The 72089-nt window shown below is 36.8% G+C and overlaps 3 non-coding genes across 3 annotated transcripts; all 3 read right to left on the bottom strand.

The window, feature by feature from the left end:
* Positions 1–25664: 25664 nt before the first annotated feature.
* Positions 25665–25769, bottom strand: LOC133769221 (U6 spliceosomal RNA). Its single transcript, XR_009867123.1, has one exon. It is a non-coding gene; the product is annotated as a U6 spliceosomal RNA (small nuclear RNA).
* A 9849-nt stretch (positions 25770–35618) lies between these two features.
* On the bottom strand, positions 35619–35725 carry LOC133769320 (U6 spliceosomal RNA). Its single transcript, XR_009867189.1, has one exon. It is a non-coding gene; the product is annotated as a U6 spliceosomal RNA (small nuclear RNA).
* Positions 35726–39500: 3775 nt separating this feature from the next.
* Positions 39501–39617, bottom strand: LOC133769319 (U5 spliceosomal RNA). Its single transcript, XR_009867188.1, has one exon. It is a non-coding gene; the product is annotated as a U5 spliceosomal RNA (small nuclear RNA).
* Between the last annotated feature and the right edge of the window lie 32472 nt (positions 39618–72089).

Raw genomic sequence — 72089 nt, 5'->3', positions numbered from 1 at the left:
GCTGCTCTCCCAGGTGCATTAGCACAGAGCTGGGTCAGCAGCAGAGTAGATGGGATTCTAACTAATCCTCCTGTATGGATGCGGGCACCACAAGCAGTGGCTTAACATGCTTTGCAACAGTACCAGTCCCCGAACTTGGGTTATTTTGTTTTGTTTTTGTTTAAGTTATGAGGATTCATTCATAACTTACCTTTTTTTCCCCCGAGAATATTTTATCACCCTTATCTTCTCAAAGCACTAAGGTTCAGTTTCCCTGGGGACATATCCATGGATTTTCCAGGACCTTTCCCGGTGGTAGGAAAGCACTTAGTCACTAGCCTTAGAAACTTCCAATTTGCTAGTTATGGATAGGAAAGTCTCATAACTGTGGAGATGCTTTTGAACCTAATGGCAGATTTCATGTATACACAAACCTTGTTCTAAAATTTATAGCTGCATAATATTTTTACCAATAAGATGATTACAGTTTTATTCCTATATTGCATTTGTTTCAAAGCTGGCCATCTGGGATCCACCTTGTGCCTAGAAATTACCTCCATTTACTCATTTCTAAACTAAGATACATTTGTAAAAACTTTTGCTTGGGGAACCTGAGTCTCTAAAATGTGATCTTGTTTTAAATGCTGTTATTAAGATGCAATTATTCTTGTCTAAAATGGGTTATATTAACTAAATATGTGAACTTTTGTTCTATATATTACATTTAGAATGAAATAAAAGCCCTCTTATAAAGCTAAGCCCCTTTCTATTTTTAACTCAAAATGAATTATTTTCTTTGCATTTTGACATGCTTTTGTTATATAAATTGATGGACTGTAATGACTATCATTTCCATTTGTATCTTGGAGAATTGTATAATTTAAAATATTTTCTCAAGTTAGGCACACATTTTTCAAGTTCATTCTAACTAAAGTTTGTTCTTTTATTTCACATTTTCTTTCTTATTCTCATTGTGCACATCAGAGAATAAAGCAGAAAAAGTGTCATACATATGAAACCAATACCACAATAATACCATCAAAGGACAGAAGCAAAGGAGATACACTCTGTTTGATGTTGCCTGTCAAAAATATATTTGGGGGTCAGGTGTTTGGCATGGCATTTAGGAAGCCACGTGGGATATCCATATTCTATATTAGACTACTAAGGCATGAGTCCTGGCTTAGATCTGGATTCTAGATTCCTGTTAATATGCACTCTTGGAGACATCTGAGCATGGCTCAAGTTGTTGGGTCTCTACCACCCACATGAGAGACCTGGGTGTAACCCCTGGCTCCTAGCTTGAACGTACAGCCATTTGGAGAGTGAACCAATGGATGGAAGACATCTCTCAGGCCTGGCACTGGAGTGTGGCGGGTAAAGCCACTACCTGCAGTGCCAGCATCCCATATGGGCGCCGGTTCGAGTTCTGGCTGCTCCACTTCCAACCCAGCTCTCTACTAAGGCCTGAGAAAGCAGTAGAAGAAGACCTAAGTCCTTGGGCCCCTGCATCCATGTGGGAGACCTGGAAGAAGCTCCTGGCTCCTGGCTTCAGATTGGAGCAGCTCCAGCCATTGCAGCCACTTGGGGAGTGAATCAGCAGATGGGAGACCTCTCTCTCTCCCTCTGCCTTTCCTTCTCTCTCTGTGTAACTCTGACTTTCAAATAAAATAAATAAATGCATCTTTTAAAAAATCTTGATATTTCCAAAAAAAAAGACATCTCTCTCTGTAACTCTTTCAAGTAAATAAATAAATCTTTTAAAAAAAAAGAAACAATACAGTTTTTTGAAGTACCTTCAGAAATATTTTCTGAATTTTCAGCAATTTATTTTATTGCTTAATTTCAATTTTAATAAAAAATTTGCAGGCACGACATGGTTCTATTATTAAGACAAACTCCATAAATTTTCAAATATCAAAATAAATTTGTTATAAAAGAGACTCATACATATTTTATTACAGCTTAAAGATATTTAAGATAAAATTAAATAGTAAAGAAAGGAGTAAACTGCACAAATACACTTTTGGAATCAATTGCAAACATGTATTATCAGAAAATATCACTTATGTTTCATTATATAAATGCAGCCTATGAGTTTAAAAAAGTGTCTTTAAAGGCACCTATCAAACAAAATTCTAAAAAGAAGAAAAATATAAAGTATGCAATTAAACAGCATTCCTCAGGGAGCAATTGAGGAGAAAACCAAAAGACTCTAACTCCATTTCGTGAATGAGAAATGTTACATCGACATCCTAAAACTACAGTATAGAGTAAAACACTATACTCTCTTGGTTGAATTTACAAGTGGTCATTTTGGTAAGAGCATAGTTAGAAGTCTATTTGACCTCCCTGGGAAGTACCTTATTCATCACTGGATGAACATGCTTGATACAGAGTCAAGGCATTATTTAAATCCTAACAAGTAGACAAAAGACACAAAATAAAAATGATTCTTTCCAAAGAGAGAAAAATAATATAATTTTGGGACAAACTATTAATTTATGAAGGCATCCATCAAAATTATAGAGTACATTTTTATGGAATCTTTTCTGTGAAAAAATAGTCTTTGAAGAAAATACACACATACATATACACACACAGAGTAATTTCTGCCTTGAGTGAAATTACAATCAAGCTCCATAATAATTCAGAATGTTTCTACAAACAAAAGGGAAAGATTCACCTATCAAATGGCTATTTTATGGAAGACTGTCCTATTCAAATTTAGAATTACTGAAGATTTACAATAAAGGGCAATAAAGAGCTTGCCAAAGGAAAAAGTTACAGCTATAATATAAAAATATAATTCTGCATATATTCAAATGAAAAATAGTATTTCTCCTTTCTTTAAATTTATCTTCAAGGGTTAATTTTTTACATAGCTTCATCAAGGTGGAGAATAGGACACCAGTTTCATGTTTTTTCTTACACCAGTCTACTGTCACCACATCTAATTTTCTTTTTTATGCCTCCATTGCATTTGACATCTTTTTGGAATCTGAGATTCCTGCTATTCCAACTGCAACTTACAACTGAGGAAAAATTGCAATAAACTTTCCTGAATCGAAAGGTGGCCCTTCTACCATTCATATCATTTATAAAATTTTCACTTTTGTTAATTTGCTTTCTTTGCTCCCAAAATTCTATATCTCTCTTTGTGTGTATGTATTTGTCTGTGTATGTGTGTTTGTGTACTGTCAATGTCTGGAAAAATAATTATGCATTGAAAAACAATGTACAGAGTTAAGAATTCTAATGAAATTGTTCTCGGTCTCTCTCTCTGTGTATGTGCACTCATATTTATGAGGGTGCTTCAAAAAGTTCATATTGTTACAAGATCAAACTCCATTTCCTGGTAATATCCAAATTTCTATTGGTTGTATTGAAAGTATCCTAGGAAGCTCCTTTTGTCAGATCCATTTTATCTAACATGTTGGGGGTTTATGTTGGAAGCAAAAGGAGAGACAAGATAGGGGAACTCTTCCTCCTAAGAGCTCTGCTGGAATGCTCTCAGTTCCACCTTAGTGTGCTTTTTTAATGACAACGATTACATCAGCCATTTGTACAGCACATATGTGTGCTCTAACATTACTTGATAATCTTCAGAACTTGATTGTCAAGCCATTGATGGGGCACCTTGTGACTTGGTTTGCTGGATAAGCAAGCCTGGGGAAGTATCTGCATGTCCTCATGGGAGGCAACCTGCCTGTGAAAACTCAATGCTCTTCCTGATGATAGTTCACTTATGATCTCTAATCAGTTCCTTATCTCTAATCAGCTCCTGTGGCCACACCCATGGCCAGGAGGAGGGTGTCCTCAACTGAAATGCTTTGACTGGAGCTGTTCCCATATTCTGCAGCCTCTTTCTGTGTTCAGGAGAAATATATTTTCAACTGAGAATGCTTTGGCAGAAACTTTGTTCCATATACTAATATATTATTGCTAGGGATTAGATGCCTTAATCACAGCCCACTGAGCATAATATCCAGATATTTTCATCTTGAGGGAGTGGCAGATGATAGAAGGACCATTTGGAATCCATTGGCTGGAAGGCATATTCTCCAGGCTAATTCAAGTCCTGGCTTTTCATTGTTTGGTGATTTAAATTTCAATCCAGGTATTCTGATATCAGAAACCCACTGTTTTAGTCTCCAAAAGTAGAAATCAAATGCTTCCCAATGGAGAGGGAAATTTTTAATTTTTATTATTTAAGGAATTTACTGATAATTAGATTCTCAGGGTCATAGCAAATGCATAATAATTACTATAACACAATTCTCATCAATTCTCATGGTAATGTGCTGTTAATACAAAGAGGACAGATTCAGTGGAGTTCATAGATAAAATTCTAAGAATGTAATGATACTTCCTGTTCTCTCCTTTTTCTCTCTTTCTCTCTTCCTTCCTTCCTACTCTTTTTTCTCTTTTCTTTTCTATTCTTTTCTTTCTCTTTCTTAACTTTTTAGATAACAAACTTTTAATTTGCATTATAGTCAAAGCCTTAATGCTTCACTAAAAAAAGAGCTCAACAAATAAAAAAATATTCAACAGGAATATAGGCAAGAGCTATAAATAATAATTAAAATGTAATTTTACTCATATTTTAATTGTAGAACTATATTAGGTTTCATTAACAGAAATAATAAACATACAACATATATCACAGGATATATGTTATACAGGAAACCTTCATTTATGCACAGAGCAAGTACTTTCAGATGACATTACCATGTATAAATGTTAGGTAGGAAATCAGAAATGAGCTTATGTGTGTGTGACAAAGGCCTAAAGAGTTGACACCTAGGTCCAGCAGCCACATCTCAAAATCATCCCGATAATCTTCCAGGTGCAGCCCAGTATCTGCACTTCAAACACCCTGCCCCTTCTTCCCAATAACCATCCTTTCCCTAAGGCATGCCAGCCAGGCTTCCCCCTGTCTGATAACTTCAGGGGGGAAACTCAGAAAGGAATTTTTCGTACTTATATCCAAAAAGTCCTTTGTCCCAGGAGGAGAAGAGGAGGGAAGGCAAGATCCTTCCCCTTAAAAACCCCGGCCTCAACCAGACTGCAAGCTCAGCTCTCTGCTTCCCTGCTGAGCCACCCACCTGGCCTGGCCAGGTGTATTCTCCCCCCTCAACCATGTAACCTCGCTCTGCCCCAGTCTGAGTGACTGGGCACTCTCTCAGGTTCTGTCTGGAGAGGTTCCCATCCGTTCTTATGGATGTCCCTACCTTAGTAAACCTTGCTCTCTGTCTCATGCCTGAATTCTTTCTTGCACGAAGACAAAACCCTTGCTTCTCCAGTAACATAAACATTTTGTGTGAAAAAATTAAATCAATTATAAAAAGATTTGCATATGTTTGATAGAAGCATATTTCTACCATCATATTAAGAGTACAAACTTAAGGCTGGTGCCGTGGCTCAATAGGCTAATCCTCCTAGTCCCGGTCGGGGCGCCAGGCGCTAGTCCCGGTTGCTCCTCTTCCAGTCCAGCTCTCTGCTGTGGCCCGGGAAGGCAGTGGAGGATGGCCCAGGTCCTTGGGCCCTGCACCCGCATGGGAGACCAGGAAGAAGCACCTGGCTCCTGGCTTTGGATCAGCGCAGCACGCCGGTCATAGCGGCCATTAGGGGAGTAAACCAACGGAAAGAACACCTTTCTCTCTGTCTCTCTCTCTCACTGTCTATAACCCTCTCTCTGTCTCTTGTCTCTCACTGTCTAATAACAACAAAAAAAGAGTACAAACTTAAGTTATGAGTTGGGAAATTTTCTGTATTACTTTGACAAAAGATAAATAATAAATCATTCCATTAAATTTTCTGTCTGCTTCAGTGCTCTAGATAATTTTCAAAATAGATACATTTATATAACTTTATACTTATTAACTTATTTGCAGATTCCTTGTTGGGAGCCCTATTGTCATGCAGTTCGACAGTATCAAGTGCGACATACGACTTGTCAGTCATGGGGAGGAAAGGAACACACGGACACAAGACTGCCTTTCCAATGAAAGATTTTTATTGCTCACACAAACAGGGGACACACAGGGATTTATCACACTACTCATCTGTTTAATTATTGGTGTCAATATACTTATCAATATCAATATGCTTATCAAACTTTACCATTTAACACACTTATCAATGAACTTAACACAACTACTTAACATGACTTAACTACTTAACTTAGTTACATAACATAACTTCTTAGCTTAACTACTTAGCTTAACATAACTACTTATCTCCACAGCAATCTATATTATTATACCACAGATCACAATGAACAGTATTAAGGTAATTTTGAATACTACTCTCTCTCACCTTCCCTACTCCTTCCTCTCTTCTTTGTCCTTTAATTTTTATAATGACATGCTTTCAGCTATTTTATAATAACAAACTTAATCTTCCACTATATAAAGAATTCAACAAGTAGTAAGTAGAAAATACACGGTTCCTTGAGAATATAGACAAGGGCTATAAAAAATAACCAAACTTCGAAGCAACAATTTCACTCATATACATTGCTTTTTTTGTACTCTGTATATTAGTTACCACAAATTAGGGAAAACATGTGATACTTGTCTTTTGGGGAGAAGCTTATACTGATAAGCATAATGGTCTTCAATTGCATCCATTTTGTTGAGAAAGACAGGATTTCATTGTTTTTTTTTTTATGGCTGAGTATAATTCCATCATTTATACATATATACCACAATTTCTTCATCTAGCATCAGTTGATGGATATCTAGGTTGATTCCATATCTTAGCTATTGGGATCAAAGCTTATACAAACATGGGATTACAGATAACTCTTTCATATGCTGATTTCTATTCCTTTAGGAAAATTCCCAAAAGTGGGGTGGCTGGGTCACCTGTTTACATTTCTACCAAGTGTACTCTTTTCTATCAAGTGTTCTCTTTTATTTCTTCAACACCAAGAGTTGTAGCTACTTCTTCCTGTCATTAATTCTTTGTGACTTAGGGACTGGCACTGTGGCACAGCTGGTTAAAGCCCTGGTCTGCATTGCCAGCATCCCATACGGGTGCTGGTTCGAGTCCCAGCTGCTACAATTCCAATCCAGCTCTCTGCTATGGCCTGGGAAAGCAGTAGAAGATGGCCCAAGTCCTTGGGCCCTTGCACTCGCGTGGGAGACCTGGAAGAAGCTCCTGGCTCCTGGCTGCTGGCTCCTGGCTTGGGATCAGCACAGGTCCGGCCATTGCTACCAATTGGGGAGTGAACCAGCGAATGGAAGACCTCTCTCTCTCTCTGTCTCTCTCTCTCTCTCTCTTTCTCTTTCTCTTTCTCTGCCTGTTCTCTCTGTGTGTAACTCTGACTTTCAAATAAATAAATCTTTAAAAATACTGCTTTGTAACCTCAGGTTTCCAGTTTGTTTTTCAGCCTTCCTACCTAAGTGTTCCATCTCCTTAAACTAACTTTTATATACTGAGAAATCTTATATGGGTTCTATTTTGCTATTAGACTGATAGATGCAAGGAACTTATTTATTCTTATATATATTCACTATATGTAGTACCTTGTTTGGCACATCGAAGGCAATCAATACTTATTGGATAGATATATATTTTTTGCATTTGAGAAAATCAGTAAAATGAGTAAAAACATAAACATGAATGGCTACTAGGAGATGAACACTTTCTTCTCTCTATTTGCTGTTTTTGTTTCTTTCCTTTCCTCCCTTCAAACCCACTCCATTCATTCCTTCCTATTTTTCTTCCTGTCTGTGTTAGTCTGCTTTTCATGGCTATACAAAATCCCTCAGGCTGGGTAACTTACAAGTAAACATGTTTATGTGGTTCACAGTTCTGGTGGAAAGTTGAAAGAGTATGGCACTACCGGCATCTCAGAAAGTGGCCCCTGGCTGCATTATGCAAGGCAGAGCAGCACAAAGCGACTGGATTCCTGCAAAAGGGACCAAGGCATGCAGTGGCTTTGCTTTATAAAAACCTGTTCTATATAACCCCAATAATTATCATAATCAAGAGCTTTGTAAAACATTAATTTGAGGGGGGCAGGTGCTGTGGCACAGCAGGTTAAAGCCCTGGCCTGAAGCATCCCATATGATCGCCAGTTCTAGTCCTGGCTGCTCCTCTTCCAATCCAGCTCTCTGCTATGGCCTGGGAAACCACTAGAAGATGGCCCAAGTCCTTGGGCCTCTGCACCTGTGTGAGAGACCTGGAAGAAGCTCCTGGCTCCTGGCTTTGGATCATTGCAGCTCCGGCTGTTGCGGCCATCTGGGTAATGAACCAGCAGATGGAAGACCTCTCTCTCTGTCTCTACCTCTTTCTGTAACTCTGTCTTTCAAATAAATAAAATAAATCTTAAAAAAAAAAAAAAAAAACCCTGCTTCAGAGTCACAAATGGAGCTCCCCTTACCTAAAACTTTTCCAATAGGCCCCATTTCTTAAAGGCTGCAACCACTTCAACACTGCCATACTGGGGACCCAGCTCCCAGTACAAGAAAACCTGGAGACAAAACATGGTAGTTTTTTTTAAATTATTATTTTATCTTATTTATTGTTATCTTATTTAAATCCCTAGAGCACTCAGGAACAAACCTTGTTGGAAAAAATGGAAGTGATTTGTCAAGTGAGAAATCAACTAAATAATAATAAAAGGTAGGTACCAGGTGTGCCTTGAATTCAAATATTTTTCATTATATCATACTTGATGATATAATCAGTTAATAACCAGAAAACATAGGAAAAAAACATGAAATAATACTTATTTTCCTGAAAACATTATTTAGCATTCAAAACATGTTTTAGGTTTATTTTTTTCTTTTTTCTTTTCATTTATTAAACTTTTATTTAATGAATACAAATTTCCAAAGTACAACTTATGGGTTACAATGGCTTCCCTCCTCCCATAACTTCCCTCCCACCTGCAACCCTCCCCTTTCCCGCTCCCTCTCCCCTTCCATTCACATCAAGATTTTAATACCTGGAGTTGACTATTTATTTCTGGTGAAAATTAATGCTTTTAATAGCCATTTTTAACTTAAAAATTAGAACCCTAAATTTTGGAACAAACTTTAATGGACACGTGCTTCTGCCAAATTGGCCACTAATGTTTACAGTACCATTGAATTTTAAAAATGAATAAATGCTGCTTACTCATTTTAATACTATCTAGTTTGCCCTGGCTTTTTTAAAGTAGTTTTTGTATTCTCTAGTTATCTGTAAATACTGAATTGAATGCAATCCCACACTGTATACTCCTATGTAAATACTTCCTATAAAAATGTTTTATCAAAAATATTGAGTTTTTAAAAAATTTCTTAAGCTATCTAGTAATCAAACCATTCATACATAAATTCTATATTTAAAATGTTCAATGATGTTTTTATCCCTTATTGTTATTTTATATTTTACAACTCATCATATAGTTTTGAAAATAGTTATTATTTACTCATTTATTCCAGGCGAAGCAATCTAGAGATATAATAATAGCACAGCTACCTTCAAGGAGTGAATACTCTTTATCACATTGGACGTTACTACATTATATAATAGGAAAATATGCAGAGATAAGTATATAGAATCTTTATAAGAAAGAAGGAAATTTTAAATACCATGAACTATAGACCTTGTGAGATGGCCTAAGTCTTTATTTATAAAAAGTAGAATCTCTGAAATATTTTCAACCATCAACAAACAGAATGACTTCCATGTATACCAGTACATAGGAGTTCCTCTATAAAAGGCAGGTGTCCTGGGACAACCAAGATTTAAACTTTTATTAGATGACAAAATGAAAGCTATTAGATCATAAAGATTTCTTTTTTTTTTTTAAGATTTTTTATTTATTTACTTGAAAGTCAGAGAGAGAGGTCCTCCTTCGGCTGGTTCACTCCCCAGTTGGCTGCAACGGCTGGAGCTGCGCAGATCCGAAGCCAGGAGCCAGGAGCTTCCTCCAGGTCTCCCACGTGGGTTCAGGGGCCCAAGGACTTGGACCATCTTCCCCTGCCTTCCCAGGCCACAGCAGAGAGCGGGCTCGGAAGTGGAGCAGCCAGGCCTTGAACCATTGCCTACATGGGATGCTGGCACTGCATGCGGCGGCTTTACCTGCTACACCACAGCGCTGGCCCTGATCATAAAGATTTCTAATCACAGAGTAGCTCAACTAATCGACATGAGTTTAAGGTCTTTTAAGTGTTTAAATATCCAAAGGATCGGAATCCATTCCAGAGATGAAAACTCTGATGATGAATGCCTCACAATCAATAAGCAAGTGTCCACACAGCAACTCTAGAGAATCACGGATTCTCTGTCTATATCTGCATCTGACCCAACGGGTCGGGATCCCTTAGTCTTGTTTCTTCTCCTATGACTGGGAACACAAATGATAAGAAGTCCCTGGCCTATCCTGTGTGCAGCTCTAACTGCAACCCAGCTTGACATGATGTCCTATCTGAGTGGAAAACCTATTTCTGCTACACAAACGCATTATTTTTTCTTATTCTCCATTAGTTTCGCTGTTCCATATTATGGTAATCATTACACTGGAAAGATGCTAGAAGAAAAAAATCCAGAAGCTTTGGTAACACATGTTTAAAGTTTAGCAGATTCTGTTTTCAATATCATTCATTTACAGGTAAAATTTTCTTATTTGTTTGATTCAAAATTTATTTTTAACGTGAGACTTAAAGTATGTTTCTTATGAACAGCATTTTGTGGGTTATATATCCTGCATCTAACTATACAGTTTATTTTAACTTTACACACTAATGATAAGTAGTGTGTATATACATTTCTGTTTCAAATTTTTCTTACTTATAACTGGTATTGGACTAAACCATACAATTTAAGATGCACAGGAGGAGTTGAAGGCAAATCCAATTTTGTTCTTTTTGCATAACATCAATTTTAATTCCTTGGATTATTGTGGAATTCTTTTTGTTGAAGTATTTTTTCAGTATGGAATTTCTCTCATTAGTTACTTACATGATGACTCAGGCTCTACATTTCAATACTATGAGGAGGAGAGTCGTCCACTACTTGCAGAAGGTTTCTGCATTAACAATATTTTAAACTGTTATTTCCTAATTATCATTTCTACTCTATTTCCTCCTAGTCTGTTCTCCAGGACATTCTTCCTTCATTATTTCATTATATTTTAATGGGAGATTTTAGACTCTTTCTTCAATATATATCCTACTGCTGTAATATGATATGCCTTTAAAACATCTGTTAAATGCTATCACTGTGACTTTTTAATCCATACATTATTTGTTTGCTGTCCTACTTTAGTTATTCTGATTCAATAATTCCTGTGGTTTAAGCAAATAATTGCATGTGTTCATTTTTTTAAAAAAAATTTCCTTCTGTGACAATGTCTTATGATGTTTTGTCCTTGACATTTATTTTTTACTCTCTGCAATTGTACAAGTAAACCCTTTAGAATGGATTTAAATAGACACATTCTAAAATTTGTTTCTACTTTGTGTAGGAATTTATAGTGAAGTTTCTGAGTTACTTTGAATAAAGTCCCAGGGATACTAACAATGAGGGTTAATAACATTTAGTATTTATGATATGTATTTTAGCCTCGAATATGGAATAGTTTGAATTTTGTTGAATACACAAGACTAACATTTTGACTTTTTAAAGAGAAATTTAGTTCAAATGGATACCTTCCCAATTCACCAAAGGTGTTTCACTTTTCTGAGTTCCAGGATATTTTATAAGATTTTATGTTTCTCCCTTCAGTTTGCATTGACTCAACTCATATATCTTATCTATCTTTGACCCAAGTTGTACTGGACTGCCTTTCAGAGGATTTTTTCTTTTTGGTTGGTCCTTGCTATTTGTGTTTGTGTGTGTGTGTGTATAACAGAATCTTTGAACTGTAAGAGTTATTTTATTTATCTATGGAGGTGTTTTTTTTTTTTTTTTTTGGTTGTTTTTGTTTTCAATGTATCAGTCTGGTAACATGGAGGGTAAATCTTAGCAAAGAATTACCCAATGATACTTACTCTAGATAAGATAATTCATCTCAGTAAGATAAATATATAATAAACATCAGTGGGAGAATTTCCATTATCTATCCCTAGACTGTTGAGTATAATGGGAAACCAGAGAAAACTATACATTATGGTGAGATAATATCCTTCCTAGAAATGATATTACTGGATTACACAAAATACTTCAAAAGTTGTCTTTTCTTTATCTTTGCTTTAGACTTCAATCTGTGGATGAGATTTTGCCTACCAGTTCACCCTCATCTCCCCATTGTTTTTCAGTAATGAGCTAGTGCCATTGAAAGGATAGAGGGATTCTTAGCATTACCAAGAGTGAACTTGTATGGTCACTAAGGAATAAAATCAAGCCAGTGCAAATAGTGGAGACCAAAATAATGAAGAAAGCCAAATTTAACTCAAGGCTTCCAATAACTAAGAAGTTCAGTAACTACAAATATTGAAGGTTGCCAAATCTAAGAATTAGTCTTCTGCCAACGTGTAGGAGGAAGTTGTATACAATTTTCAAGGGAGATAGGAAAGATTCAAGTGATCACAGAAAAGATAGTTTTTTTTTTTTTTTTTTTTTTTTTTTTTTACTACTTTATGGACATCACTTTTAGAAGAAAAGACATAGTAGGTTGTCCTAACTCTAAGGAAAAAAAAATAATGTATGTAGTTGAACACTAGATGCAAGTGGTTTAGTAGGTAATTTTCTTGGAAAACCCAAAATATTGGCACACTTAAGGCATGAGACAAATGATGCCAATGTTTCAGCTTAAGTTTCTATATAGAGGCCAAAATTTATTTATATAGGCGAAAAAGAAGGCAGAGTGATATAAATCAAGTATCTTAAATAATTAAGTATTATTAGTAAAAATAATTTACTTTGCTATAGATTAATGTTTCTTATTAGTTTCCACAATTTTCCTGATAAAATTCAGTGTTTAACTGTGATTATACTGTGATTACACTGATATGTAATTCCTCACATAGGAAAAAAAAAAAACTAACATCTCAATTTAGCTGATACATCTATAGTTAGATATATACTTTTCCTGAACTTTATTAGAACTTAAGAAAATTTATGATAAAAGTGTTTCTATATAAAGTAAGTTTTTCTCACAGAATTTATGAAAGAAGAAATGCAAAATATAAATTCAGTTGATTTCATTTCACCATTTAGAATAAAGTGACTTAGTAATCCCTATAATTAGTATTCCTAGGACTTTATCAAAATGACTCTGAAGCATCACTATTAATTTTTATACAAAGTAGATTCAAACTGTAGAATTTGTCTACTCAAATCCATTCAAGGGGGTTTTCTTGTCCAGTTGCAGAGTACAAATGAATGTCAAGGACAAAACATCATAAGACTTTCTAACAGAAGGAAGAAATATTTTAAAAACTGAACATGTGCAATTATTTATTTATACAGCAGCAGAGGGCTCATATCCAAGATTATTTGATTCAATAAACATAATCTATCAATTTTAGAATAATAAAGTATAACAAAGGTCAAATGTGTAAAAGACAGACAGTAAGAAGTGATGATGCTACAAAATCATATCATCTTCCCTCAAGTTTAATATCATTTTATTGAGTTTAACAGTGTGAAGGTGAAAGTGTAACTGAATTTTTGGGGCCCACACTCATGTAACTGCTGTCTCCAGAGCAAGCATTACATTTGAGACCTCTGGTAATTACATTAGTAAAGAAGTTATATTATCTGAGCCGTCATCATCTTCTCTTATACATTGTAGAGCTAATATAGTTACGAGCTAACCTTTAGCTCTTTCCAACTTTGTATATTACTGTTTAGATGTACCTTCCTAATTAACTAAATTAAATATTTGATTTTCTCCCTTGTATCCTATCCTTCTTAGTCTGTTTGGGCTGCTGTAAAAAAACAAAACAAAACAAAACAAAAACCAACAACGACAACAACAAAAACAGCATGGTTTGGATTGCTTATAAAGAACAAAAACTAACTTCACCTATCTCTGGAGATTGGGAAGTCCATGACAGTCCCTGTGTCTGGTGGGAGCCTGCTTCTTAGTTCAAGGACTGATATTTTCTGGCTGTCTCCCAGAAGCTAGAAGGAAGCTCTCCAGGACCTCTTTTATTAGGCTAATAATTAGCACCCAAAAGCTCCACCACCAAACATCATCACATCGGGGTATAATTTTTATATATGTATAATGGAAGTACAGACATTTGGCTGTAGGGCCATCATTTAAAAATGTGTTTGATTTATAACATTTATATTATTACAAGATAAAATGTGAGAAACAGAAGAAAGCGAAACTTGGGATGAAATTTAAGATGAAGCAAGGATTAAGGCTTTAGTAATCAAACTCTATGCCACATACATTGTTCCTATAAAACTTCTGTTTTTTTAAGTCAGTCAAGAGAACATAACAGTTGATTTACTGTTTCTTATAATTCTCTTCTACAGTGATTATACTATTTCCATGATCCTAAGCAACAATAATAACAAAAGTAGATTATTCTAAGTCTCATGTTTACCTTAAATGTTTCTAGATATCTAATTTTGTTATTCATAATATACACATATGCATCTGTTTAATATTATTTTGTGTGTTTTAACATATTACTCATGGGAAAAGTAAACTAAAATTCTCACCATGTTATCTATGCTTTTTGCCTGTCTCCTGCTTACAACATTCTCTGCTTTCTACAAAGCAACAATACATGGTTCAAAATGTCCATAATTAAAAACAAAATACTTTCATGGAACATACCTGAATTTTATAGTCGTGAGATCTAAGATAGTTTTTCTCATGAGTTTTCATTTGTTAAAGTAGGATATGAAGGAACGTCAATAATACGTCAATATTAGAAATACAGAATCACATGATAATGGCCTTTACCAACATTAATAATCTAGCATCATTTGCATCATTAGTCTACTTAACCCTTATACTATTAGACACGATATTCATTCTTATCCCTGGAGCAAAGTCCAAGAGCCATCCGCAAAATTGTACAGATTATTTTATGAAGTCTTTGAAAGAATATTCCCCAAGGAAAATTAAAGATGTATATCTCATACTAACCAATAGACCAATAGTGTAAATGTTGGGTTCATCTCCCCATAATCCTAATAGAGGAAACTGCAGAGTAAAGGATCCTAAAGTAGCTAAATGAACATGTCAAATCCCCCTGGAATGACTCTGAATAGCCTCTTGTTTATGAATCAAATTTGAGTCATTTGGCTGTCTTGTTAATGAATCCCAATTATTATTTTCCATTATTACATAGACCTATAACATATCTACTTACTACAAGCAAGCTTGTTTTTTAATTAGCTTGTTTTCATTAAATACTCAGCTTTTTCAGACCTGCACATTAACAGATAGATATACTTCTATCAACAGAAACAACTTATGGCTAGGAAAAGTATACTGTTGCCATATGAGAATTATTATGTTCATAATAAAACTGACCAGACTACGATTATGTTGTCAGTAACAATAATCAATTTATTCATTACCTATGTCAAATATGATATGTTATACTGTTAAGATACAAGTACTCTTTTATTTTTTATAAAAGAATATCAGTTAGCAAGCAGTGAGAAAGAAAAAATAAATTATACATTGGAGACATTAAATACACACTGATAGAGTGTTACCAAAATAAATCACTTCCTGGAAGTCCTTGATTACATTGTTTATAGAGAGTGGTCTTGCAAGCATTAATGATGTCTATTTCATTATTATTCAGTGAGTGAAGCAAGAATACTTATAGTTGTAATCTTCAAAATGTGACCAAGTCTGCAAAATAAGAGTAAAATTAATGGCAGTTCACCTCCAGTCTTTGATTAGAAGGATGCAAAGGGAAGTCTGGCCTTCCATTGTTTCTTAGATGATAAGTTCTAAATCTCAATCATAATTGATTGATGTGATATTATTGAAGTCCATTGAAAGACTAATGTATATACATATATATATATATATAAAATCATTGTCTAGTTAACACTTAATAATCGTAAGTCCTTTTTACTTGTCTAATACATCTTACCATCTATAGTAAATTATATGCTTCTTATTATCTTTTGCATCCCCTCCACAAAAGAAAGTGTAGGGACTTAATGTGCCTTCAATTACACTGTTTCTTTAGTGCTTAGAACTGTATCTAGCATGTAGTATGTATTCAGTACACATTTGTTCTTTAAAAAAGTGCTCATCAGAGACAGATATACCTTAAATGGGTAGACTACAATAGCTTTAAAAGTGTGAAATTACCAATTTCTCAACCTATTCCCTAACACTGGGATGGTAAATGTGACAATGAGTATGTTTATAGCACACAGATAAAAGTATGTATGATTGCCAGCACCGCGACTCAATAGGCTAATCCTCCGCCTAGCGGCACCGGCACACCAGGTTCTAGTCCCGGTTGGGGTGCCGGATTCTGTCCCGGTTGTCCCTCTTCCAGGCCAGCTCTCTGCTGTGGCTAAGGAGTGCAGTGGAGAATGGCTCAAGTGCTTGGGCCCTGCACCCCATGGGAGACAGGATAGGCACCTGGCTCCTGCCTTCAGATCAGAGTGGTGCGCTGGCCGCAGCGCGCCAGCCACAGCGGCCATTGGAGGGTGAACCAATGGCAAAGGAAGACCTTTCTCTCTCTCTCTCTCTCTCTCTCTCTCTCTCTTACTGTCCACTCTGCCTGTCAAAAAAAAAAAAAAGTATGTATGAATCAACTTGAAGCAAAGAACTAAAAATATTCATTTGTGGGTCTACAATGGCTTTCAAATAACTAATGTCCTTGGTTGTTAGTCTTCATCTGCAGTTGCCACCATTAAGCCAGCTGTCGTTAAGGACATTCTGCTCACAGCCAGGTTATTCTCTCTCCTTTCTTCTGCCCACCAGCTGTTAACTATCCACTGATTCTGACACCATGTCCTTCTTCCACTCTTCACAACTCTCAGGGACACTTCTCTACAGAAGACATACACGTTACCTCTATAGTCCCAACGTCTCTCAAGTATACACGTTATGTATTAATCAACCTGTTGGACACAAAGAGATGAAGGCTCAGCTATTTTTCAAACTCAGCCTGTCTAGAAGTAATCCAATCATGTTCCTCTTTACACACACCCCTCCCATTCTTCTGTCAAATCTACTTGTATTACTACAGCCTTCAGATTAAAGTCTTAGAGAAATACTGAAAATGTTTTCCCAGTTTCTATTTACATAGAAGGCCTCAATTTCTTTCAGGCAGGCAGTCATCATATTCCCCCTTTCCACGCCTAACTTGGCCTTCATTGCTCCTAAATTAGGAACTATTTTTTTTTCAAATTTGGACTCTTCCATCCAATATCAGCTGGCATCTTTGTCTGAAACATGACTACCTTTGAAATTGAAAGGCCATTCCCACTCTTATGCACTTGGAACAATTCTGTTTCCTGCTTCAGCCTGGAAGTTGACTCTTTCCCAAATCTTCCTTCATCTACATTTTTCTTTCTTACACCATATGATCTAGAAAATATTCCAAGTGTTTCTCATACATTCCACTGCCTTTATTCATAATTATTTTCTGTTGACACTCTAAACATTACTTGAGGCTCATTCTAATGTCATTTTCTTTTCTTTTCTTTTTTTTTTTTTTTTTTTTTTTTGACAGGCAGAGTGGATAGTGAGAGAGAGACAGAGAGAAAGGTCTTCCTTTTTGCCGTTGGTTCACCCTCCAATGGCCGCTGTGGCCGGCGCATCGTGCTGATCCAAAGCCAGGAGCCAGGTGCTTCTCCTGGTCTCCCATGGGGGTGCAGAGCCCAAGCACTTGGGCCATCCTCCTCTGCCTTCCCAGGCCACAGCAGAGAGCTGGCCTGGAAGAGGGGCAACCGGATAGAATCCAGCGCCCCAACAGGGACTAGAACCCGGTGTGCCGGCACCGCAAGGCGGAGGATTAGCCTGTTAAGCCATGGCACCGGCCTCTAATGTCATTTCTTAATGGGTGCTCTTTACAATTTTCCAAGCCCAACATAATCAGAGTCCTATTTATACTCCCTTTCTACTTTGCAGCAATTTTCTAACAACACATTTTAAATATGATTTTGCATAATTGAGATGGGTATGTATGGACTCTCTTAAAAAGTGAGAGCTTCGCAAGGACAATGTGGTGCATTGTATGCCATTGTTGCTCTCAAAACACATTGTGCTTCGAAGAATATCAATACATATTTATCCAACAAATGAATTATTGGTACAAAATTTACTTTTTGAGTTTCTCAAAGTCTATGTCATAATAGAAGTCAAAATAATTAAAATATACCTGTGAAGATGAAAGGAAAAGAATAAAGAAAAATACTGGAGGTTATGGATTTGAACAAGTCATTTGCCCTTTCTGAATGTAGGTTATCTTCATGTAAGGGGAAATATCTAAGGTTGTTCTAGTGCTAACATTCTATAATTTCACGATTCACTAGAGACTATCATAACTCAATGCAAGGAGTAACACATGCTTCCAGCCCCCAGCTGCACTGTCCACTTTTTTCCTGGCTCTCCAGCTTTGCTCCCACAGACAGAAAGTCAAAGTGATAAAGTAGTTTAATTCAGCATGCAAATTAACACACCTCAGAGCCTAAAAAGAAATCATGCTGTGGGCAGGTAAAGAAAATTGGAAAGATGATCCACAACTCTACAATATGTTGGTTTGGAGTAAATAATTTTCCCATACAATATATGTATAATTTTTATTAATTGAAGTAAAGAAAAATAGGAGAGAAGTTATTTTAATATATATTTTGCAAACATATTCATATTTCCTCACTGTGATATTATTGTTTACTATATTCTTTTATAAATAACTAAGCATAATAGAATGATTCCCAGTCTCCTTATATACGTTTACAAATAATTGGCATATATAACTTTCTATGAAAATTTAGCTTTATTATATTAGAGGAAAATGCTGAGTTGGTAGGGATCATGAATCTTACTCTATTCCAGCAAAACTCTAACTAATCATCATTCAAAACATTACAAGATTATTTAGTAATTATTCTAGGACAATTCTTCAAACTGCCTGTATTTCAGATATTAAATTCTGGGTTCAATAAATATTACGATGTTGGAGGCCAGCATTGTGGCAGAGCCCCCTTAAGCTGCCACCAGAATCCCCTATTGGAAAGCTGGCACCAGTCCTGGCTTCTCTTCTGATCCAGCTTTCTGGTAAGGCACCTGGGAAAGTAAAGACACACCAAAACCAAGTAATTTGGCTCCTGATAACCCATACAGAGACTCAGATAAAGTTTCTGACTCATGGCTTTGGCCTTGTTCAGCCCCAGTCATTGTGGAAATTTATGGAGTCAATCTGTTGTTGAGAAATCAATCAAACCCCCTCCCCCCAACCCATTGCTCTGCTTTTCAAATTATTAAGTCTTTTAAAAAATGCTACAAAGCCGGCCAGCGCCGTGGCTCAACAGGCTAATCCTCCGCCTTGCGGCGCCGGCACACCGGGTTCTAGTCCCAGTCGGGGCACCGGATTCTGTCCCAGTTGCCCCTCTTTCAGGACAGCTCTCTGCTGTGGCCAGGGAGTGCAGTGGAGGATGGCCCAAGTGCTTGGGTCCTGCACCCCATGGGAGACCAGGATAAGCAACTGGCTCCTGCCTTTGGAACAGCGTGATGCACCGGCCGCAGCGCGCCAGCCATGGCGGCCATTGGAGAGTGAACCAACGACAAAAGGAAGACCTTTCTCTCTGTCTCTCTCTCTCACTGTCCACTCTGCCTGTCAAAAAGTAAAAAAAAATGTTACAAAGCCATGTTCAATGAGTTTCATCATATTATCCAATGAACTCTTACCTTAATAGTCTTACATTTCTCTATAGAGGCAAAGTTTTTGGAATTTTTTTTCTATTCTAGTTTATGTTCTTCCATGCCAAGAAAAGCTCTTTTTATCATTGACTTGGTTGTTTACACTGAATATTTAATGTTTTCTTTGGCTCTTCCTCCCTTAATTCATATTTATAATAAATTACTATATCTTGCCAACCATACTTTGCCATCACCTCTGAAATTCATGTATATGCATTACTTTTCCAGTTTTATTCTAATTCAGGCTGCTATCACTTCTGCTAAGAGCAATACGCATCAATCCCTTGTTGATCATGATTCTGAACCAGTAAAACTCTTAAGCAAAAAAATTCAAAAATACGTGTATTTATTTTGTTTTTTGATTATGTAGGAAACTTTTTACTATTCAACTTTTCATTGTTAGAAAACTAAAAATTGGAAAGTATAAAAGGTTTAAGTTAAAATAGTTCAAATACTGTCTTTCTTTGCAGAAGATATGTGTTTTGTTCACCCCCTAGCGAGCATGTGCCAGGAGCCTACATGCCTGCCAACCATTACCTGCCTGGTTTGATACTTTTGAGTCTTATCCTCTACAATACAATAGTGTGTTTCTTGCTAATTAGAACATCTCAATGTTTTCCTCTTTCCCTAAAAATAAGATACAAATTCCTTTGGGTGGTTTACAAAACCCTTGCCTTCCACAATGACTGTACTGGTTTACATTTGCACCAGCAGTGTATTGGGCTACCTTTTTTGCCACATACTCACAAGCAGTTGTTATTGTTTGATTTTTGAATGATAGCCATTCTAATTAGGCTGAGGTGAAACCTCTTTGCGGTTTTTATTTGCATTTCCCTTGTGGCTAATGATACTGGATATTTTCTCTTGTGTCTGTTGGCCATTTTGCATTTCATCCTTTGAAAAATGCTTATTCACTTCCCTTGCCCATTTTCTTAACTGGATTGTTTCTTTTGTAGTTGTTGAGTTTCTTGAGCTCTGTATAGATCTTGGGTATCCTTTATCAGATGCATAGCTTGATAATATCTTCTTCGATTCTGTTGATTATCTCTTTACTTTGTTGAATGTTTCCTTTCCTGTACAGAATCTTCTTAGCTTGATGTAATCCCATTTGACTATTTTTATTTTAATGCCTGTGCTGCTGTGGTCTTATCCAAGAAGTCTTTGCCTATGCCAATGCCTTACAGTGTTTCCCTTATGTTTTCCTCTAGTAATTTGATGATGGTTTCAGATCTTAAATTCAGTTCCTTGATGCACTGTGAGTTGGTTTTTGCATAGGGTGTAAGATAGGGGTCTTGCTTAATACTTCTATATGCAGAGATCCAATTTTCCCAATGCAATTTATTGAATGGACTCTCCTTTTCCAGGGAGTAATTTTAGCTTGTTTGACAAAGATTAGTTGGTTGTGTATGTGTGGTTTTATTTCTGGGGTTTCTATTTGTTCCATTTGTTCGCATGTTTATTTTTATACCAGTACCAGGCTGTTTTGATATAACTGCCTAGTAATATGTCTTGAAATCTGGTATTGTGATGCCTCTACCTTTGTTTTTACTGTTTAGGATTTAGCTATTTGGGGTCAATAGAATGCCTCTCTTGTGAGAAACTGAAGAGGAGTAAATGATCGATCCCACATATCACATCCATTTCAATAAGCTTCCCTTGTGCATTCTCATTCCGGTAGCTATCTCAAGTACAATGTGCTTATTTTCTGAGACCTTTCTATGTGTAAATCATCAGTTGGAATACATGTTCTCAGTTAGAATCTCTAATACCATGTGCTGTCTTACTACTAGTTTCAGATTCCTGTTCTAGAGACCACCCAGAGGAGGAGGTGGAGGAAAAGGAAGAGAGGGAGGAGGAGGAGAAGGAAGAGAAGCAGGAGGAGGAGGAGGAGGAGAGAGAGAGAGCATCCATCCACTGATTCACTACCCAAGACTGAAAAGCCAGGTCTGGGCCTGGCATAAGCCAGGAGCCTTGAGCAAGCTACTTCACGCTGGTTCTTAATATAAACAACAGGAACTCAAGCACTCAGACCATGCTGCATTGCCTTATGAAGCATATTAGCAAGAATCTGGATCATAAGTAGAGCAGCCAGGAAGGAAACCAGTACTTTTACTGGGATGCCAGCATGATAATCAGTGGCTTTACCTGTTGTGCCACAACACCAGTCATCATCTTTCCTTATTTCTGATTATTATTCCCCTGTATGGACATGCCTAAATGTCTTTGTCCATTCACTTAATTCTTAGCATTCACTTACTGAGTGTCAATATCCACTCACTTATTTGTTTCTATTTTTTATTGCTTATAAATAAAGCCTCTATAGATATTGAAGTATAGTCCCTCTCTTATACAGAAGGAGACTGCTAGTTTCAGAATAAGCATAATTACCCCGTCAATTTCTAAATCCACATATGGACTCACCATAAATGCACTGCAGGGCAGTTCCTACAAGTGACCCCTCAAACTGTCCCATGATAAGACTGGCTGTAGGAATGCAAAGAAATAAGCCTCAAATGCTGGGTTTATAAATCCGAAGTATTTATTAGGGAATCTTCCATACAGAGGGATATCAAATCCTTAAGATACTATGCTTCTATTAAGGACAGATCCCACATGAGAAGTAAGTACACAGTGACTCCTGTTGCTGATTTAACAATTTGACACTCCTGTTCATGGCGTCAGTAATCTCCCTAGGCTCTAGTCATGAGTTGCCGAGGCTATGGAAGCCTTTAGGGTTCGCCGACTTCGATCCTATTCCGACAGGGTCATAGTCAAAGTGGAAGTTCTCTCCTCCCTTCAGAGAAAGGTACCTCCTACTTTGATGGCCCCGTTCTTTCCACTGGGATCACACTCGCTGAGATCCTTCATTTAGGTCTTCCTCTTCTTCTTCTTCTTTTTTATTTTTTTCCCAGAGTGTCTTGGCTTTCCAAGTGTCTTGGCTTTTCCATGTGGGATCTGTCCTTAATAGGTTGTCCAAGGTGAAGTAATGATATAGCTAGTACTGAAACAGTATTTTTACACTTTGTGGTTATGTGTGGGTGCAAACTGATGAAGTCTTTAGTTAGTATATACTGAAGCGATCTTCTGTATATAAAGATAACAGAAAATGAAAAAAAAAAAAAACCCTTGGTGTTAAATTGGAAATTACATAGAAAAGTAATAAATCTTTTTTAAAAAATATCATGCAGGATCTCTGTCATTAATGTGATGTACACTGTTATTTAATGCTATAACTACTAATCCAACAGTATTTTTTCACTTTGTGTTGCTATGTGAGGGCAAACTGTTGAAATCTTTATATATACTAAACTGATTTTCTGTATATAAAGAGAATTGAAAATGAATCTTGATGGGAATGGAAGGGGAGAGCGAGTGGGAAAGGGGAGGGTTGCGGGTGGGGGGGAAGTTGTGTTGGGGGGAAGCCTTTGTAATTCATAAGCTGAACTTTGGAAATTTATATTCATTAAATTAAAAAAAGATACTATGCTTCTGAATGTGTATATATGAAATACATGAAATTTGTTCACCTTAAAATTTTTTTTCTGAAATTAATGTTATTGAAAATTAAAAAAAAAAAGTTTAAGACAGTTATAGAGGTGTTCTACTCAAACATGTGTGTTTGAGGAGGTTGGGTTGTGGTGTTTATATGAGGGTTGAAAGATGTGTCTCAGGGGCAGCTTAACCTTTTGTACCACAATGCTAGGCCTTTACACATTTTTCTTAAAGGTCTTCAAAAAAAGCAAGCATTTTACAGTTCTATAAGTTAAAATTCTTAATTTTTGCATCATTAATTCTTGTTGTATTATGTATCAGAAATTGTTGATATTTTTCTTATATTAATCTATGTTCCCATTTGAGTTAATCTTTGTGTAAGCAAAGATGTTTAAAGTCCCTTATTGAATTATTTCATCACAAAATATGGAAAATACACTTTATGGTGATTGAGAATTACCATTAGTTACAACTGATGTATCATATATTGCCTGAGTCTGTTTCTGGTATCTATTTTTAATCAATATATACTTCTTATAATAATAATCTTGATTACAGTAGCTCTATAGTAATTCTTTGCTGTGGTTAGAATATTACCTTCAAGACTCATGTAGAAGTTTATTGCTATGTAACAGCATGAAGAGGTGGGAATTAGGAAGTGATTACATGGGGCCGGCACTGTGGCTTACCTGGTTAAGCCGTCGCCTGCAGCTCTGGCATCCCATCTGAGCACTGGTTCTGGTCCTGGCTGCTGTGTTTCTGATCCAGCTTTCTGCTGGTGGCCTGGGAGAGCAGTGGATGATGGCCCAAGTTCTTGGCCCCCTGCACCAATGCAGGAGACTCAAAGGGAGCTTCTGGCTCCTGGATTTAGTCTTGTCCCAATCCTGGCCATTGTGACCTTTTGGGGAATAAATTATCAGATGGAAGACTTCTCTCTCTCTCTCTCTCTCTCTCTCTCTCTCTCTCTCTGCCTCTCCCTTGGTGTAACCCTGCCTTTCAAATAAATAAACAAATCTATGTTTTAACATTTAATTTATTTATTTGAGAGGCAGAGTTACAGAGAGAGAAAGAGAGAGAAAGATCTTCCATCCACTGGTTCACTCCTCAAGTGGCTGCAACAGCTGGAGCTGAGCCAATACGAAGCCAGGAGCCTGGAGCTTCTTCTGGATCTCCCACATGGGTGCAGGGGCCCAAGCACTTGGGCCATCTTCCACGGATTTTCCAGATACATTAGCAGAAAGCTGGATATGATGAGGAACAGCCAGGACACAAATTGGTGCCCTTATGCAAAGCCTGTGCCACAGGCAGAGGCTTAGAAGAAATAAAAAAAGACAGAGGTGATCACATTACTCATGGGAAAAGACCCCCAAGTTCAGTAGTATTTTCTCTTGTATGCATGTTTCCTCAACACATGGTGCCCTGCTCCATGCTATGCCACAGCAAGAAGTTCCTAACTTGATACTCTCTCCATGCTCTTGGCCTTCCCAACCACCAGAATGATACTAAATAAATTGTTGTTCCTCATAAATTCCTCAGCCTCAATTATTCTTTCTTAAAATATTTTTTATTCTTTTTTTTATTTTAAAGGCAGAGATTGAGAGAGAAATACATCCCAGTTCACTCTCCCAAATGCCTGGGTCTCCCATGTGAATGCCAGGCTCTAGAGTTTGAGTAATCACCCACTCTCTCACAGCAAGTGCTTTAGCAGGAAGCTGAAATCAGAAGTGAGACCAAGACTGAAACCCAATCACTCCTCGGTGGGATGCAGGCACCCTAGGAGGTGACTTAAAGCTCTGTCAAACCCTGCCAAATACTACCTGCCCTTCAGGTATTCTGTCACAGCAGTAGGAAATGGATTAGTACAGAAATACATTAGTGTCAGTTTTCTAACTTTACTCTTACAATTCTAAATTCTGGTGGTAATCCTATGGCCTTTGTTTTTTCCATATAAATGTTATTTGAAGCTTTTAAATTTCCACATGTAGGTCTGTGTATGGATTGCATTTAAATTATAAGAAAAGTTGGGTTGAACTGACATCTTTTTATGTACTTTATTTTATTTAAGGTAAACAAATTTTATGTATTTCATATATATAGATTTAGGGACATAATGATTCTTCCCATCCTACTCTCCCTCCAATCCACACTCTCATCCTTCCTCCTCCTTCCTCTCCTATTCTCTCTGTTAGATTTTACAATGATCTACTTTCAGTATACTTTATACTCATAGGATTAATCTTTCACTAAGTAAAGAGTGCAACAAATAGTATGAAGAAAATAACACTGTTCCTCAAGGGTTGTAAACAAATATCTAATCACAAAATGTCTATTTCACATCTATATTATACATATTTGGTACCCTATTAGTTATCACAGGAAAAATATGATATGCTTCATGAACTTGTGTGTCATCCTTGCTTAAGGGCCATACTAATCTTCTCTGTATCATTTCAATTTTAGTACATGTGCTGCCATAGCAGCAGTAGAATTGACATCTTAACTAAATCTTCACGAACACTGTATCTTTGTCCATTTATTCACCAGCTACTTTGCAACATTTTTAAAGTTTCAGATGCATAGAAAATGCACATAATTTGGTACATTTATTTATAAGTTTTTTAACTCAATATTTAGCATTTTTGAGATGTTATTTTTAGTTTATATTATAGTCAAAGGCTTAGTGCTCCATAATAAACAAAGAGTCCAATAAACAAAAAGTTAAGACCATAATTCAGCAGGAAAATAGGCAAGGATTATAAAAACAATCAAGTGAAAAGATGTTCAATTTCACTCATATAAAGTAAATTTTAAAAGTCACAAAATTGTATAGAATTCCTATCAATTCATTTGACAAAGATTTTAAATATGTTCTTAAAATGTTTTAATTTCTTAATTTCAATTTCCACTTATTTATTGCTAATATGAAAAACACAGTTAGTGTTATAAACTGTGTCCAACAATTTTGCTGAATTCACTAATGAGTTTTGAGACTTTGGGTTGATTATTTAGTATTTTATATATTGACAATTTTGTCATAAGCAAAGAAAGGTTTAGTTTTTCATCCTACTATGTATACATATATTTCATCTTCTTACCATGCTGTATTTACAGTACAATAAGAAGTCCAGTGTTAATAAAAGTTGTTTGGAACTTCTTGCCTTATTTCTACTTTGATGAAGAAAGCATTCACTGTCTCATTACAAGGGTGATTTTACCTGTAGGTTTCACCGAGGCTCTCCATCAGACTAATCCTACTATGCTGAGAGACTTTTATCAAGAATGTGCGTCAGTATGCATCATACCCAATTTTCTTATCTTTGACATAACCACTTACATTTCCTTTTTTTTTTTTGTTGTCCTGTTAATGTGGTTACTTACATTGATTGAAGTCAATATTAGGGTTAACTTGTATGACTATAATAGACTTCACAGTCATGAATATTAGCTTTTATATGTTCTGCAAATTTTTGTGATGCACTTTTGTATTTATGCTCAAAGTATATTTGTAATTGGATCAAATTTCTTAAAAATATTTATTTATTTATTTGAAAGTCAGAGTTACACAGAAAGAGGAGAGGCAGAGACAGAGGTCTTCCATCCGCTGGTTCACTCCCCAGGTGACTGCAACAGCTGGAGCTGCGCCAATCCAAAGCCAGGAGCCAGGAGCTTCTCCCAGATCTCCCACACGGGTACAGGGGCCCAAGGACTTGGGCCATCCCCCACTGCTTTCCCAGGCCATAAGAGAGCTAGATTGGAAGAGGAGCAGCTGGAACTAGAACCGGTGCCCATATGGGATGCCGATGCTTCAGGCCAGGGCGTTAACCCACTGCACCATAGCGCCGACCCCGGATCAAATTTAAATGTTATGAAATTCCAAATAGGGGTTTGAGATTTTCAGATTGGTTACCAAAAGAACCCTAATGGTATACCAAAATAATGTTCAATATAATGATAGGGCTGGGTCAAAAGTAAAGCTGAACTCAAAAGATATATTTGGGAAATGTGCCATCTTTTCTATCCTGTAAAGAAGATTAAAGAATCAGCATTATTTCTTCCTTAAATTTTGGTAGAATTCACCAATAAAGTCATCTGGAACTAGAGATTTCCTTATGGGTAATATTTTTTAAAAAATTAATTTCTTAAATATATATGTATATTTATCTTTATATATAAGTTAAACAAATATATAACATGTTATCTGTATTGTCTAGAATAAGCATTGTGGTTTTATTTTTCAAGAAATTTGCCTATTTCACTAACACATTGATTTAAATGGTATAACACTCTTAAAATATTTCCCAACCTTTTCAATGTATTTGGGGTCTATATTACTGTTGCCTCTTCTCTTTGATACTGCTAAATCTGTATCAATTTGTTTTTCTTAATCATTCATTCTATAGAGCCTACAATTTCCTTGATCTTCTGAAAAAGGCAGCCTTTTTTGACTTACAATGTTATTAGCCATTTTCTATTTGATCAATTTCAGTTCTCTTAATTTCTTCATTCCATTTAACTGGTTTAATCTTGTTCTTATTTTTGAGGTAGAAACTTAAATGATAAAATTAGCATTTTAATTTCAAATGTAAACATTTAATGCTACAACTTTACATCTAAGCATTGTTATAGACACACACCACAGATTATGACACAATTAGCTTTAATTAACTTCATATTTTTTTAATAATTTTTCTTTTGATTCATGAGTTGTGACAATTACATTGCTCTTTTTCAAATATTTGGCGAAATATCAGATCATTTTACTCATTTCTAGTTTAAGTCTATTTTGGTCAAAGAACACACTCTTCTTATTTTAATTCTTTTAAAGTTATAGAATGTTATGGTCCAAAATACACTTAAGGTATGAGATTTTAAAAGAATGTATATATTGCTGTCTTTTCATGGAATGTTCTATGTCAATTAGGACAGATTACTCATATATTATTGTGGGTATTTGCAATAATCATTGAGTATTGGTCTATTTCTAACAATTATAGAAAATATGTTTAAATCTGCAACCATAATTTTAGATTTATCCATTTCTCCTTTGGGATTTCCAATTTTTATTTTATGCATTTCAAATATTCATTACATTATACATTTGCTTACACTTATGTAGAAATGCTCGATTTATAAATTAATCCATTCATTTATTGAAATGCCCACTTTATCTCTGGTAATATAGATAGTTCTGAATTTTCCTTTTTCTAATATTAATATAACCACACAAACTTCATCTAGGATTTTGGTTTTTCCTTTGAACCTAGCTGCATGCCAGTATTTAAGAATGTTTAGAATATATCTTTAAGACTCTTTTTATATATAGTCTGAAAATTTCAAACTTGGATTTATGCAATCTGAAAAATCTCAAAATTTGAACTTTTATAAAATTTAAATTGAATGCAATTATGAACATACTTGTGTTTATATTCATTGTTTTTCTGCCTGATTTCTGTATTTTCCCTCTGCCTATTGTTCTTCCCACTCAACCCACTTTTTAGTTGTTGTTTTGTCAATTAAATACTGCAGTTTTGCATTATCTCCTCTATTGACTTCTTAGATGTTAACACCATCATAGCCATTTTAGCTGTCATTTTACTTTTAACAATATACATCTCAAACATATGATAATCAGTATCAAACATATATCCCCTTCACATGTAGAGCATTGTGGAGCATTGGGTTAAGGTGCATTTAGCATGCCTGCATCCCAGAGCAGAGTGTCAGTTTGATTCATGGCCACTGTGCTTCCTTCTGACTCAGCTTCCCGTTAATGCATTCTGAGAGGCCATGGATTATGACCCAGTAATTGGGTCCCTGGCACCAACAAAGGAGGCCTGTATGGATTTCCAGGCTACTGGCTTCAGCCTGTCCCAACTTTGGCTTTTGCAGGCATTTGGGGAATGAGCCAGCAGATGGAATCAATCTATCTTCTCATTCTCAGTGTCTCTTTATCTTTCTATCTGCCTTTTAAGTGCATAAAAATAAACATTTTAATCAAAAAACAAAACCCTTACATTGTATTTCCATCTTTTTCTGTGTCATCAAATGTGCTTTTTTGTCAGATATTTTAGTTTGACATTGTTATCTTGTTTGCACTGTACTGTCAGAATTTAAAGAGGTTAAGCAATTAGAAAAATCTTTTATACCTAATGTATATTTGCTGTAATAAAGTAGATGAGATTAATACATATATTTATTTTTGAAATATATGTATTTCAAAATTTATACTTTTAATATCCACATAAACCATTTGGATCTTTTTTTTTTCTATTCTGATAGCACTGTGCCCTTGTCAGTGCACCCATTTCTTTCCATTAACATCGTGCCCATATTTCACCCTACATTCTTCAGCATGGGCAACATATCTATAATAGTTGGTTTTTAAATTTGTACTTATTTTATTTGAAAGGCAGAGAGACAAAGAGAGACAGAGACAGGGATAAACAGAGCTCTCCCATTTGTTGGTTCACTCCTCCCCAATTGCAAGCGAGGCCAGAACTGCCTTAGTCAAGGCCAGGAGCCAAAATTTAATTCAGGTCTCCCAAGTGGATGGCAAGCACCCACCTACAAGAACCATCACATGCTTGCTCTGAGTGCATGGTCACAGGAAGCTGGAAGTGGCAATGGGCCCATGAGCCCAGAACCTGGACCCAGGCACTGTGCTAAGGTTTGCCAGCGCCACAAATGCTGTCTTAGCTGCTATGCTAAATAACCAACCTTGTAAGAGCTATTTTAATGATTATCCCATTATTCATGTCACATCTAGACCTGTTTATGTTTGCTACTTTTTTTAATCTTAGTTATGTTTTCTTGCTTCGAAATTTTTGATCGAATGTTAAACGCTGCAATGTTATATTTCTTTATGTTATCATTACAAATATATTTTATTCTCCAAAATTCACTTTGTTCTGACATTTAGGTTATTATCTTGGATATGTTTGATTGATTCTTCCATGGCTTCGTTTTTTAACTTTTACTCAGATGTTTTTGGAATGCATTTAATATAAGCTTAGCTTAGGTTTATTCTAAGTTTTAAGGCTTCTACCTGAAATTGTTTATTATGAAATCACAATACTTTGGCTGGTGAGAATGTAAATTTTTCCCAGCTCTATATGAACTGTTTCTCCTATTAATTGGTAACAATTATTTTCTTAGCCCTGTAAAGTTTCCATTATTTCAGCAAATTTCAGTGTTCATTTAAAGACTGTAGGAGAGCCCTCTGGAGGTCTCTATCTTTAGCTCTTCCATCTCAAGTATTCTACCCTTCCAGCTATTTTTTCTAATTTGGATCGTTCTCTCTTCAACTCTGCAAGGTCATTGGGGTGTTTTGATTCCTGTTCTCTATACATCATCCTAAAAAATGGTCCAGACAAGAAGTCAGGGCACACACAGGACTGGTGGCATTTGTTTCTCTTCTCTTTGGTTGTCATGGGAATGGACTTTCTGATGTCCAGTTCTGAGGACAGTCACTTCAAATATTCTGACAACTTTTCAGGTTGTTTGTGAACTGTTTGATGGCCTTGTATTTTATCCTATGCATATATATTTATTAATTTCAGGTAGGTATTCTCAACCTCTTTATAGACTCCAGAAATCCAGGACCATGGATTTGTGCAACTTGAATAAGGGGCGGGTTTTGTGTTGCAGCAGGTTAAGCTGCTGCTTGGGACACCATATCACAGTGACTGTGGAGTCTTGCCTCCACTTCCAATCCAGCTTCCCGCTAAAGTGCCTGGGAGGCGGGAGACAATGGCCCAAATACTTGGAATTCTGGCATTCATGTTGGAGGACCAGATGGTGTCCCTAGCTCCTAGCTTCAGCCTAACCCAGAGCTGGCTACTGCAGGTGTTAGGGAAGTGAACTAGAAGATGCAGGATCTCTCTCTCTTTCCCTCAAATAATAAAGCTTTACAAAAAAGTAAAATATAGTGAATTGATTAGAATTTAGACTTAGAAACCATGTTGCTACATTAAAAAAATCTTACAATTTTAATTATTCATTATTATGTTATTAATAATTTCACAACATAGAGAAAACAAGACACTTGGATAAGTACTATGTAATTTTTATTCCTTAAATTCCTTAAATTTTATTATAATAGGAGCAGAAAGTAGTTTTTAAATAATTATACTTTCTTAATTTATTGAAAATCAAAAAGTTTCCAATTTCAAATATCTATGTACTATAAATCAGACAGTATTCTAAAGTAAAGAGATTTTATAGTGATTCATATGTATCATCCAAGTTTTCATCTATGCCTTTGTATCTGTAATAAGTTACTAAATTTGATTTCTAACAATAACTGAGAATGCTTGAGGATGCTAATGCATTTTTTGGAAAACATAATATTCAACAATTGGAATGAGCTCATCTCTTCCTATGTGTTGAAGATTCCATTATCATGCTAGTGACCATAAAAATCAAAATTCATTCCTGGGGGGGAAAAAGCTTAATTCTTGTGGAGATTATGATGACACCATTCCTTCTTCAGATAACAAATGTCTACACAGTAGAGGAGCATTGACTGCAACTTCCTTGTCATTTGTGTATGTGATGCATAAAGGAGACAATGAGTTGTCTTCCTTCATATAATAACATTCCATAAGTAGAAATATGTTTATTTTATTCAACCATTATAAATTTCCTGGCTTCACATCCTCAAATATGAGTGGTTTAATGTGTTCCATCCCCAAATGAATTCTAACTCTAACATGAATGCAGTAGATCAAAGTATGTGTGATAACATTCCACCAATCAAAAATAGCAAATGTATGAATACAGGTAAAGTTAGAAAACTAAAAATACTCAAGAGAAAAATAAAATGCCGATGTTATCAGATCTTAGGATATATGTGTATATATATGTGTGAGTATATATATGTATATATATGGAGAATATCTATCTATCTATTGATATGCAAAAGAAGAAAAATCAAAAGAAGATTCAACAAAACATACACCTAATGAACCTAATGGATTTATGTTTATTCTAGATATTTTATGGTAGTATAGTATATAATATTGTAAATTTATAGATTATATTCTGGGAGCAGTAAATATTCCATATTTTTAAGTGATATGTTAAAATGATGTGATAAGGATGAAACTAATTTTGTTGATGATGATAATGAGAGTGATAACACTATCAATAAAAATAAAACCCATCAGGTACTAAATGGCAGCTTTGTCCTAGGCCTAATGTAAGTTTTCTACATGAAATTCAATCTTTTTGTGTGTCAAAGGCATTGTACATTAAAATTTCAAATGGGGTTTTTGTTTCAGTACCATTATCAATATCACTCTCATCTAATATCTTTCTCAATGGTATAAGAACTAACCGGAAGTATTTTTCATAAAGTCCCTTCCTTCATAAATAGTTTTGATATATATCAAGTGCTAAGGAATTCTACTCTAAACTGTGCTGCATCAATCAAAATTTCAGTGGAGATACTGTCCTTTCCTGAGGTAATATTTATAGTCTGAATCTAGTAGATTTTGACAATATTCAGGTAACCTGTGTCCCCTGCACTTACGTTGTTTAAAGTTTTATTGGTTTCATTTTTTTAATTACATGCAATACTTATAAAACACCACTCAAACTATAGAAAACAGAATTAAAATTTTTATATTAAAATTATGATAAGGATAAATTTGAGAATCCATGAAAAATTTGTGTTACAAGAAGTAACCACAGGGTTGGTGCTGTCGCATAGAAGGTTAAGCCTCTACCTGCAGTGTCAGCAGCCCACATGCACATGGGTTCGAATCCCTGCTGTTCCACTTCTGATCCTGCTTCCCATTAATGTCCCTGGGAATGCAGCAGAAGACAGCCCAAGTACCTGGGCCCCTGCACACTCATGGGATACCCAAAAGAAGCTCCTGGATCCTGGCTTGGGCATAGTCCAGACCCAGCTGTTGCAACCATTTTTGGGAGTGAACCACTGGATGGAAGTCTTCTCTGTCTCTTCCTCCCTCTCTTTCACTGTAACTCTGCCATACAAATAAATAAATCTTTTTAAAAAAGAAGTAACTACATAAAACTCAAAGATAGTTAAAATATGAACTACCAAAACAAGGAGTTATGGAAAATTGAAAAAAATAAAATTATTTGTATACTTTATTTCTAAGATACATCATTTCAGAAGGAAAATCAGTCTTTTTCAAATACTGATAGTTGAATTCCTATATATTTTTTAAGTATTTTGTTTGTTTAAAATAGAAATAATCCTTACATGTACTGCATAGATTTAAAGTTCATGAGTAAAAGGAAATGATGCATTCTGTATAACACATTTTTCAAAGGCTACAAAGAGAAACTAATAACCACTCTGTAGGGAGCAACTACTGAGTTCCATTAACACTTTGAAGCCATCATCTTCAAATGATGAACACTTAACCAAGAAGCACAACAATAACTAGCTACTTCCACATCATTAATACAAGTAAAATTTAATTTTACATGAATGTCTCTATCAAGATAGAAAAATGAAAATGAGTATTAGTTGCTATAATAACTCAGAGCCATCTCACAAGCCTGCATTGTTTCCATTACTAGATCAACTTCATTCTTTTTAATAAACACTTCCAATTATGCGTAATACCTACAGTATAAAACTTGTAAGGTAATCCAACACCAGAAGCTATCCAATATTAACTTATATATAAGTTTTGAAGTTTCTTACTGACCCTATTGACTTTCAGGCAAGATAGCGGTGTAAATACAGGGATCTGATGATGATGACCCTTTCCATTTTCAATTAAAATATCTAATCAAATAGAAAAAAACGTGCATTTTTTCCAAACATATGTGACTGAAAATCAGGACAGGTTGAACAGAAAAAAAAGAAAAAAAAATTGGCAGTCATTAGCATTTTAATGGAATTGAAACCAAGGAAATGGATATGTGAAGAGATATGAATTGGTTCAGAAATGTCAAGTAAGATAAGTGTCCACTGGATTTCACAACAATATTAGAGATGACGAGGTGACATTGCAAATACAACTTTGTAAAATGGTAGGGGAAAAAGAAAGCTTTTTCGTTGAGTGGGGAACTATGCCTGTAAAGGGAAAGGGAGCTCTTGCAGTAGCAGGACCAGGGTGAGAAGTCTATGGAAGGAATTTATTGTTCACATGCTGGCTTTTTAGGACAAGAAAACATGTAAACATGTTTAAATGCTAGAGTAGAGAAAATAACTTGAAACCATAGATAGGAAGGTGGATAGCTCATGGAAGTTCCTGAGGAAATGTGAAAGGGCAGTAAGAATCCAGGGCAAGGGCATAGCAATTGTCATCTGCTAAGAAGAAAGACAACATAGCCAGAGCTGGATAGCATCGCCTCAAAATATTTTTTTTTAAAGAATATTTATTTATTTATTTTTTTACAGGCAGAGTGGATAGTGAGAGAGAGAGACAGAGAGAAAGGTCTTCTTTTTGCCGTTGGTTCACCCTCCAATGGCCGCTGCAGCCGCTCATCGCGCTGATCTGAAGCCAGGAGCCAGGTGCTTCTCCTGGTCTCCCATGCTGGTGTAGGGCCCAAGGACTTGGGCCATCCTCCACTGCACTCCCTGGCCACAGCAGAGAGCTGGCCTGGAAGAGGGGCAACCGGGATAGAATCCGGTGCCCCAACCGGGACTAGAACCCGGTGTGCCGGCGCTGCAAGGAGGAGGATTAGCCTGTTAAGCCATGGCGCCGGCCTCACCTCAAAATATTTAAAATGCAAAAATTTCATGGCACCATGAAAATGTATACAGATGTTACAGAAGAATGTGAAATATTTCTATAACAACAAAAGCTATCAAATCAACAAAATAAATTAAACAGAGAGAATCTGGAAAATAAAATGAACATATGTTGCCCAAGGAAAGGTGTTTCAATTATTTTCCATAAACCTCCATACAATTATCACACAAAAGTTAGAATAGTAGTGTTTGGTTGAATTAGAGATGTGTGATTGGTTTAAGTTGTTTTCAGAAGGAGAGATACTATAAACTTTCTTTATCTAGTGGATAATCTATTCTCAAGACTTTAAGCACTAGCTATTCCACTATAGCCTGACAGTTTTATGTACAACTCCAACCTTCTTTCTGATCTGTAAACTTCCCACACAATCAACTTCTTGACATTTGTGCTTAGAGATCTCATTTTAACACAGTTATTTTGAAACATAATCTGTTCACAAGTCCTGTTCCTTCAGTCTTTTTCCACTTTGTCAAAACTGTCACGTTCTAGCTAGTTGCATTCATCCAGAAGACATCTTGCCTGTTTCTTTCCTTCTTCCCACTTTACCTTTTCACCAAATCTTGATAATTCATTTTATTTTTTTTTTTCGGCATAAAAATATGGAATGCTTCACGAATTTGCGTGTCATCCTTGCGCAGGGGCCATGCTAATCTTCTCTGTATCGTTCCAATTTTAGTATATGTGCTGCCGAAGCGAGCACGATAATTCATTTTAAATATACATACAACAAAGCTTCTATTTCTCTGCATTTTGACTGCCACTTTCCTAAATCGAGCCACTCTCATTTCTCAACTAGGATTACTATCATTTCCTCTTTGTTCATTTTTCCACTCTTTAATACATTCTGCACAGATCAAGGAGTCTGGGAATTTTAAAAAAAATATTTATTTATTCATTTATTTGAAAGAGTTACAGAGAGAGAGGGGGAGATACAAAGAGAGATCTTTCATCTGCTACTTTACTCCCCAAGTGGCTTCAACAACCAGGGGCTGAGCCAATCTGAAGCCAGGAACCAGAACCTTCTTCTGCCTCTCCCAAGTGGGTGCATGGGCTCAAGCACTTGGGCCATCCTCTGCTGCTTTCCCAGGCACCTTGACAGGGAGCTAGATAGAAAGTGGAACAACAGACACAAAACTGTGCCCATACGGGATGCCAACATCACAGATCATAGCTTACTCACTAGGCCACAATGCTGGCCCCATGAGGGCTTTTATTTATTTATTTATTTATTTTTGATAATGCAAATCTCTTCTGGCTTCAGTGAATAAACTCTATTAAGGCAATGCATTCCTGTTGCATTTATAATGAAGTATAAGGGATTTAACATAGTTTTTAAGTCCTGTAAATGGCACCAAAATTAAACCATACTAGCGTCACCACCAACTGTAGATTCTTCTCACACAAACCTACAGATCCAGGGAGGGCAGGGTTATGTTTGTTGTAGTAATTATTCTACTCATACAGTGTCTTACAGAGTGATCAGCACATGGAGAGAGTTAATATTGAATAACTGAATAAATGAATGGTTGTTTGTCATAAGGATACAATCTCTTCTAAGCTGCTGGAAAAGGAATTCAGATCCAGGAAATGTGACACTGTCACTGAAGGGCCCAATAAAAGACCTTTAACATTAGGGCAAGCTACCTGGCTCTCTGTTTATTTTCCAAGATTTGCTTGCTTATGTATTCTGAGCTGTGTATTTACTCTTTGCTGGAATATGAGGTTAGGCTTGGTCAGTGTGATACCTGGGAAAACATGGATGATTTATTTATTTATTTGGTTTTGGGGTCTAAACGATAGCTGTTCCAAACAAACAAAAGAAAAATGACCACCAGACTGTCTCTTTCACAGGATTTCTATGTTGGGTTTAAGTTCACACCTTTAGAGAGAGCCAAGGAAACTAAAGGTTTTAGGTGACTTAAATGACTATAGAAAAGACACAGGCTAGTTCAATGGGTTTGGTGGAATTGCAATTCACATTACTCTAAAGGATTTTAAATCTGGTTCTGCGCTACATATGGCCACCTCTTCCTCTTCTGGATCTCATTCTTTTTGCTGCCTTTCTTGTATTAACACACAGTGGATATGCAGGAAAAGGAAAAGCACATATTATCCTTCACTCAGGTAATAATAATGAAAAATCTGGGTCCCATTTTTTTTAATGTCAGAGAATGTCACTTGAGATACATTATTCTTCATTCTAAGATTATGTTTACACCCCATCCTGATAAAGAATGTGACTTCTATCCTCACCCGTCATGCTAATAGGAAATATGAAGAAAATACAGTAAAAGCAAAGGAAAAATTCCTTAAAATTCACATACTGAATGTTCACGTCTTACTACATAGGGTTCAATTTCTTGCTTTCTTCCTTATTTTTCAATACCAGAATAAGTTATTACCCATTTTTATTCTTTGTCAATTTTAATGGGTACTTGGGGTGAAGAGCAGTGAAATGTGTTGGTATAAATCATGGTCTTAATCCAGATACCTCCAGAATCTGTTTTAAAGAAGGAAATTCGATAACATTCCATTTTGTGCATTTCCCATGTCATTATATATACCTCAAGGCATGATTTTTAATACCTTTGTAATATTCCTTAACCTGAAAGTATAATGATTTATTTAACATTCTCCATGCTGTGGGTTATTTCAAGTTGCTTCCAATTATGTGTTATTATAAATAATTCCTCCATGAATATCACTGTACATAAGTCTTTGTCTACATCTCTGTTTATTTCCTTAGGATATATTTCTTAAAGTAGAACTACTGTGTTAGTGGTTCTCAATATATATTTTCAAGAGTCTTTTCAGAAAATTAGCACACTCCCTCCATTTAAAAGACACAAGTGTATATGTCAGGAATATTATAATTCATCTAACTGCTTACATGACAGTAACATTTTATCATATCTCTATCATTAAATCATCTTTATGCTTTCAGGATCATTAGTTTATGCCCGTAAGCTTCTTTTCTAATAGTATATTGTAACTTTTTCTAATTAGCTTGTAGTAGTTCTTAATGTGTTAACTATATTAATCATTTCCAAATCTTACTTCTTTTTCAAATGTTTTAGCTTTGTGATGTTTATAGTTATTACTTTTATGCAGAATTTTTCTCCTTTTAAAATTTAGTCAAATATATTCATATTTTTGCTTTTGCTTTTAGCTGATTAAAATCATATTGAAATTTATTATATGTGACTTGATACATTTTTAAAGATTGCTTTTGGAATTTTGTATTTTCACATGTAATTATGCAGAGAGTAATTGAGAGACAAGACTTCACATCTGCTGACGCACTCCCCAGATGCCCACGACGGACCCAGACTGGGCAGAGGGCAGAGATGAGAGCTGGGGATTATGTTTCTTATGTAGCTGGCAATCACTTATTGCCACCAGCACTGCCTCCTAGTATCTGCATTAGTTGCAGTCAGGATCAGGAGTGGCATATGGAACCCAGGAACTCCGATATGGGACATAGGTATCTGAACAGGTATCTTAACTGTTAGGCCAAACATCCATCCCTATGTGTCACTATTTAATCCATCTAGAATGTCTTTTGGATTTGTGCTTAACATGAGGATGATTTTAAGGTTCTCCAGGAACATAGAAGAAATAATATATCTACAATGAGAGATAGGTACAGTAAAATAATTTATTTTAAGTAGCTTACTCATACCATTTTGGAGACTGGCATGTTTGAAATTTTTAGAGGTAACCAACAGTCCAGAAAGTTAGATGAGTGTTGACAATCTGATCACAAGCCCAAAATCTGCAAAGCAAACTTCTAATTTGCAAATCTGAGGTGGAATTTATTTTCTTTGGAAAAACCTTATTCTATTTCCTTAATGCCCATCCACCACATGGAGAGTAATTTCTTATACTTCAAGTCAACTAATTGTAATTGTTACTTATATCAACTAATATCTTCACAGCCACATCTTGACTAGAGTTTAACCCTGAACACTAGACACCAAAGTCTAGCCAGGCTGACATATAAAGTTCATATCAGAAGCATGTACACTTATATTGTATCTATATTGAGATAATTTTATATTTGTTCATCATCTCAACCTATCCTATAATTGTGTGTGACCTATTAAAGTCTTGTGTGTTTTCCACCTTCATGTTCATATTCTGTAACATGAACACGATTATCATCTATTGAATCTTTGTAAAACATCTGTCATATCCAAAAGGTAGAAAAACTCATCTTTACATAATTTTAAAAGTGTGCTTCACTCCATCTAACGTTTTCCAATTTACATGGAATAAAATTCAAAGTCATCATTTTAAAAGAGTCACATATTTATTTTTATTTATTTAACACGTTTTTGAAGAAAGTGCTACAATAAAAATAAATTAGATTCAATAGGACTAAGTACTTATTCTTGAGCACCTGTAGGAAAATGCACATGGAAAGCTATAAACCACACAGCTTTGAAAGACTATCTATTATTTAACAACATAAATATCCTTGCCAAAGAATTGTCTCAAAAAATTGGCTTAAAACTCAGAGTAGTTCCTCTCCACAGAAATCTTCAGTGAAAGGGGGGAGATTTGTACAATCTGAAGGGAAAGCAAAGCATCTAAAGTCCTTGTCATGAACCACAATACCTATGATACTGTGGTCCTCAATTGCCTTTCTGACATCAATACCTCATTCATTGTGTTCTTTCCACAATGTTGTTCATGGCATGCACATTTCCTCACATTCTTTCACTTAGTGCTTATATTCATATGACTCCAGCCCTGATTTCATTCTCAAATACCACTTCACCGCAAAGAGTGTTCCTGTTGTCCTATATATATATAAATCACTATTTCCTGTGTCAGAATGGATCTGTTAGAATTCAGACCCACTCGCATATTCTCTTCTATATCATTGAAATTGAAAGTTTCCAAACTGTACTTCTCATTCTTGTTTTTAAAGATTTATTTATTTATTTGAAAGGAAGAATTACACAGAGAGAGGAGGAGAGGCAGAGAGAGAGAGAGAGAGAGAGAGAGATATCTTCGATCCACTGGTTCACTCCCCAAATGGCCAGGAGGCAGGAGCCTCTTCCTGGTCTCCCACATGGGTGCAGGAGCCCAAGGACTTGGGCCATCTTGTACTGCTTTCCCTGGCCACAGCAGAGAGCTGGATTGGAAGTGGAGCAGCCGGGACTTGAACCAGTGCCCACAAAGGATGCCAGCATTGCAGACGACCGCTTTATCTGCTTTGCCACGGCACCAGCCCCTGGACTTCTCACCCTTAATTGCCAGCTAGTTTCCTGGATGTTTTTTTCTACAGGAGATAGATAGTAACTAATTCCCCTGGAGGGTGGGAAGTCAGCACAGTCAATCTGCTACTGATGGCTCCTCCTATGTCAGCAAGCAGCACAGCAGCATCAGTAAGTTCCAGCTCACCAAAGCAGAAGGATTTTTAAAATCAATTTTTAGTTTTAAATAGACTATTTTAATATGCATTATAGTCAAAGGCTTAACGGGTCTACCAAATAGAGTCCTAAAAATTAACAATAAAGACCATAGCCCAGCAGGAAAACAGGCAATGCTATAAACCATAATCAAACAAAATGATGTTCAACATCACTCACATAAATTTTAACACAGTCATAAAATCATTAATATTAGAGTAGTACATAATTCCTTTCAATTTGTCTGACAAATATTTAAAACAAAGTTTCATCAAGCACTGCATTTGCTACCAAACAGATACACATCAGTATTTCTTTTTTCTTTTTTTTAATTTTAGCTCCCCCACGCAAGGGAGAACATGTAGTCTTTCTGTGTCTGGTTTATTTCGTTTAAAATGATATTCTCCAGTTTCAACCATTTTGCTGCAAATGACAGAATTTTATTCTTTTTATAGCAGGATATATTCAGGGTGTATGTGTGTGTGTGTGTGTGCATATACAGCCCCCGCATTTTCTCTGTCCTTTCACCTGATGATGGATGCCTTGATTCAATCCATATTTTGGCTATTTTTGAGTAGTGTTGCACACAATGTTTACAGCAGACACACTTTAATCTCCCATAGGCATGTGCCTTCAGTAGCATTGGTGACAGCAGCTCCAGAGCATTGGTAGCAACAACAATTAGTAACAACTCCAGTACTACAGTAGCGATACACTGCTACAATATCTCAGCAGCATCTTTAGTAAGGATTTCCCACTATTAACACAGAAACAATAGCAGCTGCCTTTTCACAGGGTAGCATTTTTTTTTTCTTTTTTGCATCTTCATCTCATGACAACTTCAGTTCCTTTCTCACTGTACCTTAAGATATATCTTTAAATATATCTCTTTTTGCACTCCAGCATGGTAGGAGCTTCCTGGTCCCTAGTTAAGATAGTGTTTTCATTTAGGTCCTGTAGATTTTGTAAAGGTTTAGCATAGGTTGCATGTCTTATCACCCCCTATTTGAAATATCAGTGTGATTTTTATTTTCCTGATCATGGACTCCCTGTTTTTCTTCTTAGAAGATGAGTAATCGTCTTACAAATTCCTTCTAACTAACAGAAACTCCTGGGATCTAGATGCACACAAAATCCCCTAAACACAAAATATAGCACATAGATGTTCTTATGACAAGTTAGCTCATGTGGTCCAAACATGACAAGTGGGATATAACTGGAAGTGATGTGTACAGCTTGTACTTCATCTCACTAAGGGATATTCTTTCTTACATGCTTCCTAGCAGCTGGCAAACAGATGAGTGGAATGGCCATGGTCATGGTAGAATTTTTCTCATCTATCCTGGATTATGGAAGAATGAAATATTTGCTAAATAGTCACTTTCAATTACTTGTTGTAAATATCAAATGCCAGATTGCAAGTTTGGTATAGCAGTTAAGATACCACATGGGATGCCCATAACCCATATCAGAACGTCTGCACTTGGGTCCCAGATCCACTCCCAGTTTCAACTTCCTGCTAATGTACACCCTGGGAGGCAGCAGTGAGAGCTCAAGTAGTTGGGTTCCTGTTAGGCTTGTGGGAAAACTTCGACGGAGTTTGCATATCCTGGCTTTGACATGGCCCAGACACAGCTTTTACTGGGCATTTGGGGAAGTGACCCTGCTGATGGGAGATCTCTCTGTCTGCCTCTGTTATCTGCTTCCTCTTTGTGTCTCTCTGCAGCTGTTAGAAAAAAAAAAAGATCAAGGTAATGCTATTGGTTAAATAAAATAAGAAAGGAGAAGAAATAAAATCCACATTTTACAGAGCTTGTATTGGCAAAGGAACCAGAAACCTTCTCTTGAGAACTTGTGCTTGATTTTGTTATTGTTGTTTGTTTAGTCCCTACATCGATCGTCAGGCACTTAAATCTGCACCAGCTGGAAGTGGTGTGCAGGAAGCATGTTATTCCAAAAGTGGTAATGCAATCTGACATAGTTGCAGCCATCTTGATTGTGATTGCCAACTTGCTCTTGAGGTGACCATGGCAGTTATCCCAATTTCTATGAGATGAACAAATTCATTAAGGTCATTTACTGAAAGGTTACTTCTGGGCATGGAAGTCTGGGATATCTATCTGATACCTGAAATATCTCTTATGTCATATTTCAAATGTTAATATTCCTTGGAAAAGTCCAAGTACATTCTAATTCACCACAGATCACCTTTGTCTAACTTAGCATATAAATTCTCTTTCTCCTACCTCCTAATATAAAGATCCCCTCATCTTACTGCCACAAATTCATGTTTTTGTCTCCCCCCCCAGAATAATGCTCTTTGTTATCTTGGATTTGTCCACCTCTTTCTTCAGTTTATTGGGACCTTCTACTTTGGGTAGTGCTTGCGTTTTCCAAATTACCAAGCATGGTAACATTTATGAGGGTACTTCAGAAATCGTTACTCAATATACTAAAATGATCCTCTGTATATAAAGAGAATTGAAAATGAATCTTGATGTGAATGGAAGGGGAGAGGGAGCGGGAAAGGGGAGGATTGCAGATGGGAGGGAAGTTATGGAGGCGAAAGTCATTGTAATCCATATGCTGTACTTTGGAAATGTATGTTCATTAAATAAATGTTAAAAAATAAAAAATAAAAAAGTGGAAGTCAGTAAAAAAAAAGAAGTGGAATTAAAAGATAAATTTATTTGGGGACAAAACCTATACTTAGTTTTTATAAAATCTATACTTAGTTTTTATAAAATATCCCCCTTTTATGAACTTTTGAAGACCCCTTATATCTATATATTTAAAAATGCTTTTGCGCCAATACAAATATACATTTGAATTCCATTTTCCCTGAGATGTTTTAAGTGCCCACAAACAGCATTCATTCATATATGCTCTTTAAATATGAAGATCAAAAACTTAGTACCAGAAAGAAAAATTGAAGTAATTAAATGAACAAACTCAGAAATGGATATATCCTAGGAATAGAGCCTTCAAAATTTCCACCCATCAGGCTGTTACCACTGATATACTACAATGGAGCCTTACCATTCTGTGCATTTAGTTATTTCCTTTTTCAAAAGGACTTTCTCTTAAGTTATTGGTTTTACTCAACCATTGTATGTTTAATAAGTATGGTATGAGTGAATGTGTATGTGCCAGGGTGTGCAAGAGGAATAGAACCAGTAGGAGATAACAGATATAACAAGGTACTTAAAAAATTTATGAGAAAGTTTATTTTGGTTCAAAAAGCTTTGAAACCTGAAATTCATACAGAAAAGCAGTATTTATAAAGTTCCTGAAAAAAAGCTTATATAACAACTAATCTTGCAGCTCATAATTGTTTACACAATATTAACACATTTTAATTCCAGTGTTATATGAATATTCTACACTACACTCATCTATAGATACATTTAATACATAGATAAATATCTATGAAGACATTTGTTATAAAGAATTGATTCATGCAATTATGGAAGGTAAATCCCATAATCTATCATATGCATACTGGAGTTCCAAGAAAGTTAATAGTGTAGCTCAAAGGCCTAAGACTTAGAAAGCCAATGTCATAGATTTCATCCCAGCTTTGAGGGCCTCAGAACCATGTGCAAGTGAGGGCTGGATAAGATCAATGTCTAAGATCTAGCAAGGAGAGAGGTAATTCGATTTTCTGCCTGTTTTGTTTCATGTACACTCTCAATGGATTAGGTGACACCAAAGTACAGTGAAAAGAGCCAATTGCTGCACTTAACCCTTAGTACAGCAATTCAAATATTAACTTTTCCTAGAAACTCACTCAGAGATGCAACCAGAAGTTGCGTTTAACTAGATACATGGATGGGCATATCATGTAGACACATAACATTTAGATGTATATTTGTGTGTGTGTGTGTGTGTGTGTTGTATTTCAATGCATACATACACATGCATTCTGAGAAAGGGACAGTACCTTTGAACTTATGGGCAAACACAAAATGGTGACCAAAACTCTCTCTGCTGGAGAAGACTGATTCACCTGGAGATCATGGACTCGTGAGACAAAACATTTGATCAGAAAGTGCCTTATGACACCATAAGAGCAACGCAGATTTAGCCAGCATAAAAGATAAAATGAAAGCAATAAAGGCTGAGCAGGAAAATCAGATGCTGCAAAATATAGCGGAAAATAGACATCACAAAATTAATAATTCCAAGTATGCAGACAAGTAAAATAAATAACCAAGTTAAGAGCAATATTTGGGAGAGGAGCTCCATATCCTAAGTTGGTACCAATAATTGCTAGTTCCTAAGGAACATATTACTAGCTAGCAATGTACAGAGTTACTACTAGTATGTTACCTAAAATACTTAGATGTCAACAAAAATTTTAATGCATTCAAAGAAAAGGAGATTGTGATGCATATACAAGAAAAACTAAAGACCATAGAAATAGCCTTTCTAGGGTCCCAGTCTGTAGATTTCAACTGGAAATCAAAGCAGCTATTACAAATATGCTTAAAGAACTAAAGGGGTTCAGTGCTGCAGCACAGTAGGCTAAGCCTCTGCCTGCATTGCTGGCATCCCCTCTGGACATTGGTTCATCTCCCAGATGTTCCTTTTCCTGTCCAGCTCTCTGCTATTCCCTGGGAGAGCAGTAGAAGATGGCCCGAGCACTTGGGCCTCTGCATCCCTATGGGAGACCCGGAAGAAGCTCCTGGCTCCTGGCTTCAGATTGGCCCAGCTCCAGCTCCTGCCACTTCAGTCATTTAGGGAGTGAAGCAGCAGATGGAAGACCTTTCTCTCTACCTCTCCCTCTCTCTGTAACTCCATCTCTCAAATAAGTAAATAAAATCTTTTTAAAAAAATGAACTAAAGGAATCCAAGCCCCCCGCCATGAGCAATGTATGATGAATAATCTCACCAAATAAAGACAATCATTAAGAAATAAAAACTATTAAAAGAATATTTTTGAGTTGGAAAACTACAGCCATCAATATGAAAAATCCATCAGAGGGACTTAACAGTATATGAGAACGATCAAAAGAAATGTTCAGGGAACTTGATGACACATCAACTGATTTTATGTGAAGAACAGAGTGCCCCCTCCAAAAAAAAAGCCCACAAATAGTCAAGGAAGTGTGAAATATATTAACTATGTTAATCAAGGGGCAATGAAAGTAACAAAAGGAGAGTAACACAGAGAGATAAATAATGCACAGGCATATTTTTGTGCAAATTGCAATGTAAACACTTATACATTAGATTATTTTTGTACTTTGTAAGGACAGATCAGGGAAAACATATGGTATTCGTCTTTTGGGGACTTTCATATTTCACTCAGTGTAATGGTTTCCAGTTGCACCCATGTTGTTGTGAGAGAAGAAATGAATTAAAGTCTAAATAAAATTAATTGTTATTTTATAACCACAAAGGAAATACTTAGATGTTACATTGTCATTGATTCTATTTTATTGAGTGAAATTATGAATGACTAATTGACAAAAAATAAGGAAATAATGGATAAAACTTCATTAAATGTGATTGCAAATCATCTAAGTATTCAAGGAATTCAACAAATTCCCAAGAAGGTTAGACAAAAAAATATGTAGCAAGATACATAATTATCAAAATTATAAGAAAGAAAAGGTAATGGGCAGACGTTGGACTAGCAGTTAAGATGCTTAGGATACCCACATCTCATACTGTTGTATATGGGTTTGAATATGAGCTTTGGCTTGCAATTCTACCTTCCACTGGTGCAGATCCTGGGAGGCAGCAGGGGATAACTCACAGTGGCTGTGTCCCTGTCATTGACAAGAGACAAGGATTGAGTTCCGGACCCTCAGCTTTGGCCTGGGCTAACCTCAGCTATTGTGGGTATTTGGGGAGTGAATCATTGCATGGCCACTCTCTCTTTCCTTCCCCAACTCACCCCCCCATTTCTTTTTGTCTTTTTTTTTGCCTCCCAAAATTTAAAAATATATATTAGTAACATATAGTAATATATATTTTTAGAAGACGAAATCTTAGAGGTGGCATTGTGGCATAGCAGGTTAAGCCACTGCCTGCAATGTTGGCATCCCATATGGGTGCTTGTTCAAGTCCCAGCTGCTCCACTTCCAAAACTCAGCTCTCTGATGGTGGCCTGAGAAAGCAGGGGAAGATGGCTCAAGTGCCTGGGCCCCTACAACTATGTGGGATACCCAGAAGAAACTCCTGGCTCCTGGCTCCTGGCTCCTGGCTCCTGGCTCCTGGCTTCAGGCTGGCCTGGCCAGGGCCATTGCAGGGATTGAATCAGCGGAGGGAAGAGTCTCTCTCTCTCTCTCTCTCTCTTTCTCTGCCCTCCCCTGACTTTCAAATACATGAATAAACCTTTAAAAATAAATAAATTTTTAAAAAGGGAAAAGCTTGGGGTTAACATTTTGGTGCAGCTGATTAAACCACTGCTTACAAGATCAGAATTTCATACTGGAGTGCTGGTTTCAATCCCAGCTGCTTGGTTTCTAATTCAGTTCCCTGCTTAGGCACATGGGAAACTAGTGAGTGACAGCCCAAGGACTTGGACCTATGCCACCCACATGAGAGACCCAGATGGAGTTCTGGCCTTCTGACTTCAATCCAGCCCAGCATCAGCTATCATGGCTATTTGGGGAGTGAACCAGTAGATGGAAGATTCACTCTCTCACTCTGATTCTCACTGTCACTTTCTCTGTGTGTGTTTGTGTATGTGTATATGTGTGCATGAGTTTCAAATAAATCTTTTGGAAAAAAAATTTTTAAATAAAGTTTATTTGAAAGGCAGAGACAGATAGAGAGAGGAGAAAGAGAAACTTTCCTTTTGCTGGTTCACTCCCCAAATGGCACCCGTGGCCGGAGCTGGGCTGGTCCACTGCCAGGAGCAGGAGCTTATTCCGTGTCTCCCACATAGGTGCAGGCACCCAAGCACTTCCAACATCTTCTGCTGCTTTCCTAGACACATTAGCAGGGAGGTGGATAGGAAGTAGAGCAGCTGGGTCTCAAACTGGCACCCATATGGGCTGCCAGCACTGCAGAGGAGGCTTAATCTTCTATGCCACAGTGCCAGCCCCAAGAGACAAAATCTTATGAGCAGTTAAATAAAAATAACTAATGCTATATAAGGGATGCCTCCTAACATTAACAGCTGAGTTCTCACTGGAACACTGGAAGCAATGACACCAGGAAGGATCATCACACTACTTACAGTAACAAAAGACAAAAAAAAATGAGAATATTATATCCAGCAAAATTTAGCCTCCATAAATGAAGGCATTTCACCTTCATTTCATTATCTGAATTTTATTATTTCAAATATATCATTGATATATATTTTAAATATTTTTGAAATATTATATCAAAGATATCCTCAGATACCAAAAATTGATAAAATTGTTGCCCAGAAATGTTACTTACAGGAAATACTGAAGGAAGTTCTACAGCCTTAAAGTAGGTAAAACCAATGATTTGGATCCATATAAAAAAGTCACAGCGAAAGCTGGTAAAAACAGTTTAGGAGGTAATTAAAACTACTGTTTACTTGCATATTATTTTCATTTTTTCTCAACCAACATAAAAATTTTTGCATGAAACAATATATCTACAAATTAGACCTATAACATAATCTAATATTCTTGGCAATATAGTACACAAAGAAGATGAATGGGAGGAATGCTGTATTGGAATCATGAAGATACTAACTGACAAAAAAGATTCATGGAAATGAAGAAAACAGAAGGGGTTAATAAGAAAATAAAATAATCAACTTCTAAAAATACATATATTTACTCTAGTTTCTTCTATCATTTTATATAAAAGTAATAATATTATGTAGTGTAATAATTATAACAACATATTTTGGTGTTTTCAATAAATATAGATGTAATGTGTATAATAACAATATGAATAAAAATAGGTGAAGAAAAAATGGAGCTGCATAAGGGCAGAAAACCAGCATGAATCTGACAGAAAATGTAATAGTTTAAGTTGTATACAGCAAGCCTCAGAACTACCACCTAGGAAATAATTCAACCATATATACTAAAATAATAAAGGAAGAGTAGAAGAGCAGAAAGATAGTCAACTTATAGAAACCAAAAATAAAAGAGCACAAATACAACCCTAATAGTAAGCTTTCATGTATTCAAAAATCCATCCAAAATATGCTGATATTATCAGTTAGGTATAAATAAAAATGCAATACAATCAAAGGAAATACGTTGAATGCTAAGATAAAAAAAAAAGGATTGAAAAAATACAGTAAAAATGATGGAGTGTCAACACTATCAGATAAGACAGATTTTCAAATTTAAAATTGCTAAGATAAGAACAGACAGCTTAAAATAATGATTAATTGTAAAATTAAAATTTAATGGTTAATCCTTTAAAAAAGTACAATTAAAAAATATGTGCTCCTAACCAAAGTGAAAAGATTGCATGTAGCAAAACTCACAGGACTAAAATAAGAAATACAATTCAACAATAGCGAAAATCTTAAATTTCTAATTTTCAATCAGGGATGGAACACCTAGGTAAAAAGATCAGCAAGGTAACAAAAATCTTCAACAATATAAAAACCAAACTGGACTTAACAGACCTCTGTTGGACAATCTGCATTAAAACAGCAAATTCTTTCCAATACATATTGCAATTCTCCAGAATAAATAAGATGCTAGGCCATTAAAAAAAAAAGAAACAACTCAGTAGAATTATAAAGACAAAACACAAATGAAGAATATTTCTGTACTATCAGAAATTAAATTAAAACTCTGCTAGATGGATATGAGGACATTTGCAGATATAAGAAGCTAAACAACACACTCTAACCAATTGGAGAAAATGAAAATCTTAAAACAAAATTAGAAATGGAACATCTAAATAGATTTATGTAAGGAGACTAAATTAATAATCTTTTTTTTTTTGACAGGCAAAGTGGACAGTGAGAGAGACGAGAAAAAGGTAATCTTTTACCTTTGGTTCACTCTCCAATGGCCGCTGCGGCCAGCGCGCTACGGCCAGCACACCATGCTGATCCGAAGGCAGGAGCCAGGTGCTTTTCCTGGTCTCCCACATGGGTGCAAGGCCCAAGCACTTGGGCCATCCTCCACTGCACTCCCGGGCCACAGCAGAGAGCTGGCCTGGAAGAGGAGCAACCAGGACAGAATCCGACGCCTGGACTGGGACTAGAACCCCGTGTGCCAGCACCACAGGTGGAGGATTAGCCTATTGAGCCGCAGCACTGACCTAAATTAATAATCTTAAAATTACTCAAATGGTTTCAATGGTGACTTACATCAAAAACTTAAAGGTAGGAGCTGGGGCTATGGTGTAGTGGGTAAGGCTGGCACCTGGACTGCCAGCATCCCATATAAGTGCCAGTTCGAGTCCTGGCTGCTCCACTTCTTATCCAGCTCTCTGCAATGGCCTGGGAAAGCAGTGGAAGATGGATGAAGTCCTTGGGCCCCAGCACCCACGTAGGAGACCCGGAAGAAGCTCTTGTCTCCTGGCTGCAGATCAGCACAGCTCTGGCCATTGTGGCCAACTGGGGAGTGAACCAGTAGGTGGAAGACCTCTTTCTCTCTGCCTCTCCTTCTTTCTCTGTGTACTCTTTCAAAATAAATAAATAAATCATTTTTTTTAAAAAAATCTTAATTCATGAGGATTCTGCTCAAAAGTATGTACTAAAGCTTATTTTAAGAATAGATTTGTTTTTAAAGTCTGATTTTGCCCTTTCCTCTTGCCCTTTGCCCTTCACCATTGCATGAGGCAGCAAGAAAGCCCTCATCAAATGCCAGCCTCTTAAACTTGGACTTATCAGGCTCCATCTCTATGAGCCAAAATGGTTCCACTCATTAAATTTGCAGTCAGTGGTGTTCTGTGGTAGCAGCACAAAGTGGACTAAGACATAATTGCTATTGTACTGTTTAATATTGAAAACCTGGAAGCTTCCACTCTTGAGAGTAGAAAAAAGACAGAGATGTTCACTCTCAACACTTCTATTCAATATTGTTGTAAGGGCTCTAGCCAAGGAAATTATGCAAGAAATTTAAATTAAGGGTATTCTTTTTTTTATTAAACTTTTATTTAATGAATATAAATTTCCAAAGTATAGCTTATGGGTTACAATGGCTTCCCCCCTCCCATAACTTCCCTCCCGCCCGCAACCCTCCCCTTTCCCGCTCCCTTTCCCCTTCCATTCATGTAAAGATTCATTTTCAATTCTCTTTGTATACAGAAGATCAGTTTAGTATATATTAGGTAAAGATTTCAACATTTTGCCCATATAGCAACATAAAGTGAAAAAACTACCATTGGATTACTAATTATAGCATTAAATAGCAATGTACAGCACATTAAAGACAGAGATCCTACATAATTTTTTTTTCAAATTAATTAATTTTCTATGCCATTTCCATTTTAACACCAGGTTTTTTTTTTTTTCATTTCCAATTCTCTTTATATACAGAAGATCACTTCAGTATATAATTAGCAAAGACCTCATCAGTCTGCGCCCACACAGAAACGCAAAGTATAAAAATACTGTTTCAGTACCAGTCATAGCATCACTTGGCTTTAGACGACACATTAGGGACAGATCCCACATGGGGTGTAAGTACACAGTGACTCCTGTTGCAAGACCCATACCTATCACCTTACACAAAAATTCACTCAACATGGATTAAAGACTTAAATCTACGACCCGAAACCATCAAATTATTAGAGAGCATTGGAGAAACCCTGCAAGATATAGGCACAGACAAAGACTTCCTGGAAAATACTCCAACAGCACAGGCAGTCAAAACCAAAATTAACATTTGGGATTGCATCAAATTGAGAAGTTTCTGTACTTCAAAAGAAACAGTCAGGAAAGTGAAGAGGCAACCAACAGAATGGGAAAAAATATTCGCAAACTATACTACAGATAAAGGATTGATAACCAGAATCTACAAAGAAATCAAGAAAATCCACAACAACAAAACAAACAACCCACTTAAGAGATGGGCCAAGGACCTCAATAGACATTTTTCGAAAGAGGAAATCCAAATGGCCAACAGACACATGAAAAAATGTTCAAGATCACTAGCAATCAGAGAAATGCAAATCAAAACCACAATGAGGTTCCACCTCACCCCGGTGAGAATGGCTCACATTCAGAAATCTACCAACAACAGATGCTGGAGAGGATGTGGGGAAAAAGGGACACTAACCCACTGTTGGTGGGAATGCAAACTGGTTAAGCCACTATGGAAGTCTGTCTGGAGATTCCTCAGAAACCTGAACATAAGGGTATTCTTATTGGAAGGGAAGAAGTATTTACAGATGACATTAACTTTAATATTTATTTATTTAGCCAACTTTGAAATACCTATTTTTTTTCCAGTTAAAAATTTGCTGTTATTCTTGAGGGAGGATAAAAAACCCTATGTTTAGTGATTACGGCATGAAATAACCACAAGTACTCAAGCTTCCCCTTGGAAAAAGGGCCAGGAGGAAGGAGGGGGCAGAGACTCAATCCAGAATCCGTGTGACAGGTGAGCTGAGGGGGGGTGTCTCTGAGAAGGGCAGACGGCAGGTGGAAAGGAAGACCCGCAAAACCCGACGCACGTCCGACCGTCCGAGTGCAGGGCGTACTTCTGGTGGCAGCCGCACGTGGGGCCCGTGTCAGTGTCCTCGCATATGCTGGCAGCCTCCGTTCCCATAATTACAGGTTAGTGTGCAGTCCTTCTGGTCTGGGGCAAGGTCAAAGCCGGGCCTGCAGTCACAGGCTACCCCACCTTTGGGCGTCTCCTGGCAGATGTGGGCACAGCCGTGGTCTTTGTTCATGCAGTTCATACCCTCATTGGAGCGGTGGATGCAGGTGTGCTGGTTGTCACTGAGGAAAAACCCACTGTGGCACTGGCACTCGTAGCTGCCCATGGCGTTGACACAGATCTGCTGGCAGCCTCCATTGTTGTCCTGACACTCGACCACGTCCAGGCAGTTGTGTCCATCGTGCGCCAGCACGAAGCCATTGAAGCAGGTGCACCTGTAGTTGCCTGGGATGTTGATACACTCGTGGACGCAGCCGCCGTTGTAGTAGTCATTCTCACACTCGTCAATGTCCGGATCTCCACAGGCTCCAGGACAAGGAGGTGAGGGCAGCCGGAAGTGACCCACAGCCGACCCTGAACCGGAAGTAACTTTAATATTTAGAGCCTAATGATTCCACTAAAAGAATTATTAAACCAGTGAATCAATTTCCAGGATACAAGATCAATATACAAAAATGAATTGAATTTCCATACAATAGCAAAAAATAATCCAAAATTCAAATCTAAAAAGAAATTCCATGTACAATATAACATTTTAAATTTTATTTGTTTATTTTTAATGCTGAGAGAATCACACACACACACACACACACAGGTATTTTCTATGTACTGGTTCACTCCTCCAGATACCCCAACACAGCCAGGGCTGAGCCAAGCTAAAGCTAGCAGTGTGGAAATCAGTCCATTCAATCGAAATCTCCCATGTGGATAGGAAAGACTGGAGTAGTTGAGCCATCACTATTGCTTCACAGGGTGAACACTACCAGGAAACTAGACTGGAAGCAGAACTGGGACTTGAATCCAAGAACTCTGATATAGGATGAAGACATCTCATGCAGCGTTGACGACTGTGCCACTCACCAACTCTATGATATAATTTTAAATTTTAAAATTAAATGCTTATGTGTAACTTAAATAAAGTAGGTGCAAGGCTTGCACACTGAAATCTATAAAGTGTTATTGAAAATAATACAATATCTCTATAAACAAAACCGAATGTTCACAGATCAGAAACATAAATATGGTTAAGATAATACTATCCAAATTAATTCACAAGGTAAGCACACATTTTCATGAAAATCCCAGCTGGCTTTTTAAAGATAAGAATTGACAAGCTAATTTAAACTCATGTGAAAATAAAGAAAACCAAGAGTGGTTAAGGTAGTATTTTAAGAGAGATATGAGATAGAGGATTCATCTTTGTCTATTCATAGTTTATAGTACATATAAGGTACTATAATTAAGACTGCATGGGCCGGCGCCGTGGCTCACTTGGTTAATCCTCCGCCTGTGGTGCCGGCATCCCATATGGGCACCGGGCTCTAGTGCTGGTTGCTCCTCTTCCAGTCCAGCTCTCTGCTGTGAACCGGGAAGGCAGTGGAAGATGGCCCAAGTGCTTGGGCCCCTGCACTCGCATGGAAGACCAGGAGGAAGCACCTGGCCCCTGGCTTTGGATTGGCGTAGGTCAGGCCATAGTGGCCATTTGGGGGGGTTGTGAACCAATGGAAGGAAGACCTTTCTCTCTGTCTCTCTCTCTCACTGTCTAACTCTATCTGTCAAAAAAAAAAAAAAAAAAAGACTGTGTGATATTGGCACATGGTTATGCATATAGATCAGTGTAATAGAATTGAGAACCCAGAATTTTATCTTTACTTTGATGTTAACATGTTTAAACAAAGTACCAAGAAAATTAAAGAAAGAAAGAATTGGTCAACCAATGGTCCAAGGGCAAATGGGTATTTATATTGCAGAGAATGAAGTTTACCCTGAACTTAAATACACTTTCACAAATTAACATTGAAATTATTCAAAGCCTTAAATTATGAACTAGAATAATAAAACCTTTAGGAAAACTCAGAAGAAACTCTTTGAAACCTGAAAGTATTTTCTTTTCTTATTATTTAAAAACATTATTTAGTTATTTGAAAGACACACAGAGAGAAAGAAACATAGAGACAGATCCTCCATCCTTTGGTTCATGCCTCAAAGGCCTTCAATAAGTAGGGGTGGGCCAGGCTGAAGCCAGGAATTCAATCCAGGTCTCTCTTGTAGGCAATAGTAACACAATCACTTAAGTCAACATCTGTTGCCTACCATTCTAAAATGGGATGTAGGTATCCCACACAGCATCTTAACCACTGCATCAAATGCCTATCCATAAGATGCAAAATAAAATAAATTGGATGCCATCAAAATTATATACTTTTGTTTTCTGCAAGTGACACCATCATGAAAGTAATTAATGGGGTTAAATATTTGCAAATAATATATCTCATAAAGAATTGTTCCAGAACATATAAAGAACCCACAACTGGAAAATATAAATAGAACACATTGTTAAAATTGCAAAGTTGGGGCCGGCACCATGGCTCACTTGGTTAATACTCCGCCTGCGGTGCCGGCATCCCATATGGGCGTCGGATTCTGTCCTGATTGCAGCTCCTCCAGTCCAGCTCTCTGCTGTGGCCCGGGAGTGCAGTGGAGGATGGCCCTAGTGCTTGGGCCCTGCACCCACATGGGAGACCAAGAGGAAGCACCTGGATCCTGGATTCTGATCTATGCGCCAATCTTTTATTTGACTCTACCTGTCAAATAAAAAAAAAAAGGCAAAGTTTTTGAATAAAATTTTTCCAAAGAAGATATACAGGTACTCAATTAGCTCATGAAAATATATTCGGCCAGCGCTGCGGCTCAATAGGCTAATCCTCCGTCTGTGGCGCCAGCACACCGGGTTCTAGTCCCGGTCGGGGCGCCGGATTCTGTCCTGGTTGCCCCTCTTCCAGGCCAGCTCTCTGCTGTGGCCCAGTGGAGGATGGCCCAAGTGCTTGGGCCCTGCACCTGTATGGGAGACCAGAAGAAGCACCTGGCTACTGGCTTCAGATCAGCGTGGTGCGCCAGCCACAGCACGCTGGCCGCGGCGGCCATTGGAGGGTGAACCAACTGCAAAGGAAGACCTTGCTCTCTGTCTCTCTCTCACTGTCCACTCTGCCTGTCAAAAAAAATATATTCAACATCATTAGTCAGGAAAAGATAATCAAAGTCACAATTAGGTACCACTTTATACCCACTGAGATAACTATAATCAAATAAGCATAAAATAGCAAGGTTTGGGAAAGATGTACAGAAATTGGAATTCTCATATATTGATGATGGGAATACACAATTGAGAAGATATTTTATAAAACAGCTTGTTAGTACCTCTAAAATGTTAATGATATGTTTGTCAGATGACCAATCAATTCCAATCCTAGAAACAGAGATCCAAGAGAAATGAAATCATACACACAAGAACTTGTACACAAAGGTTTATATCATCACTGTTTATAGAATCCAAAAAGTAGCAACAGAACAAACAGCCAAACATCCATCATAAGACTAATGAATAAAGGCAGGCTTGGTGTTGCACTGGTGAAGACCCAGCTTGGGATACCTGCATCCTAATTCCAGGGTACCTGGGGCTGACTAAGGCTTCTACCTCAGATTCAGGTAAGGTTTCTACTAATGTGATGTGGAGGCAGCAATGCCTGCCACCCATGTGAGAGACACAGATGGAGTTCCTGGTTCCCAGCCCAACACAGACCCAACTTTTGAGGAGTAGATTGATCTGGTATTTTACCTTTCAAATAAATAAAAATAAACAAAAGGTTTACATACAGTTGCATACAGTTGGATATCAGTTGGCAATAAAGTAAGTGAAGTTCTGATACATGCTACAACATGGATGAAACTCTAAAACATTGCACTAAGAGCCTGAAGCTAATAATGTAAAAAACACATATTGTATTATTCCATTAATATAGCAAGTACAGAATGAGCATGCCTATAGAGACAGGCTATAGAAGATTAGTGGTTGCCTATGACTGGGTGGATGTGAGATAAAATGAAAAGCTATTACTAGGTATGTTTTGTGGCTTGAGTTAAGCCACTACGTGAAATGCCTGCACCCATATCAGAGAGCCTAGGATCAATTCTCACCTTTGCTCCCAATCCACTTCCTGCTAATGCTTTCTGGACAGCAGTAGATGACAGCTTACGTGCCAAGAAGTGCCAAGGCTCCTGCCACCCACACTGGGGACCTGGAGGAATTTCCCTTCCCTGAATTCAGCCTGACCCAGCCCTGGCTGCCTCAGACACCTGGGACGTAGTTCAGGAGATGGAAGCACATCTCTTCCTGCTTACACACACACACACACATGCGCACACACACACAGTCTGACTTTCAAGCAGATAACAATAAATAAGTAAACATTAAAAGTAGTGACTGCTAATGGAGACACTGATTGCCTGTGATTGCTAATGGGAAGGATAAATTAAACATGTAAAGATCCTATATATTTGTGAGGAAGTAAGCGTATCTCTTACTCAGAATCTTTTCCTTTCCTAAATCTCTTTATCAAATACAATATAATTCTAGTGCCCAGTTCCATTAAAGGATACAATGTAGTCCCAAAGACATAAACAAGATATGATCTGTTTACTATGCTGCCTTCCACTATAGTAATGTGCTTTCAATGTGTGTGATAAGTAAAAGGTCTCTGTTTCTTACAGAAAATTATTTCATATCCATTTAAATAGAGTGTTTTCAAAAAGTTTATGGAAAATGTGTGATATGAGCAAAAACGTTCATGGATTTCAAAAATCCATGCACAAAATAAACTTCTCATTTAATTCTTTTTTCAATGACTACTTTATAGTACCCTCATATAAGCCATTTTTGCCAGATCTTGCCTTCTGTTTAAAACAAAATTAGAAGAAACATTTTATCTCCAGTAACATCAACGTTCATATATCAACTCTGAGAATGTTAGAAAAAGTATTTCTTCCGATTTGTACATCAGTTGGCAAAAAATGAATTGACAAATATTATAAAAATAGCTATTAACATTCATTGTTGGGAATAGGGATCTTAGACTAGGCTGTTAATCTCTCAATATTTTTATAGTAAATCTCCTATTCCTAATACTACTGTTAACCTGATCAATTTGGTTCTGTATGTGTGTGTGCATTAAGAGCATTTTCCTTTATATAAATTAGGCTTCCAGATACTTGCAATTCTTCTTAGGCGAGCTGCCCCCCCCCCCCCCGCCCATCATTTTAGTCTCTCCACTATTTACATTTACTAAGTTAAAAAATCAACTGAAAAACAAGACAGGCTGCCTCGTCCTGATACACTACCCATCAATCATGAGATTGCTGTTATTTTAACAATACTGCTTAGTCAGAATCTCTTCACAAATTAAAATGAAAGTATGAAAGTGAAAAATAGTGCATTGATTTGGACTTGAAAATGCTGCAACCCACACCATTGACATTATGTACCTTTGAAAAAAAATTAGTAACAAGTCTTACTTATGCTTTATTTGTAATCTGAGAAGTGAAAAAAACATAGTTCCTATAAGAATAATGTTTATGGGGCCAGTGTTATGGCCTAGCAAGTTAAGCCGCTGCGTGCAACATTGGCATCCCATATGGACGTGGGTTCAAGTCTCATTTGTTCCACTTCTAATCCAGCTCCCAGCTAATGTGCCTTGGAAAGTGGTAGAAGATGGCCCAAGTGGTTGTGCCCCTCCACCCACATGTGAGACCCCAAGGAAGCTCCTGACTCTTGGCTTCGGCCTGGCCCTGCCCTGGCCATTGCAGCCATTGACCATTTGGGTAGTGAATCAGCAGATGGAAGAAGATCTCTCTCTATTTCTCTGTCTCTCCCTCTCTTTCTCTGTAGCTCTGCTTTTCAAATATATAAAATAAATATTTAAAAAAGAATAATATATATAATTTAGAAGAGGTTATATTTTAGCTGTTTAGATTTTTGTTATTGTTCTATTTAACCTCAGACTTCTTAAAAAAAAAAAAAGAGAAAATAAGCAGTTTCCAAAAGTCATTCTTTGTTCTTATATTGCCTATAATTTAACCTAAAGAGCTTTTCCCACTATTCTTTCCATTATCAATTTTTAGAGCAATGACATTTTAAGTGCTGTGATATATAATGTAGGAGAAACTACTTGAATTAAAATACCTGGAAATTTCACATATAGGGTAAATTCTAAAAGAGAAAAATGCTCTATCACTACAAGGTTATTTCCACATGTCCATAAATTAATAGCTCCATGCTCCCATTAAAATAAAACTGCAGTTAATGTGGCCCTCTAAGTTGTACTCATCAAAGAGGAAACAAATAAATACAGAAAGGTACATTTATAGGATATATATATATATATATATATATATCTTAAGTCATAAATGGTAGGATATTTTACATTTAAATCATATAGCTGTTTTGTGTCCCAAGATCGTAGCATTCAACTCTGTACTTCTGATTTTAAAATAAATATATACTCGTTGAACTTAACACATTCATCACCAGGACTACAGTGCATTAGCTCACAATCAAATAGCCAGCCATACCATATACTGTAAAATTAATTATTAGTTTAGGTGTATAATTTAACTTTTTTCTGCAAGGTTCTTTCTCTCAACAGTAACCACAATTATAAAATAACATGTTTTTTCCAACAGATTTTTTAAATATTTATTCATTTATTTGAAAGGCAGAGTTACAGAGAGAGGAGAGAAGGAGAGAGAGAGAAAGAGAGAGAGAGAGAGATCTTTCATTAGCTGATTGACTCCCCAAATACTTGTACTACAGCACAACCTGTAGAAATTTGTAACTATTTATAGTTAATAACTAGGCACTTATCAATATCTTGAGTCGCTAAGTAGTCCATTTGTTAAGAAATCAACCTTTTTGTTTTTTATATTCTTATTTTCTGCTATGGATTTCCATTGCATAAAATAATCCAATGATTTGATAAAATAAATAAACAAAATAATTTATTTTTTAATTACTCAAGTTGATATATTCTTGGCTGTGAGTGAATTGATTATCAAATTGTTCTCTGAATGTGTTAAACTTGTCTGAAAATTGTAATATATGTGGAAGTTTGGTTACATGAGTAGATTTTACCCAAAAAAAGAACTATGTGAGCTGGTAGATATGGTAAACTCTTTCTATAGTAGTCATTTTACTGCCCATGTATACCTCATAAAATCATATTGTAAACCTCATATATACACAATAAAAGTTATTGAAAAAATGCAAAAATTCTAGATCAAAAACATGCAATACAAAATCAGGAACAGAGAATAATTTGTGCAGATTATAATGTCATGAAAGTAAAAAATATGTGCAGTTGGGCAATGTTCTGAATGGATTTGGCTTGTTACAGAGTTTAATGAACTTTGTTTTTTTTTTCTGTAAATATGCTTATGTTTACAAAAAGTAATGCTAAAAAACTGATAAAAGAAATAATTCTTATATTCTTTATTATGTCACAATCTCTACACATCAGAGTTTCTGTGAAATGTCTAATTTGAAATATGCTGACCTGTAGTGTCTTCAAATTAGTCAATAAACTCAAACATACTATTTCTGTTAGGTGATCCCTTCTCTTTCATCCCCTCTGATACATCCTTTCTCTAAAATATATCTTTTTTTTTTTTTTGACAGGCAGAGTGGATAGTGAGGGAGAGAGACAGAGAGAAAGGTCTTTCTTTTTGCCATTGGTTCACCCTCCAATGGCTGCTGCGGCCAGTGCATCGCATTGAAAAATAATCAAAAGCTCAATCAGGGAAACATGGACTAATGCACAGAGGTATTTACTTTATCCTTTGAAATTGGCAAATGTACATTTAAGTAGACTTTTGATTCTTGTACATGTGGCCACACACTTGGACATGCACACATACATGCATGGCCCATTTCTTGTGACAGTACAGAGAAATGATCCATTCTTTACTAGAACAGTCTTTCTGGAAGATTACTCAGTCATTCTACTTCTGGAGATGCATTCTAACATGATAATAATAGGTACAGATGTCAGGATATTCCTTGTACTATGTTGAAGAGAATAGAAAACCTACTCCTCATTATCCAGTCATTAGTTGATAGACATCTGGATTTGTTCCACATTTCCACATCTTTTTTTTTTTTTTTTTGGACAGGCAGAGTTAGACAGTGAGAGAGCGAAAGACAGAGAGAAAGGTCTTCCTTTTTCCGTTGGTTCACTCCCCAAGTGACCGCCACGGCCGGTGCGTTGTGGCCGGTGTGCTGTGCTGATCCGAAGCCAGGAGCCAGGTGCTTCTCCTGGTCTCCCATGTGGGTGCAGGGCCCAAGGACCTGGGCCATCCTCCACTGCACTCCTGGGGTCACAGCAGAGAGCTAGAGTGGAAGAGGAGAAACCAGGACAGAATCTGGCACCCCAACTGGGACTAGAACCCAGGGTGCTGGCACCGCAGGTGGAGCATTAGCCTAGTGAGCCTTGGTGCTGGACTGTTCCATATCTTAGCTTTTCTGAATTGAGCTGCTTCAAAGGGTGCACAAATAACTCTTTCATAGGATGATTTCATTTCCTTTTGGTAAATTCAACTCAGCTGATCACTGGATAAAGAAAATGTGGTTTATCTACAAGAAGGAATACTATTTAGCCATTAAAATGAAAGAAATCCTGTCTTTTGCAACAAAATGGATGCAACCAGAGACCATTATGCTTAGTGAAGTAAGCCAGAACCAAAAAGATAAATATTATATGTTTTCTTTGATTTGTGGCAGCTTATACATAGAATACAAAAATGAAGCAATGTATGTGAGTGAAATCAACATCTTGAGATTTGGTTATTGTTTATAGCTCTTGCCTACACTCCTGCAGAACAGTGGTCTTTCTGCTTCCTACTTGCTAAATTATTTATTTATTGGAGGATTAAGGACGGACTACATTGAAATTATGGTATCACAAAAATTAAAAGGAAGGAAAAAATAAAGAAGAAAGAAGGATAGAGGGTGGGAGAGAGGGAAGAAGTGTGGGAAGTATCATTGTGGGATTAAAATTGTATATATGAAATCTGTTCTTTTATAGACATAAAGAGAATTTTGAAATCCTGCTCATAAGGTAAATGAAAAGTGAAGCTTTGATTACCTTACAGAGCATGGTACCATTTTTCTAGAAATGTAAGTATATACACAACAGAAAATTGTCTGGAATTAAAGTTGTGAATATATTTGAATATGGCATATAATAATTTAATTATTCTTATCAATTTTTTCACAAGGTTTTGGAATAAACATTTATTATTCCATATATAGGTTAAATTGCTATTTGAAATTATATTTATTTATATGTTTATGGTTATTTCTTGGTTTAAACGTGGTTCCAAATTACAAAAAAAAGATATTGAGAGGTAGAAAATAGCATGAGTCTGTATGTGCTTTAGCTTCATTGGTTTTGCTTTATGGTTTCCACAATAGGACAATCATTCAAAAACAAAATCTTTAGTTTTGTCCTAGGGTACTCTTCTATGTACTGTAAAATGTTGAATCATCTACTTATAAACAAATAAGTTTATATAACATTGAAAATCTAAAAGATAAAATGTATTTTGTGTTATAATATTCCCTAAGGCACAGTCCTATTTTTAATTCAAAATTCTTCTGTTATTTCTTTTTTTAAAAACTTTTATTTAATGAATATAAATTTCCAAAGTACAGCTTATGGATCACAATGGCTCCCCCACCCCATAAATTCCCTCCCACCCACAACCCTCCCCTTTCCCACTCCCTCTCCCCTTCCACTCACATCAAGATTCATTTTCAATTCTCTTTATATACAGAAGATCAGTTTAGTATATATTAAGTAAAGATTTCAACAGATACTGTTGGAGTACTAGTTATAGCATTAAATCACAATGTACAGAACATTAAAGACAGAGATCCTACATAATATTTTTTAAAAAATTGATTAATTTTCTATGCAATTTCCAATTTAACACCAAGTTTTTTTTTTAACTTTTATTTAATGAATATAATTTTCCACAGTACAGCTTATGGATTACAATGGCTTCCCCCCCATAACTTCCTTCCCACCCACAACCCTCACCTTTCCCACTCCCTCTCCCCTTCCATTCACTCAAGATTCATTTTCAATACTCTTTATATACAGAAGATCAGTTTAGTATATATTAAGTAAAGATTTCAACAGTTTGCCCCCACATAGCAACACAAAGTGAAAAATACTGTTGGAATACTAGTTATAGCATTAAATCACAGTGTACAGCACATTAAAGACAGAGATCCTACATGATATTTTTCAAGTTTTTTTTTTCATTTTCAATTATCTTTATATACTGAAGATCGATTCAGTATATACTAAGTAAAGATTTCATCAGTTTGCACTCACACAGAAACACAAGGTGTAAAAATACTGTTTCAGTACTAGTTATAGCATTACTTCACATTGGACAACACATTAAGGACAGATCCCACATGAGAAGTAAGTACACAGTGACTCCTGTTGTTGACTTAACAATTTGACACTCTTGTTTATGGCGTCAGTAATCTCTCTAGGCTCTAGTCATGAGTTGCCAAGGCTATGGAAGCCTTTTGAGTTCGCCAACTTCAATCTTATTCTGACAGGGTAATAGTCAAAGTGGAAGTTCTCTCCTCCCTTCAGAGAAAGGTACCTCCTTCTTTGATGGCCCCGTTCTTTCCACTGGGATCTCACTCACAGAGATCTTTCATTTAGTTTTTTTTTTTTCCACAGTGTGTTGGCTTTCCATGCCTAAAATACTCTCATGGGTTCTTGAGCCAGATCTGAATGCCTTAAGGGCTGATTCTGAGGCCAGAGTGCTATTTAGGACATCTGCCATTCTATGAGTCTGCTCTGTCTCCCACTTTCCATGTTGGATCATTCTCTCCCTTTTTTATTCTATCAGTTAGTATTAGCAGATACTAGTCTTGTTTGTGTGATCCCTTTGACTCTTAGACCTATCAGTGTGATCAATTGTGAACTGAAGTTGATCACTTGGACTAGTGAGATGGCATTGGTACATGCCACCTTGATGGGATTGTATTGGAATCCCCTGGCACGTTTCTCACTCCATCATTTGGGGCAAGTCCGATTGAGCATGTCCTAAATTGTACATCTCCTCCTTCTCTTATTCCCACTCTTATATTTAACAGGGATCATTTTTCAGTTAAAATTTAAACACCTAAGAATAATTGTGTGTTAATTACAGAGTTCAACCACTAGTACTAGAACAAAAACATGCTAAAATCGATAAAGATTTACATTGTACATCAACAGTCAGGACAAGAGCTGATCAAGTCACTGTTTCTCATAGTGTCCATTTCACTTCCACAGGTTTCCCCTTTGGTGCTCAGTTAGTTGTCGCCGATCAGGGAAAATAAATGATATTTGTCCCTTTGGGACTGGCTTCATTCACTCAGCATGATGTTTTCCAGATTGCTCCATCTTGTTGCAAATGACCGGATTTCATTGTTTTTTACTGCTGTATAGTATTCTATGGAGTACATGTCCCATAATTTCTTTATCCAGTCTACTGTTGATGGGCATTTGGGTTGTTTCCAGGTCTTAGCTATTGTGAATTGAGCTGCAATAAACAGAACTGTCCACATATTACATTTCATTTTCAAATCTTTAAAAATATTTTTACATTTGTTTTCACTTTATTTGAAATGTAGAGAGACAGAGAGAGATCACCCATCCACTGGTTCATCTCCCAATTGCCTGTAGTATCAGAGGCTTGCCCAGGCAGAAACTAGGAGTTCAGATTTCACTGTGAATCTGGGTGGAATGGACTTGAATATTGAGCCATTACCTGCTGCCTTCCAGGGTGCTCGTTAGCAAGGAACTGGAATCAGAAACAGAGCTGGGCCACAAAATTGGCATTCAGATATGGGTTTTGGATGTGACATGTTTGGCATTTCATGCCCACCTGCACATTATGTTTTTAAATATCAGTTCATATACTACTGAAAATCATGGTTTCTACCTCTGCAAAAGCAATTGCACAATAGAATCCAGGTCTATCTTATACTCAAATAGTATGCTCCTATTAAAGTGTGACTTTTAAGTATGATATATAATAATTCATTCTACACTCATAGTCAAATATTCAAAAGGAACTTAGTCTCCAAGTCTGTACTGACATGTGTTTACTGTAAGTATGCATTCTCACAGAATTGACTCTAAGGTCTTTCTGCCGAAGCCTTTGAATCACTGTGACTAATTGTGAGGTATGTACTAGAGTACTGAGGAAATTTTCCTACCAAATGCTTCACACACAGAATATTAATCAAGGCATAGCGGACATTGATCCAAAAGGCAAGTCAGTAAAATTGGAGTCCTTAACACACTCAGTGTCACCTTGGATGTTAGGATGTTGAGCTCCATAGGAAACTCCATGGTAAGCACCATGATGAAGAGGCTGGAAAAGTCCAGTGCATCGCAACAGGCTTGCTACTGACATGAGACTTGGTATCCACTCTTGCACACTGAACCTCCAATGGTGAAGTGCACCAGTGGTAAGTGTCAGGTTAATGTAACAGCTCAGCGGAGAAAACAAATCTGACAACAGGGGAGTACAAAATAAAATATTTATCTTGCCCTAGACAGCAGTTTCTATCACATCCTAGAAAGACAATTTTCAAGCCTCATAAGTTAAACATTTTTTTTACATTATGCACCAGTTTACATGTTAATGTTCATGTGTCATTTGTGGTTTTAGTTTGATTTTTTTTTGAAAAAATAAAAGGACCAATGCTTCAATGAAAAAAATTAAGTAAGGAAACAATGGTTTGAAAACTAAAAATTTCTTTTCAAGTCTGTGCTCCCATGAATGATTGCATTCACTTCAGAGCAAGTTAAATGGCATGGCTTAGTGGCACAGAGAGGCAATAAACTGTGAAATATCCTTGGATCTATGTGGTTAAAGTTAACAACTGCCCATCCTCAATTTTGTATAATGCAGGATGATAATAAGCAGTAGACAAATGGAGACAGAAATAATTTCCACTTTAGCAACCCACAGAGGGACCACACAGCTTAACTTCAAAGCAGAAAATCCAGGCTGGAAGAACTGATATTCAAAGGTGCAGTGATAGGATGGTTAAATATGCTAGCCCTACATTGTCCCTTCATACTTTTTTTTTTATCAGCACTGCATAATATCTGGTCTTCTGTGGGTCTGCCTAAAACAGTGGCTTTCATTGGGGAAGGTTATAAATACTGTCATGCTGCTCTAGGCTTTACAGGGGTTGAGGGTAATGGCGTGAAGCTTAAAAATATATTGGTAGCATGACCCCATGGCCCCTGTGAGCTCAACATGAAAAGAAATTCATGAACATACGAAGTTTCCATTTTATTTGCGGGTCAGTGAGGACAAGAAAGAATATCACAAAGCCTCTTGGCATATAAGATGATCTAAAACTATTTCACAGAACCAGCTGTGACTGTGGGGAAGGCAGAAATTACCTTTCTTCCTCTTTTGTACACCTGATTAGTACAAGTAAAAAATTCCTTCTTTCATTTACTCTGAGAAGTCTTGAAACAGAAAGTTGAGCAAAAAGTGATTCAAATGGTACACAGGCCCTTGTATGGCCTAAGGGTCTCAGACATATTAATTATTTTCCAGTAAAAGTTAAGTATTGCTAGAATCTGAAGAAAAATGTTTTTGTGTAGTAAAAATAAATGAGAACAGGAAAAATGAAGTTTTACTTCTTGAGTCTGCAGAAAATATATCAACTGAGAGCCCAAAATCTAAGATCCAATCCCCAAACCCATAAAACATGAGCACAAGGCTCTCTGTCTCCCTTTTACATAATCACTTATTATATGAATATTCTGAAGCAACTGATGTTAAATGATGAATTTTAAAAGTGTTCAATTTTAAATAATTTTGTGATATTTCTCTTGCTCAGGCAAATGACACTTCACATCTACACGTGCTTAAAATACACTGTAGCTTAGAGCTGATTGAGAAAGGCATCCAAAACACACACACACACGCACATGTATACACACACACTTCTAAAGTTTACAGTGAATTCCATACCTAATAGATATAATTGAATGAATTTTTGACCCACAGACCACTGGCGACAGAACTTATCAGGAAGATCATCTTTCCAAAATTAGACACAAAATAGAACTTACAGTATTGGCCCTTGTATAGACAGATGGTGTATGGATTCTAAGGTTGAGTAGGACACTAAACTGGAAGAGACCACTGCTTCTCAGGCATAAGTACCTTGTGTGTAAAATGGGCATTTCATACTGTCCCTTTAATTTCCTAAAATGAAATCCATTTAGAATAGAATATACATATACAGGGCAGGCCGGCGCCACAGCTCACTAGGATAATCCTCCACCTGAGGCGCTGGCACTCCAGGTTCTAGTCCTGGTTGGGGCACTGGATTCTGTCCTGATTGCCCCTCTTCCAGTCCAGCTCTCTGCTGTGGCCCAGGAAGGCAGTGGAGGATGGCCCAAGTGCTTGGGCCCTGCACCCGCATGGGAGATCAGGAGGAATCACTTGGCTTCTGGCTTCGGATCAGCACAGCGCTGGCCATAGTGGCCATTTGGGGAGTGAACCAATGAAGGAAGACCTTGCTCTCTGTCTCTCTCTCTCACTGTCTAACTCTGCCTGTCAAATATATATATATATATATATATATATATATATATATATATACCTATACTTATAACTTCAGCATGGCAGTATAGGAGCTGGTGTTGTGGTACAGCAGAATAAGCCCGTTCCTGCAACACAGGCATTTGATATCAAAGGCACAGTTTCTGTCTCTGCTGCTCCGATTCTGATCCAACGCCTTGGTTATGTATCTGGGAAGAGGGCAGAAGATGGCTGGAGTGCTTGGGTCCCTGCCACCCATGTAGGAGACCCAGATGAAGTTCTGGCTCCTAGCCTCAACGCCACCTCTTACAACCACTCGGAGAGTGAATCAGAAGATGGAAGAGCTCTCTCTTTCTCTCTGCCTCTCTCTTTTCCTGTCACTCTTTCAAATAAATAAAATAAGTCTTTAAGAAGTCAATGTAAGCCTCAAATCTAATATGAATAATTCAAAATAAAATATTATCTACTCCACGGTGAAAATATTTTAAGCATGACAAGATATAATACATCATGAGTTAGATGCCTGCATCCAGTTATATTTAATAATGTCTACTATAAGAGAATTCAGATCAACAACTTTCCCTTGAAATATCTATAAGAAAAAGAAATAGAAAAGAATAGACAGTAGAATTAGTGATAATTTTTTTAAAGATTTGTTTGAAATGCAGAGTTGCAGAAAGAATGAGAGAGAGAGAGAAAGAGAAAGAGTGAAAGAGAGTTGGAGGGGGGTCTTTCATCCACTGGTTCACCCCCCAAAGGATCGTAATGGCTGGAGCTGTGCAGATCCAAAGCCAGGAGTCAGGAGCTTCTTCTGAGTCTCCAACATGGGTGCAGGGGCCCAAGGATTTGGGCCATGTTCTACCGTTTTCCCAGGCCACAGCAGAGAGTTGGATTAGAAGTGGTGTAGCCGGGACTTGAACTGGACCCATATGGAATGCTGGCACTGCAGGAGGTGGCTTTATCCTCTATGCCACAGTGCTGGCCCCTTGTGATAATTTAATATAACGAGAGCCCTTTGAAATTCACAGAAAATGTGTATGAAAAAACTATGCATGGATTTCAAAAATTTTTACACAAACAAAAATTTTCTAGTCTCATTTTCTGTGATCCTTTCGAAACACCCTCAAATTTGTATACGAATAAAAGAAACAAATTTAAGTTAGCCAAGAAGAATATATAAATCTCAATTGATCTGTTTAACTGGAAATATTGAAAACATGGGATATTTCAATAAATAACCTCAGTCTTATTTATATTTATAGCAATAAAATAATTTTCTATATAATTACAGAGGATGGGTAACAGAAAAGTAATTTATACGAATACATCCCAGCATACTTCCTCCTTTGAAATAAAGCCACATGTTCAATGTCCTGTACTTGAAAATTTTTGAAGACTATAAATTTAATTAGGTGGAATATAGCATCAGTTTAAAAAATAGTAGTGACAGTGACTAAAGAAAAGTATTTCAGGTTGTAGGATAATATTAAAAATGTCAGGCAACCTCAAAATAGTTTCAAAATGCAATGCAAGACATCCAGCATCTTAATTCCAAATATCTTAGTATTTATATTATTATGAAATGTTTTAAAACAGTTTCAACATGTAATTTTCATAAGTTCTTTTGACAAACATCTTAATGTTATGTAATTTGATGGTATTACGGACTGCTTTGCAATAACCTTTCTTAATGAAATTCAGTGCAATAACCTTAGTGAAATTCAATAAAATTCTTCAATTTTATGTATTTCTGCTAACAATCATATCTGTTTCTAAGTTCGTTAAAAGTTTTTGCAATCTCTAATAAACATTTGCCATATTGTTACATTTGCAGTACACATAGGAATAGTCTGAAATCTTTTCCAACTAGCAAATAGTTCAGTCGATATTAGCAGTCTTTGCTTCATCAAAATTTAGTCACACATCACGCTTTTCTCTTAGACCTAAGAACTCCCATGCTTTGATATATGATCAAGTTCTTCATCTTCCACCATTCCCAGGGATGTCTGATTACCTTGGTCTGTCTTCAGTAAGAGTTCCATTAGACTGAGTTAGTCAAAATTCTGATCCTTAATGATCCCTTGTAGTAATTTTCTATCCAGACATTCTCCCCTGGGCTATAAATACCATCCTGCCCGTCCGTGCACCATTTGCCTAATCTTGCTCCCCACTGCACTCCCCATACCAGTGGTCCCTGTAACTACTCTGATAATCCTGAATAGTCTTCTCCTGACTGTCAAGGGATGACTTAATACTTTATCCCGTTTAGTATTTTTTTTTGTTCTACTTAACACTATTGGTTGAACTCTTTAATTAACACACAATTATTCTTAGGTGTTTAAATTTAATTGAAAAGTGGTCCCTGTTAAATATAAGAGTGGGAAAAAGAGAGGGAGGAGAGGTACAGTTTGGCACATGCTCAATTGGACTTGCCCCAAATGGTAGAGTTAGAAATGTGCTTAACAGGCTAATCCTCCGCCTTGCGGCGCCAGCACACCAGGTTCTAGTCCCGGTCAGGGCACCGATCCTGTCCCAGTTGCCCCTCTTCCAGGCCAGCTCTCTGCTGTGGCCAAGGAGTGCAGTGGAGGATGGCCCAAGTTCTTGGGCCCTGCACCCCATGGGAGACCAGGATAAGCACCTGGCTTCTGCCATCGGAACAGCGTGGTGCGCCGGCGGCAGCGCGCCTACCGCGGCGGCCATTGGAGGGTGAACCAACGGCAAAAAGGAAGACCTTTCTCTCTGTCTCCCTCTACTGTCCACTCTGCCTGTCAAAAAATAAAAAAAAAAAAAAGAAATGTGCCAGGGGATTCCAAAACAATCCCATCAAGGTGGCATGTAAAAGTGCCATCTCACTAGTCCAAGTGATCAACTTCAGTTCACAATTGATCACACTGATAGGACTAAGAGTCAAAGGGATCACATAAATAAGACTAGTGTCTGCTAATACTCTCTGATAGAATCAAAAAGGATAAGTGATCCAACATGAGAAGCGGGATACACAGCAGACTCATAGAATGGCAGGTGTCCTAAATAGCACTCTGGCCTCAGAATCAGCCCTTAAGGCATTTAGATCTGGCTAAAAAAGCCCATGAGAGTATTTCAGGCATGGAAAGCCAAAACACTGTAAAAAAAAAAAAAGAAAACCTAAATGAAAGATCTCTGTGAGTGAGATCCCAGTGGAAAGAACAGGCCATCAAAGAAGGAGGTACCTTTCTCTGAAGGGAGGAGAGAACTTCCACTTTGACTATGACCCTGTTGGAATAAGATCGAAGTCGGCGAACTCAAAAGGCTTCCATAGCCTTGGCAATTCATGACTAGAGCCTAGGGAGATTACTAATGCCATAAACAAGAGTGTCAAATTGTTAAGTCAACAACAGGAGTCACTGTGTATTTACTTCTCATGTGGGATCTGTCCTTCATGTGTTGTTCAATGTGAATTAATCATATAACTAGTACTCAAGCAGTACTTTACACTTTGTGTTTCTGTGTGGGTGCAAACTTTTGAAATCTTTACTTAAAACATACTAAATTGATCTTCTGTATATAAAGATAATTGAAAATGAATCTTGATGTGAATGGGATGGGAGAGGGAGTGGAAATTGGGTGGGTTGTGGGTGGGAGGGAGGTTATGGGGGGGAAAGAGCCACTGTAATCCGTAAATTGTACTTTGGAAATTTATATTTATTAAATAAAAGTTAAAAAAATAAAAGAATTTGGAATGAAAATGTGTTGAATCAAAATTTTGGATAATTTGATGAAATTTTATTTTGAGATCAGTTTTATTTATTTTTTTCTATCTCCTCTCACTTTACTCCTTATAGAAATGTTAAGCATGTTCAAATTTCATACAGAACATATATGCAGCTCTGTGTTGTAAGTTTATTTCTATCTCTAAATATAAAAACATGTATGATCCTTATTTGATTTCAATAAGACCAGTTAGGAGCAATAATTTTTTTCATGTTTTTTTGAAATATATTTTTTTAAGATTTATTTTTATTTATTTGAAAGCGTTACAGAGAGAGGTAGAGCCAGAAAGACAGAAAAAGGAGGGAGCTCTCCCATCTGCTGGTTCATTCCCCAAATGGCTGCAACAAGAGCTGAGGTGATCTGAAGCCAGGAGCCAGAAGTTTCTTCTAGGTCCCACGCGGGTGCAGGGGCCCAATGACTTGGGCCATCTTCTGCTGCTTTCCAAGGCCATAGGAGAGAGATGGATGGGAAATAGAGCAGCTGGGACTCACACCGATTCCCATACAGGATGCTAGTACTGCAGGCCGGGGTTTTCACCTGTTGTGCCACAGTGCCAGCTCTTTGAAATATATTTTAAACATATTAATATCTATTTTTCAGAGCTACAAAATAACAATCTCCACAACAAATGTGATTTCTTTTTTTTATAAAGTAGATTTGTTTATGAATCCCATAATTCCTTTCTTTTTAATGAGATTTATCTCATGGCATCCCATGTGGATGCTAGTTCAAGTCCCAGCTGCTCTACTTCTGAGCAAGTTCCTTGATAATGTGCCAGGGAAAGCAGCAGATGGCCCAAGTAATTGGGACTCTGTGCCTATGTGGGACACCCGGATGCAGCTCCTGGCTCCGGGCTTCAACAAGGCTATTGCAGCCATTTAGGAAGTGAATTGGCGGAAGGAAGAGTCTCTCTTTCTCTCTCCCTCTCTCTCTCTCTCTCTCCAACTTTTAAATAAATAAATAAATAGATCTTAATAACAAGAAAGAAAATTCTCCCCTGGACCAAAAGCTTAACCAGTCTACAAATTCAACAGGCTAGAAAAATCATGACCTCAGTAATTATATTTTGAGTTTCCATGTTCCAGAATAACAATATATGTTTATCTATTCTAGAATAACCTTTTATTTTAAAGGGAAAACATATGTAAAGGAAAGCTATTAAGCTATTGAAGTAGAGGAAAACATATTTCCTATAAAACAGGGGAAATTTTGAATAAACTGATTGGTTAACTGTAATGAAACATAAGAAAAGGGGTATGAATAACTTACAGAAGACAAGAAAGAAAAAGTAAAAAAGAGAAATTTATTTAAATATTTTTAAAGGAAACAGAGCAGAGAAAGATTTAGCATATTATAAGATATTAATAAGTTAAATAATATATGGATTACACAATGGAAAATACCCAAGAAAAATAATAGCATGATAAAGGCAAAGATAGAAAAAATATAAACTAATTATGAAACTGGAGTAGAAAGAACAAATCAGTTTGTGGAATCAGTAGTGCAAATAAATACCACAAACAGTACAACACTTGTATTTATACAGTACAGGATTTAAAGCTCAATTTTCTAATCCAGAAAATGGGCATAATAGCAGTGTCATAAACTTGCAAAG

This window comes from Lepus europaeus, chromosome 10, assembly GCF_033115175.1.
Source record: "Lepus europaeus isolate LE1 chromosome 10, mLepTim1.pri, whole genome shotgun sequence".
Classification (NCBI taxonomy): domain Eukaryota; kingdom Metazoa; phylum Chordata; class Mammalia; order Lagomorpha; family Leporidae; genus Lepus; species Lepus europaeus.
This window is presented reverse-complemented; position numbering and strand designations above follow the sequence as displayed.